Raw genomic sequence first — 72,089 nt, forward strand, 5'->3', positions numbered from 1 at the left:
ACCACCGCCACCACTGATCACCCCCCCTCCCCACCACCGCCACCACTGATCACACCCCCCTCCCCACCACCGCCACCACTGATCACACCCCCCTCCCCACCACCTCCACCACTGATCACCCCCCCTCCCCACCACCGCCGCCACTGATCACCCCCCCTCCCCACCACCGCCGCCACTGATCACACCCCCCTCCCCACCACCGCCACCACTGATCAAACCCCCCCTCCCCACCACCACCACCACTGATCACCCCCCCTCCCCACCACCGCCGCCACTGATCACACCCCCCTCCCCACCACCGCCACCACTGATCAAACCCCCCCTCCCCACCACGGCGCAACTGATCACCCCCCCTCCCCACCACCGCCGCCACTTATCACACCCCCCTCCCCACCACGGTGCAACTGATCACCCCCCCTCCCCACCACCGCCGCCACTGATCACCCCCCCTCCCCACCACGGCGCCACTGATCACACCCCCCTCCCCACCACGGCGCCACTGATCACACCCCCCTCCCCACCACCGCCGCCACTGATCACACCCCCCTCCCCACCATTGCCGCCGTTGAACCCAGAAACAGAAATGTTTTACTTTGTTATACGTTGGAAAAAAAAAAGTGTCAAAAATATGCTTTTTCGGGGGGGGGGGGGGGCCTTCATGATTTCTTGCACCGGGGCCCTGAGAAATCTAGTTACGCCCCTGATTCATATATATTTATTTTCCCCAACCAGGTTTGTGGTTATGACAATAGCGAACAAGTAACAGCAGGTTTAATTTTTTTCTAGACCACTAGATGTCACCAGTGAGCCGGAAATGCAGCCTGTGATGAATGCTAAGGAAGAGGGGAAGCTGTGAGGTTCGTGTGAAGTTTGGTAACTGACCCAGAGGAAGATTCTGACCCAGAGGAAGATTCTTCAGCCGCAGCAGTGCGAAGCTGTCGCACGGCTGGTGTGTGAGAGGTAGGGGGACAGGCTGAGGGATTGGACAACCCGGAGGATGAATGGTATGGGACGTGTATGTGATGGTGAGAACGTGTGGCACAGTGTCCAGCAGTGCAGCAGCTGAGACTGACTGGTGAAGAACGGATGGCCGGGCGGTGAAAGTGCGGGGCTGGCTCGAGCCCCATGGATGGCTTTGTCCCCTCCCCCCGGCACCACCTACCCCACGAGGGAGACTGCTCCAGGCGGCACGGGGAGTATGGACATGACTCAAGAGCAGAAAGAGACATGAAAAACCCCCCCTTGCATGCAGCAGCCGTGACAAGTAGGGAAGAAAGCCGCGGTACACACCGCATGAATGAGAGAAGGAGCAGGGAGGCTGGTGGTGGGGCAACGGGAAGCCGGGTGACCGACCCGGAAGCGTCCTCGTAGTGCTGCTGCTGATAATAATGAACAGTATTCAGATTCCTGGATAATGGGCGTGAATAAACGAAACCCTGCAGCAGCCCAGAAGAGGTGGGGGGCCTGACCTTAAATAGGCGGCTCCTCCCCCTCCCACAACACCAGGCCCCGCCTGGCCATGTATCACACAAAAGTGAGTACACCCCTCACATTTTTGTAAATATTTTATTATATCTTTTCATGTGACAACACTGAAGTATTGGCACTTTGCTACAATGTAAAGTAGTGAGTGTACAGCTTGTATAACAGTGTAAATTTGCTGTCCCCTCAAAATAACTCAACACACAGCCATTAATGTCTAAACCGCTGGCAACAAAAGTGAGTATACCCCTAAGTGAAAATGTCTAAATTGGGCCCAATTAGCTATTTTCCCTGCCCGGTGTCATGTGTTCATTAGTGTTACAAGGTCTTAGGTGGGAAATGGGAAGCAGGTGTATTAAATTTGGTGTTATCGCTCTCACTCTCTCATACTGGTCACTGGAAGTTCAACATGGCACCTCATGGCAAAGAACTCTCTGAGGATCTGAAAAAAAAAAAAGAATTGTTGCTCTACACAAAGATGGCTGCAGCACGGTGGCCAACACCATACAGCACTTTAACAGGACAGGTTCCACTCAGAACAGGCCTCGCAATGGTCGAGCCAAAGAAGTTGAGTGCATGTGCTCAGCGTCATATCCAGAGGTTGTCTTTGGGAAATAGACGTATGAGTGCTGTCAGCATTGCTGCAGAGGTTGAAGGGATGGGGGGTCAGCCTGTTCATGCTCAGACCATACACCGCCCACTGCATCAAATTGGCCTGCATGGCTGTCGTCCCAGAAGGAAGCCTCTTCTTAAGATGATGCACAAGAAAGCCTGTAAACAGTTTGCTGAAGACAAGCAGACTAAGGACATAGATTACTGGAACCATGTCCTGTGGTCTGATGAGACCAAGATAAACGTATTTGGTTCAGATAGTGTCAAGCGTTTGTGGCGGCAACCAGGTGAGGATATACAAAGCCAAGAGTGTCATGGTCTGGGGCTGCATGAGTGCTGCCGGCACTGGGGAGTTACAGTTCATTGAGGAAACCATGAATGCCAACATGTACTGTGACATATATATATATATATAAGTTGCGCTATAAAGTGAAAAACATATGTGATAATGTAATAAAGTCCAAAATAGAGTCCAATATAGGTAAAACAGCACGTCTGACTAAATATTCTGTACAGGTACCGCTTACCAAAGGTGAATAGTATATAGGCCCAATGTACTTCAAAGGATCCACAGGAACCAGATATCAATCGGACTCCGTATTTATAGATGGATCTCCTCAGTGTTGGGTATTCATGTGGAATAAATGAAAAACGCCATAGCGTAAAACCACAATAAATTAAATAAACACCCCGAGTGATTGGAATATCAGGAAAGTGCTGAAGTAGTGTAGATAGAAGACACAACACCTCCAATCTTGTGAAAATACTCCTTACCAGAGTAATAAAATTGTGCAGAGAAAACAGAAAGAGACCTCGCCCAGTAGGACTGCAGCTTACCAAAAACAAACCATATTAAGCATATAGGTCCCAATCGTGTCACCAAAGAGGGCTGACATATAAATGCCCTTACCAGCTCCAGAAATTGAAAGGCAGAAAAGATCCAAAATCCGACTGAGTACTTCAACTGATGGCACAGCTCCAGATATATGTCAAAAGCACTCCAGATCAGATCAAACACCTCCAATGGGAACGCTAGTAGAGGCTCAGCATACAGGGGGTATCAGCCATGAATAAAAGAGAGGTAGACCATAGCGTAAAACCCCACAAACAAATTTATTAAAGAAAGGGCAAACACTTACAAACATGAAGATCACAATAGTCGAAAGAGGAAGGTAAATAAGCCCCCGGCCGGACGGCTCCACTCGCCCGTTCCTTCGTGAGACTGTAGCGTATGGGTGACGTCAGCACGCCGTGAACTGACGCGTTTCATCAGAGATGATGTTCTCAAAACCTTTGAGAACATCACTTTATAGCGCAACTTATATATATATATTTCTTTTAAGGTGATAGTCACACTTGAAGTTGCAGCTTCACATTTATTTGGTTGGTTTAGCACAGTTGTTTATTTAATTTTTTATGTACTGTGACATACTGAAGCCGAGCATGATCCCCTCCCTTCAGGGACTGGACCGCAGGGCAGTATTCCAACATGATAACGACCCCAAACACACCTCCAAGACGACCACTGCCTTGCTAAAGTAGCTGAGGGTAAAGGTGATGGACTGGCCAAGCATGTATCCAGACCCAAGCCCTATTAGGCATCTGTGGGGCATCCTCAAACGAAAGGTGGAGGTCACAAGGTCTCTAACATCCACCAGCTCTGTGATGTCATCATGGAGGAGTGGAAGAGGACTCCAGTGGCAACCTGTGAAGCTCTGGTGAACTCCATGCTCAAGAGAGTTAAGTCAGTGCTGAAAAATAATGGTGGCTACACAAAGAAATTACACTTTGGGCCCAATTTTGACATTTGCACTTAGGGGTGTACTCACTTTTGTTGCCAGCGGTTTAGACATTAATGGCTTTGCCATGAGGTGCCAGGTTGAACTTCCAGAGACCAGTATGAGAGAGTGAGATCAATAGCATCAAATTTAACACATCTGCTCCTCATTCAGCCCTGAGACCTAACGAGTCACATGACACCAGGGAGGGAAAATGGCTAATTGGGCCCAATTTGGACATTTTCACTTAGGGTGTACTCACTTTTGTTGCCAGCAATTTAGACATTAATGGCTGTGTGTTGAGTTATTTTGAGGGGACAGCAAATTTACACTGTTATACAAGCTGTACACTCACTACTTTACATTGTAGCAAAGTGTCATTTCCTCAGTGTTGTCACATGAAAAGATATAATAAAATATTTACAAAAATGTGAGGGGTGTACTCACTTTTGTGAGATACTGTGTGTGTGTGTGTGTGTGTGTGTGTGTGTGTGTGTGTGTGTGTGTGTGTGTGTGTGTGTGTGTGTGTGTATGTATGTATATTTATATATATATATATATATATATATATTGTAACAATTTGGGGCGATTCAACTCAAATGGTGCATGCAATTTCAGAAAGTAGTGCCACTCCAGACTGCATGTACAAGGGTATGGCAGCCCACTTTTATTTACAAGAACGGCAATTTCCCTTGCAGTGGATTCCACCATTACTGTGTATTGTTCATTCAGCCTCCTGGCTTACTCACTTGCCATCTGGCTACTTCAGGCCTCACACCTAGGCCTAAGGTCTGATCCTCAGACCAACACAAATACTCTTTGGTCAAGCTCATGTGTAGTTTACTGGGACCAGCTTCACTCTTCGCTGTCACAGACTACATCTGCCTCCTGCAGTCCTGTATGCTCTGGCTGCCAACTGCAGCCTCTCTCTCAGGGAAGGTGGGTGCCCTCCTGACTCCCATACACAGACCTCGTGTCTGTCGGTTGGAGTCCTCCTGACTCCTGGGCCAGATCTCCTGTCTGCCCGGGTGTAGCTGTCTCCAACTGGGAGCTCTGAGTGATAACCCTGGAAATAATATAAACCCAGCCCACAGGTGTGCAATCAGCAGGCCTGTCTTTACCAAAACCAGACGTAGATTACTAACACACACAGTGACCCGGGGTCGCCTCTCTACATATCCCCCCCCCCTTTTTTCGCACCGGAGAAAGAAACACATCACCTTTCCCACTGGCACCTCTGTGCCTACTACCACCCTCAGGAGTCCAAACCTGTCAGGCCTTCTTCCTAAAGGGGCACTCCACCCACATATTTTTCCGGGTGTGCTTCCATAAGCACGTCTTCCTGACCTTTGGGGTCCCACTGAGCTCTCCATCATCCCATCTACCTTTTGGCCCTGGGTTCCTTAGATTCCTAGCTTTCTTTTCACCTTCCCCAGAACTACTCCCCCAGGACTGTAGGGGGCAGGGGCGGACTGACCATTCGGGGAATAGGGCACTGCCCGAGGGCCCAGGGTCAGTAGGGGGCCCCATGAGAGGCTACACACTACAGAAAGAAGCCAGGAACTTCCATGCAGGCTATGCTGTGGTAGATATTTAAATGCCCACTCTATGTGGCTGAGCTGCAATTTGTAGGTGGGGCTTTGTGTGGCTTGAGTGTGGACACAGGGGGCCCCATGATCTCTGATTGCCCGGGGGCCCCATGAGTTGTCAGTCCACCCCTGGTAGGGGGCCTACTTCTATTACATCTGTCTCACTATCTGACTAAACCAGCACTATGTTTCAGGTTTACTACTACCTGTGGGGTTACCCTTGGCCACAATATCCTCAGAAATATACACATCAACAACATTGTCAAAAACTTCAAGAACCATTTTCCCACCGCTGGTTAGGACAGTGTCTGGGGAGGGATCGCATACAGGTAAGCACTTACTCTCTATGGGACCTTCCAACAGTTTCACATTGCTCCCTGTTGTCCAACACTTCATCAATGATTGTTCTCCGAATTTTTTTTTTAAAAAAACAAACACCTGAAAGAAAAACACATAATGAGCTAGTATGCATCGCATACTAGCTCATTATGAAATACTTACCTAAGAACGAAGCCCCGCAGTGCGGACCACTTACCTGTCTCATGGGCGACATGTTCTGTCACCCTTCTTCCGGGTTTGCGGCATCCGGCCATCTGATTGGCTGGAGCCGCGATGACGTCACTCCCGCGCATGCGCGCAGGAGCCGACAGTAACGGCACAGGGCTCGTAAGCAACGGCACGTGCGGCCGTTCCTTCAGAGTGCATGCGCCAGTGACGTCACTGGCTGCATGTAAGGTAAATATCTCCTAAACGTTACATGTTTAGGAGATATTTACAGTACCTATAGGTAAGTCTTATCATAGGCTTACCTATAGGTACAAGTTGCAGAGGAGGGTTTACTTCCTCTTTAACCGCTTTGGTTACCGCTGGTATTTTCAATACATCTGACCTGTCCAGCAGTGCTCCAGAGTGCCTCTCATGCACAACCTCTGTATGAAGCCATCCAGCACACTGTGAGACAACTTTTCATAATAACACCAAACATTGCATTAAACGATTCCACCATTGGCTATCTCTGCATAGTACAGCCTGCAATATCCAGCGCCAATCAGCCATACCCCGTGGTACAAGTTCTCCAAACGCAGAAGAGGACGGCAAGATACACCCTGGCTGTACACTCCATGACACTAGCATTTCTTTTAGCAGGTCTGTCACAAAATACACATTTTCCTCTGTATGCATTGTGGACAAAATTTCTGCTGTGCGTTCACACTCGCGTGGACCTTTAGCCATGAAAGGGTTAATCTCTGCAACAGCCAATGCACCTGTGAATACTGGCTCTGCAGCATCTCCATTTGTCGCAGCAGCCATAGTGTCCACCTCACTATTACCTTCAGAAATTTCTTTCCACCACGCTAATATCCTTCTAGCCATACTATCCTAGTCTGCCTTGTTTGTGCTCCAATCAGCTGCACGCTGCAGTACTGCTCCGTCTACCAAAGGAGACACAGGACAGAGTGGTTCAGCAGCAGACCCATAGCACCCATCACTTTGGTTTAAACCACACTGTGGCAATACCTTTTTAATCAGAGAAGGTTTCAGTACCGCACCCTCACCATTGTGAGCAGATGGAGCTTCATTCAACCCATTAACCTTTCCATTTTCATTGACAGACTGCATTAACCCATTATCACTATGAACAGCACATATTCATTTTCATCCCTGGTCTTCCTGCTACACAGCACACTGCCTGAAGACCAGTCCTTTTCAGACCTCAGTCTTGTAGCTGGTTTAGTATTAACCCATGCTTCCCCATTATGCAGGGTACTACACAGCAGCAAGTCTCTCTTGGCACCGTTTCTCCCTAACGGACTTGCCACCACTTCACCACCATAAGACAAATAATCAGTCTCTTTCATACAAGAAACAGTCTTACCATTCCAAGCAGTGTGTTTTGCACTTTGCACGAGTCTTTGCAGGAACCATTCCTCAGCGGTCCTTTTCCTGGTATATTTCCCCATGCGGTCACAGGGTGAAACAACAGATGCCCGCTTAGGCATCAAAGACTCTCGGACATTATAGCCCTCTCCTTGGGACTGATTAGCCTTTCCACTGGAGCTCCACCATCCAGACGACACTTCGCTCCTTGTTGCCATGGGAGAGTGAACTCTCCCCACAGAACTTCTCCAGCATTCTCCCACTGGCTGTAACGGTTGCTATTGAGCCCACCAGCCATAAGTCTCATCAGGATCACTCCACCATTTACCATAGGTCTTACGATTGACTTTGACTTTGTTGCCACAGGCAACAACATTCAACTTTGCAGATGCCCCCACATGGATATAGGGCGACATTGCAGCCTTCTTGGACTCTCCAACATCCGCTGCAGGCCAAACAGGGGTAACAGCAGACACTTTTGCACAAAAATCTTCACTGTAGCTCCTCCTTTTTGCAAACATCTTCACTGTAGCTCCTCCTTTTTGCAAACAGACTTTGCCCTTGCTCCAGTGTGGCTATATGCATCTTGCACCAGTCTGGGGCTTGTTCGGTTGGTAACCACTCTCTCCAGCCACAGAGCTCTGTCTCTCATTTCAGCAAGTCTTGCTTCCTTTTTGCGCTTTGACGCCCTATCTCTGCAGTCAGGAAAACACGGTTCCTTAGAGAAAAATGTTTTGGGTGTACGGTCTCCTTAAGGCTGAGACAACACACAACTATTCGCTCACACAGCAATAGCAATACAGACAGTTTCTGACACTCACGGTTTCTGGCATGTGAGGATCTGGACCACTGCTATTTGTGCCCATAGCATTCTTCCACCAATTGTAACGATTTGGGGCAATTCAACTCAAATGATGCATGCAATTTCAGAAAGTAGAGCCACCATTACTGTATATTGTTCATTCAGCCTCCTGGCTTATTCACTTGCCACCTGGCTACTTCAGGCCTCACGCCTAGGCCTTAGGTCTGATCACGTGTAGTTTACTGGGACCAGCTTCACATTGCCTTCTGCAGACCTGTACGTTCTGGCTGCCAACTGCAGCCTCTCTGTCTTAGAGATGGTGGGAGCCTTCCTGACTCCCATATACAGACCTCCTGTCTGTCGGTTGGAGTCCTTCTGACTCCTGGGCCAGACCTCCTGTCTACCCGGGTGCAGCTCTCTCCAACTGGGAGCCCTGATTGATAACCCTGGGAATAATATGAACCCATCCCACAGGTGTGCAATCAGCAGGCCTGTCTTTACCAAAACCAGGCGCCTAGATTGCTAACACACACAGTGACCCGGGGTCGCCTCTCTACTATATATATATATATATTTATATATATATATACACACACACTGGGCTTTTTTTTTCCACAAAATAAGTGCAGGAAATTAACCACGAGTGCAGAGTTCAGGGGTTACGCACAGAGTGCAAAGTTCTGCCCTCTTTTACAGCTGAATACCTCTGCAATCCCCATCCACATCTCAGTTTCACCCTTCTTTAGCTCTGACCTTAACACACAATCCCTCCATTGCTCCATCTTCTTCCCCCCTCCTTAAAAGCTCTGCCATCTTGCACATGTCTTACTTTTGTTGTCGTATTAAGCTGAAGACCCCAGCCAGCTCTAGTACACCCCATAAACGGTAGGTGGCTCCGCCTCTCTCACTTGCAGGGAGATCATCCAGCAGGGGTGTTGGCATATGGGCAGCAGGGAAAAAAAAGGGATCAGAGGGTCAGCCTACCACACAATGCCCTTCTCCCGTCCATGACCACACTGCACCCCGGGGGAACCTGCATCCCCCTTGTCCCCTTCCTACACTCAGTAGGATCTGCTCAGGAGATCAGGTCTGTGGGAGCTGTTGGGAGACAGGCTGTCACTTGTATAGATAGAAGCCGGACTTCTGTGTTAACAAGTGATAGTGGTGAGCGTAGGGCAGAGAGAGCTTGAGCAAAAGGTGGTGGAACTGAGTTCCACTGGTTTCAGCTGAAAAAAGCCCTATATATATATATATATATATACATACATACATACATACATACACAGCATCTCACAAGAGTGAGTACACCCCTCACATTTTTGTAAATATTTTATTATATCTTTTCGTGTGAGAACACTGAAGAAATGACACTTTGCTACAAAGTAGTGAGTGTACAGCTTGTATAACAGTGTAAATTTGCTGTCCCCTCAAAATAACTCAACACACAGCCGTTAATGTCTAAATTGTTGGCAACAAAAGTGAGTAACACCCCTAAGTGAAATTGTCCAAATTGGGCCCAATTAGCCATTTTCCCTCCCCGTTGTCATGTCACTCGTTAGTGTTACAAGGTCTCAGGGGTGAATGGGGAGCAGGTGTGTTAAATTTGTTAAAGAACTCTCTGAGGATCTGAATAAAAGAATTGTTGCTCTACATAAAGATGGCCTAGGCTATAAGAAGATTGCCAAGACCCTGAAACTGTGCTGCAGCACGGTGGCCAAGACCATACAGCGTTCCACTCAGAACAGGCCTCGCCATGGTGTACCGCTCCTGCGTTTTTGTTATAGTGAGCTGGATTTGCAGCTGCAGAATCTCCACTCAGTAGTCATGTAGAGATGTGTTGAATTACCAGATCCAACTCTCCAGACTCATCACTGTGGACCCGCCTGCTTCAGCATACAAATACACATACACTCTATAAGATGTTCCTGGAGTGATAGGATGTATATGACAGTATAGAGGTGATGTGCTGAAGGGACAGGCGTGAGCAGTGATAGCAATGGTAAGCACTTGATAGTAATGTTCAGGAGAGTGGTAGATGGTAATAGGTAGAATGCAGATAGGTTAGTAATCATGTATAGTAACAGGTGGTAAGGACAGCAGATGACATATACAGGAGAGACTAACCCAGTGCAAGGATAGATGGTAGTAGACTCAAGAGCTAGCAATCTATGTAACAGTGTAGATGATAGGATTAGTAATGCATAGATAGTAACAGTCCTTAATGTGCAGAAGTAGATAGTGTAAGTTTGTATGAAGGAATCCCCTGTGGGGTACTTATCACTAGTGAGGTTAGTAAGTAGAAGGGTCCGGTAGTAAGGGAGTGATCCGGTAGCGAGATACGGGATCAGTAGCGAGGTTCCGGCCTGTTCCAGGTAAAGAGAATAGCTGGAGGCTCCGGCAGCATAAGACAAGGCTGTTAAGCATGCGGTTTGAACGAACAACCTGTGAGAGAAAGCCGGCGATTGAAATAGCCGCTCAGAGCGGCGCTCAGTGATGATGTCATGCGGCTTAAAGGTATATGTGTTCCACCTAACTGAAAAGGTGGGACGCAATATGCAATGAAAAATGGGCAATAAGGGTACCAAAGGTACCAGAATCTTACACATTGTCAACGAAAGAAGTTAAGTGCACTTGCTCAGCGTCATATCCAGAGGTTGTCTTTGGGAAATAGACATATGAGTGCTGCCAGCATTGCTGCAGAGGTTGAAGGGGTGGGAGGTCACCTGTCAGTGCTCAGACCATACGCCGCACACTGCATCAAATTAGTCTGCATGGCAGTCATCCCAGAAGGAAGCCTCTTTTAAAGATGATGCACAACAAAGCCCACAAACAGTTTGCTGAAGACAAGCAGACTAAGGACATGGATTACTGAAACCATATTCTGTGGTCTGATGAGACCAAGATAAACTTATTTGATTCAGATGATGTCAAGCGTGTGTGGCGGCAACCAGGTGAGGAGTACAAAGACAAGTGTGTCTTGCCTGAAGTCAAGCATGGTGGTGGAAGTGTCATGGTCTGGGGTTGCATGAGTGCTGCTGGCACTGGGAAGCTACAGTTCATTGAGGGAACCATGAATGCCAACATGTACTGTGGCATACTGAAGCAGAGCATGATCTCCTCCCTTTGGAGACTGGGCCGCAGGGCAGTATTCCAACATGATAACGACCCCAAACACACCTCCAAGACGTCCACTGCCTTGCTAAAGAAGCTGAGGGTAAAGGTGATGGACTGGCCAAGCATGTCTCCAGACCTAAACCCTATTGAGCATCTATGGGGCATCCTCAAATGGAAGGTGGAGGAGCTCAAGGTCTCTAACATCCACTAACATCCACCAGCAACGTGATGTTGTCACGAAGGAGTGGAAGAGGACTCCAGTGGCAACCTGTGAATGTCTGGTAAACTCCATGCCCAAGAGGGTTAAGGCAGTGCTGAAAAAAAAATGGTGTCCACACAAAATTTTGACACTTTGGGCCCAATTTGAACATTTCACTTAGGGGTGTACTCACTTTTGTTGCCAGCAGTTTAGATATTAATGGCTGTGTGTTGAGTTTTTTTGAGGGGACAGTAAATGTACACTGTTATACAAGCTGTACACTCACTACTTTACATTGTAGCAAAGTGTCATTTCTTCAACAACTAACACCACCATTCCGCTGACTGCATAAAAACTACAGGCCATCAATCACAGAAACACAGTGCCACCATCAGGTAACTCAAGTGTACTGCAGGTTACTGAGAAATCCATGTGAACATTAAGGTCAATTTACTTTTTTTGCATGTAACTTAAACATTTTTAAGCAAAAACATTCCTTTTTTTAAAATAAATATACAACTTTGACAAAAGGCAGACACCATTGCTTGTATTAAATACAGAACTATTACTTTCAGCATGTATGTCTGTTATGTAATGGTATCAGCCAATGATCAGACCAGTGGTGATGTGCAATTTCTACTTTACTTAACAATGTGGAACGTAGATTACACAGGAGATCATGTGAACAGGGGTTTGCAGTACAAAACAGCAATATGAGGAAAGGAGAAATATTCATAAAACGTGTGAAAACAATTATATTGCAGTTCTAGTAATGGCCACTAGATGGCAGCAGAGTGTTCTGAGTTCAGTTTACAGATAGGAAAAGATCTGAATATTCTCACGTGTTCCCAGAGATTAATCGTTCATTCAGCAGACTGGGAGTTGAGGGTATTTCCTGCTGGCACAGACTTCACACAGGCACTGCTGATGCTGACTTTGGTCAGGAGGCTCTGGGGGCCGTAGATAGGACCAACCGACTGCTTGGACAACTTCTCCACATGGACTGTAACAGAGTCCTCTCCAGTGACTGGGGCTTGGATAGATGCTGCGTGCTCTTGTGCTCACTGCTGGAGGCCCACACACCAGACTTATCGAATGAGGACCCAGCACCTGGGGACAGCTCACTTGCCCAGTCACTGCTGTCCCATCAGGCAGGATCTCTCTGAGCACAGGAAGCTGGGCGGAGCTGGCATTTATACTCCCTGGGCATGTCCTGGAACTCAAGGGATGCTGGGAGCCCAGAGGATTATGGGGAATTGAGTTAAAGGGACTTGCACCTGCATCTGGATAAAGGGGCACACCACTACATGTCTAAATAGTAAATCTGGATAAAGAGAGAGCTTTAAAATGCATACTCCACCCTTCTGACTATGTTTCATGATACACTTATATCGTTGTATTCCCCATCCCCCCATACTCAAATCACGGAGTACTTCTCCTTGCAGTGTCCTGTTTGTTTTTTTAAATTTAGGAATCTCTGGATAGGAAGACCACAAATCCCATCTGCCACCATGGCACAGAGGCTCACAGATCACGTCAGCATACGTGTAGTGACTTTATGATGTCACCTCTCTTGTAGTTCATTATTACCTTTCTATGGACATGGAGCTGGAGATAAACAAGGTAGAAGCCTGTGCATTGCACCCACAATGAACTGAACGTGGCTGCAACGGTCTGCAGGATTGAATGAAAAAAAATGAATAAATACACATTTTTGCAAAAGGTAGATTACCATGAAAGAAGAGGTACATCAGCCAGAGATTGAAGAAAATGGGTGAGTGTAAAGCACTGCGATTTATGTCAGAGCTATATATACTGTATGTAGTGCTACCCCCCCCACCCTGCAGGAACCACTTGAAGTTTTGTTCCCGGGCCCCCCACTGAATAATCCGCAGCCAGTCCCAGGGTATTTTCTCACACAGCCAGGTTCACACTCTCATGGCTGGTGCAAGGATTTTTGACACTGTAGGTCAAACCTCATTTTGCCGCCCCCCTCCCTTTCCCCCAATTGGCCTTGCCTCTGACTCCACCCCCTTTGCCCTGCCCATGTACACGATGGGGACTACACAGACCAAACTGATTCCAACATTCACCTACCTGACCACTACACTGACCTACCTAACCACTACACTGACCACTACATTGAACTACCTTATCATTAAACTGACACTACACTAGCCTATGTTGCCACTACACTAACCTACCGAACCATTGCACTGACCACTACACTGACCTACCTAACCAGGGCCGGACTGACCATTGGGCACACCGGGCATTGTCCCGGTGGGCCGCGGGGCTGCTCTCACTCAGGCTGCTCAAGTGCTCATCAGTCACAGACACAGTAGAAGTTCCCTCACTGCGGCCGCCGGCCAGTGTACTTGCCAGGCCAGCTACACCGGCTCCACGGCCAATCAGCCTTCTGCTCAGGGGGGGTGTGAGTCACACCCCCCTGAGCAGAAGGCTGATTGGCCACGGAGCCGGCCCGGAAGTCAAGTAGTGAGTGTGTAACTGCGGGTTCCGATTCCGAACTTTCCCGCGGCCGCCGATGTCCTGCAGATGGGAGCTCCTTCGGTTCAGCCCGACTCCGGGCTGCTCGCGGGGGGGGCGGCGGCGGCGGGGAGAGAAGGTAAGTGCCTGCAGTGCAGCCTGTGCAGCCCTGGCCTTGTGTCCTAAATAGGAGGAGGGGGATGGGGTTGCTCGGCTGCATATAGAGGATTTGATCTTCATGTTTCCCTATTCCGGCTCATGCTGCCGCTGGATGGATGGATGATTCTCCTCCTCCCTTCTGCGGCTGCTCTATATGCAGCTGAGCCGTCCCATCCCCCTCTTATTCAACTTCTTTTACTGCCCCCCCTGCTCTTTAGCCCCCCCTGCTCTTTAGCCAGCCCCCTGCTCTTTTACTGCCCCCCAGTGATCTTAGCCCCCCCCATACTCTTTAGCCGCCCCCCCCCCGCCCTTCAGCTCCTCCAGTGCTATCTGCTTTCCCTGTGCTCTCCGGCCCCCCTAGTGTCCTTCTATCTTCTATCATGTCTTCAGTCTCTGACCGTCTCCTGTATCACGTCTGCAGTCTCTGACCGTCTCCTGTATCACGTCTGCAGTCTCTGACCGTCTCCTGTATCACGTCTGCAGTCTCTGACCGTCTCCTGTATCACGTCTGCAGTCTCTGACCGCAGTCTCTGACCGTCTCCTGCATCATGTCCGCAGTCTCTGACCATCTCCTCCATCATGTCCGCAGTCTCTGACCATCTCCTGCATCATGTCCGCAGTCTCTGACCATCTCCTGTATCATGTCCTCAGTCTCTGACCATCTCCTGCATCATGTCCTCAGTCTCTGACCATCTCCTGCATCATGTCCTCAGTCTCTGACCATCTCCTGCATCATGTCCTCAGTCTCCGACCATCTCCTGCATCATGTCCGCAGTCTCTGACCATCTCCTGTATCATGTCCTCAGTCTCCGACCATCTCCTGCATCATGTCCTCAGTCTCTAACCATCTCCTGCATCATGTCCGCAGTCTCTGACCATCTCCTGCATCATGTCCTCAGTCTCTGACCATCTCCTGCATCATGTCCTCAGTCTCTGACCATCTCCTGCATCATGTCCTCAGTCTCTGACCATCTCCTGCATCATGTCCTCAGTCTCTGGCCATCTCCTGCATCATGTCCTCAGTCTCTGACCATCTCCTGCATCATGTCCTCAGTCTCTGACCATCTCCTGTATCATGTCCTCAGTCTCTGACCATCTCCTGTATCATGTCCTCAGTCTCTGACCATCTCCTGTATCATGTCCTCAGTCTCTGACCATCTCCTGTATCATGTCCTCAGTCTCTGACCATCTCCTGTATCATGTCCTCAGTCTCTGACCATCTCCTGTATCATGTCCTCAGTCTCTGACCATCTCCTGTATCATGTCCTCAGTCTTTGACCATCTCCTGTATCATGTCCTCAGTCTCTGACCATCTCCTGTATCATGTCCTCAGTCTTTGACCATCTCCTGTATCATGTCCTCAGTCTCTGACCATCTCTTGTATCAGGTCCGTAGTCTCTGACCATCTCCTGTACTATGACCAGCGGGAACACTCTGCAGCCACACCGCACAGCACACCCAAGGTAAGTGGAGGACTGGAGAGAGGAGTGACTTCTACTTAGGGATTTATTTTGCAGATAGGCTGGGCTGGCACTGGATTTCTTCTGCAAATAGGCTGGCACTGGCAGCAACAATTTAATTCAAATCAGGATTTCTTTTGCAAATAGGCTGGCCTGGCAGCCAGGCATAGTACTAGTCTAGTACTATGCCTGCCAGTGCCTTGTCTGATCTGATGATGTCACTGCCAGGCTATTTGCAGAAGAAATCCTTATTTTTCCTAATTTTTTGATCATGTGTCATGATGACATTGGTTTTGGTAATTGTCTGACTCTGATGCCAGCCTATTTGCAGAAGAAATCCTGATTTGAATAAAATTGTTGCTGCCAGTGCCAGCCTACCAGTGGCTGATCTGAGGTGTGATAGTGCAGGAATTGGGGTGATCTGAGGTGTGATAGTGCCGGAATTGGGGTGATCTGAGGTGTGAAGGTGCAGGAATTGGGGTGATCTGAAGTGTGAAGGTGCAGGAATTGGGGCTGATCTGAGGTGTGATAGTGCAGGAATTGGGGTGATCTGAGGTGTGAAGGTGCAGGAATTGGGGCTGATCTGAGGTGTGATAGTGCAGGAATTGGGGTGATCTGAGGTGTGATAGTGCAGGAATTGGGGTGATCTGAGGTGTGATAGTGCCGGAATTGGGGTGATCTGAGGTGTGAAGGTGCAGGAATTGGGGTGATCTGAAGTGTGAAGGTGCAGGAATTGGGGCTGATCTGAGGTGTGATAGTGCAGGAATTGGGGTGATCTGAGGTGTGAAGGTGCAGGAATTGGGGCTGATCTGAGGTGTGATAGTGCAGGAATTGGGGTGATCTGAGGTGTGATAGTGCAGGAATTGGGGTGATCTGAGGTGTGAAGGTGCAGGAATTGGGGTGATCTGAGGTGTGATAGTGCAGGAATTGGGGTGATCTGAGGTGTGATAGTGCAGGAATTGGGGTGATCTGAGGTGTGATAGTGCAGGAATTGGGGTGGTCTGAGGTGTGAAGGTGCAGGAATTGGGGCTGATCTGAGGTGTGATAGTGCAGGAATTGGGGCTGATCTGAGGTGTGATAGTGCAGGAATTGGGGTGATCTGAGGTGTGATAGTGCAGGAATTGGAGTGATCTGAGGTGTGAAGGTGCAGGAATTGGGGTGATCTGAGGTGTGAAGGTGCAGGAATTGGGGTGATCTGAGGTGTGATAGTGCAGGAATTGGGGTGATCTGAGGTGTGATAGTGCAGGAATTGGGGTGATCTGAGGTGTGATAGTGCAGGAATTGGGGTGATCTGAGGTGTGATAGTGCAGGAATTGGGGTGATTTGAGGTGTGATAGTGCAGGAATTGGGGCTGATCTGAGGTGTGAAGGTGCAGGAATTGGGGTGATCTGACGTGTGATAGTGCAGGAATTGGGGTGATCTGAGGTGTGATAGTGCAGGAATTGGGGCTGATCTGAGGTGTGATAGTGCAGGAATTGGGGTGATCTGAGGTGTGATAGTACAGGAATTGGGGTGATCTGAGGTGTGATAGTGCAGGAATTGGGGTGATCTGAGGTGTGAAGGTGCAGGAATTGGGGTGATCTGAGGTGTGAAGGTGTAGGAATTGGGGTGATCTGAGGTGTGAAGGTGCAGGAATTGGGATGATCTGAGGTGTGATAGTGCAGAAATTGGGGTGATCTGAGGTGTGAAGGTGCAGGAATTAGGGTGAACTGAGGTGTGATAGTGCAGGAATTGGGGTGATCTGAGGAGTGATAGTGCAGGAATTGGGGTGATCTGAGGAGTGAAGGTGCAGGAATTGGGGTGATCTGAGGTGTGATAGTGCAGGAATTGGGGTGATCTGAGGAGTGAAGGTGCAGGAATTGGGGCTGATCTGAGGTGTGAAGGTGCAGGAATTGGGGTGATCTGAGGTGTGAAGGTGCAGGAATTGGGGTGATCTGAGGTGTGATAGTGCAGGAATTGGGGTGATCTGAGGTGTGAAGGTGCAGGAATTGGGGTGATCTGAGGTGTGATGGTGCAGGAATTGGGGTGATCTGAGGTGTGATGGTGCAGGAATTGGGGTGATCTGAGGTGTGAAGGTGCAGGAATTGGGGTGATCTGAGGTGTGATAGTGCAGGAATTGGGGCTGATCTGAGGTGTGAAGGTGCAGGAATTGGGGCTGATCTGAGGTGTGAAGGTGCAGGAATTGGGGTGATCTGAGGTGTGAAGGTGCAGGAATTGGGGTGATCTGAGGTGTGATAGTGCAGGAATTGGGGTGATCTGAGGTGTGAAGGTGCAGGAATTGGGGTGATCTGAGGTGTGATGGTGCAGGAATTGGGGTGATCTGAGGTGTGATGGTGCAGGAATTGGGGTGATCTGAGGTGTGAAGGTGCAGGAATTGGGGTGATCTGAGGTGTGAAGATGCAGGAATTGGGGTGATCTGAGGTGTGAAGGTGCAGGAATTGGGGTGATCTGAGGTGTGAAGGTGCAGGAATTGGGGTGATCTGAGGTGTGAAGGTGCAGGAATTGGGACTGATCTGAGGTGTGAAGGTGCAGGAATTGGGGTGATCTGAGGTGTGAAGGTGCAGGAATTGGGGTGATCTGAGGTGTGAAGGTGCAGGAATTGGGGTGATCTGAGGTGTGAAGGTGCAGGAATTGGGGTGATCTGAGGTGTGAAGGTGCAGGAATTGGGGTGATCTGAGGTGTGATGGTGCAGGAATTGGGGTGATCTGAGGTGTGAAGGTGCAGGAATTGGGGTGATCTGAGGTGTGATAGTGCAGGAATTGGGGTGATCTGAGGTGTGATGGTGCAGGAATTGGGGTGATCTGAGGTGTGAAGGTGCAGGAATTGGGGTGATCTGAGGTGTGAAGATGCAGGAATTGGGGTGATCTGAGGTGTGAAGGTGCAGGAATTGGGGTGATCTGAGGTGTGAAGGTGCAGGAATTGGGGTGATCTGAGGTGTGAAGGTGCAGGAATTGGGACTGATCTGAGGTGTGAAGGTGCAGGAATTGGGGTGATCTGAGGTGTGAAGGTGCAGGAATTGGGGTGATCTGAGGTGTGAAGGTGCAGGAATTGGGGTGATCTGAGGTGTGAAGGTACAGGAATTGGGGTGATCTGAGGTGTGAAGGTGCAGGAATTGGGGTGATCTGAGGTGTGAAGGTGCAGGAATTGGGGTGATCTGAGGTGTGAAGGTACAGGAATTGGGGTGATCTGATTTGTGAAGGTGCAGGAATTGGGGTGATCTGAGGTGTGAAGGTGCAGGAATTGGGGTGATCTGAGGTGTGAAGGTGCAGGAATTGGGGTGATCTGAGGTGTGAGGGTGCAGGAATTGGGGCTGATCTGAGGGGTGAGGGTTCAGGAAATGGGGGTGATAAGATGTGTGAAGGTGCAGGAATCGGGGGTGATCTGAGGGGTGAGGGTTCAGGAATTGGGGTGATCTGAGGTGTGAAGGTGCAGGAATTGGGGTGATCTGATTTGTGAAGGTGCAGGAATTGGGGTGATCTGAGGTGTGAAGGTGCAGGAATTGGGGTGATCTGGGGGATGAAGGTGCAGGAATTGGGGTGATCTGAGGTGTGAAGGTGCAGGAATTGGGGTGATCTGAGGTGTGAGGGTGCAGGAATTGGGGCTGATCTGAGGGGTGAGGGTTCAGGAAATGGGGGTGATAAGATGTGTGAAGGTGCAGGAATTGGGGCTGATCTGAGGGGTGAGGGTTCAGGAATTGGGGTGATCTGAAGTGTGAAGGTGCAGGAATTGGGGTGATCTGATTTGTGAAGGTGCAGGAATTGGGGTGATCTGAGGTGTGAAGGTGCAGGAATTGGGGTGATCTGGGGGATGAAGGTGCAGGAATTGGGGTGATCTGAGGTGTGAAGGTGCAGGAATTGCGGTGATCTGATTTGTGAAGGTGCAAAGCTCACTTGATTTCTATTATTCAAGTGGTTTACAGCATTTACTTTATATGAAGTTGACAGTTGTTTTTTATGTATCTGGCACTCCCAATTTCTTTGAAAACATTTTTCGGCACACTGTGCCCAAAAAGGTTGTCTACCCCTTGATTAGAGTAACCCTCATCTTGTGCTGCTTCATACTATCTTTAGGACTCAACCATCAAAACAGGATTTAAAGTAAAACAAAAAAACAGCATCATATGGCAGCTCTGATCTAAATTGGACCCAGTCTGTCAGATTAAACTAAAAAAGGTACCGTAATCGAATCCACACATCCTGGAACATTAAATCCTGTCATCAACCATCCCGACGAACACCACGCCCCGTCACGCCCCAGTCACCCCCCCTAGCGGGCTGCTCAGTCCAAAATGCCCGGGCCTATTTTTTGTCCCAGTCCCGGCCTGTACCTTACCAATACACTGACCACTACATTGACCACTGCACTGACCTACCTAACCACTACACTGACCTACCTAACTACTGCACTAACCACTACACTGACCTACCTAACCACTACACTGACCTACCTAACTACTACACTGACCTACCTAACCACTACGCTGACCACTACTTTGAACTACCTTACCATTAAACTGACCACTACACTAGCCTATGTTGCCACTACACTAACCTACCGAACCATTGCACTGACCACTACACTGACCTACCTAACCAATACACTGACCACTACATTGACCACTGCACTGACCTACCTAACCACTACACTGACCTACCTAACTACTGAACTAACCACTACACTGGCCTACCTAACCATTACACTGACCTACCTAGCCACTACACTGACCTACCTAACCACTACACTGACCACTACACTAACCTACCTAACCACTACACTGACTACTACACTGACCACCCTAACCACTACACTGACTACTACACTGACCAATAAACTGACCTACCTAACCACTACACTGACCACTAACTAACCACTATACTGACCACTACACTAACCACTACACTGATCTAACTAACCACTACACTGACCACTAACTGACCAGTGTTGGGGTAGTTACTCAAAAAATTTAACTAGTTACTAGTTACTTCTGTAAATTGTAACGAGATTACTTTACTAATTACTGCATTTGAAAAGTAACTTCACTACTTATTACTTTACTTTCCTCTTTCTTAATTGACCGTGTAGAAGAAGATACATGACACTCTTTCTGCATAGAGTTTATTGTATAAACACAGGCTTTGGGAAACATGAGAACAAAACCTGAAAAAACAGAATAAAACATAAAGTGCAACAAAAAGTCATAAACTTCATCCCTCTCTATTCTTCGAAATAACAATTGTATCGCATGGCTTGGGTAACGCAGGAAAGCGCGTTCCTATAGTCTAGTAAAGTAGTGTAGTTACCTCCTATAGCCTAGTAAAGTAGTGTAGTTACCAATATTAGTATTGTAACTAGTTACATTACTTCGTTACCAAAAAAAGTAATGTAGTTACTCTAATCAGTTACTTTGTAACTAATTACCCCCAACACTGTAACTGACCACTGCAATGACTACTAACTAACCACTATACTGACTACTACACAGACCACACACAACATCCCCCCTCCCTTTCCCAGTACAATGTACTTTGGTGGATCCTCTTTACCTCTTCATGATTTCCAGGCTCCATTGTCAGGCTCTTCCAGCCACCCAGCTGCTCCTAGGTATCCTCTGCTTGTCCAGGCACAGCCACTGTATCTGCATTCCACCATGGTATTGGCGCCATGCACCGCCCCTCCTCTTCCGCCTTTCTCTGTACCAGAGGGTTCCCTGGGCAGGGGGAAGACCAATAGGTTGCTGCGGAGGAGCACACCTCAAAGGCAGGGGAGCCAATAGGTCGCCGCAGTACAGCACACTTGGGCCGGCGCAAAGAGGCCTGGTAAGTGGCGCCACCACGCCGGACTGAGGAGCAGCCTTAGGCCCCAAAAATACTTGCAACCCCGGGCCAGTCTACCCCTGCCAGCGCCGCCCCCTGCTATTGTGCGCTCTAGGCTGGCGCCTACCTCGCCTATAGGTAGCGCCAGCCCGGCACACACTCTTCCGCTTGTTGTCTCCAATGACCAGTCTAGGTGATTTGTTTTTTTTGTTTTTTTTTTTGAGAATTTGGATAGAAGAAGGGATTTAGTAGGATACTCCGAATTAACAATTCACATGCGAGGACAACTTTCTTAGTAGAACTGTCTAGCAGGCTGTCAGTAGAACTGTGTAGCAGACTGTACAGAATAAAGCAAAGTCTCTTCGTAGCAGGAGGAATTTAGTGGACCCTGCTTCTTGGGGATTTAGCAACCCCAGTCTCTAGGATCCCTTTAGGGGGTCTGTACTCACAGGGCCCTGGCCCCAGGTCACCTTCCTCCATGATACCAGACAGGATCCGTGGACATCCTCCCTCAGTGCGCTTCAGGAGAACCCTGGGTTTTTAGCTTCAATGTTCAGGCTCTCCAGTTGCCCACCTGAGACCGCATGGCAGCCTGTGCTGAGGAGGGGCCCCCTTCCCACCTGGACCTCCCTCTGTAAAGAAAGACCCAAAGCCCATGTACTCATCAAATATAAATACAGTCACCTAGCATGCTTCGAGACACCCTTTTAATTGGCTAGGGCTGTATGGATACTCATGCTCTCATCTGCATGGTTTCCACCCACTGTTTAGCCCCTCCCATAGCTGCTAGGCCACTGTGAAACTTTAAGATAGCATGAACAGCACCAGAGCACATTGAGTAGACTCTGCTAAACAATCACAGCCTCTGTTAAGCAGACCGCATATACTGTAACCACTTAAGCCCCGGAAGATTTTACCCCCTTCCTGACCAGGCCCTATTTTGCGATTTGGCACTGCATGACTTTAATGGACAATTGCACGGTCGTGCGACGCTGTACCCAAATTAAATTGACTGTCTTTTTTTCCCCACAGAGCTTTCTTTTGGTGGTATTTGATCACCTGTGCGATTTTTACTTTTTGCGCTATAAACAAAAAGAGCGACAATTTTGAAAAAATAATATTTTTCACATTTTTTTATATGAAAAAAAAGTAAAAATCTAATTTTTTTAACATTTTTTGGCCAATTTGTTTTCTGCTACATATGTTTGGTAAAAAAAAATCGCAATAAGCGTATTTTGATTGGTTTGCGCAAAAGTTATTGCGTTTACTAACTAAGGGAAAGATTTCTGACATTTTTGGTGTTTTTTTTTTTAACGAGTAATGGCGGCGATCTGCGTTTTTTTTTTTTGCGGGACTGCGACATTGCGGTGGACAGATCAAACCCTTGACTGACATTTTTGGGGTACCAGGGACAATACTACAGTAATCAGTGCTATACATATGCACTGTTACTGTAAAAATTACACTGGCAGGGAAGGGGTTAACTTGATTGGTGATGCCCCTAGGGGCGTGCTTCTAACTGTAAAGGGGTGTGGCTAGTGATGTAACCACAGATACATACGATCCTACATAGCAGGATCGTATGATCTCTGCAGTTAGATCAGGGAGAATGACAGGCGGCTTTGTTTACATCAGCCGCGTGCCTTTCTCCCTCTAAACGGGGAGATTGCGAGTGACCGGCGGACATCGGGTCCGCCGGTCACACGCGCGGACTTGTTAGGGAACGAGCGGGGGCAGGAGCGCTCCTCCGGCAGCCCGCGCTTGCCCCCTAGAGGCTCACACGCTAGCGACGTAGTCCTACGTCACTTTGCCTGTACAGGGCTGACCGCCGCAGTAAATGGTCGTGAGGCGGTCGGCAAGCGGTTAAATGTACCTGTCTCTCTGTAAGGCAGAGTAACCAAAGAGGTTAAATGTACCTGTCTCTCTGTAAGGCAGAGTAACCAAAGAGGTTAAATGTACCTGTCTCTCTGTAAGGCAGAGTAACTAATGACTATGATTCATTCACTCTAGCACCTACCTAGTAGGGCGCTTTATATATATATATATACTGAACATAATTATAAATGCAACACTTGTTGTTGCCCCCATTTTTTATGAGCTGAACTCAAAGATCTAACAAAACCGGGGATTCATCCGTGAAGAGAACACCTCTCCAAAGTGCCAGACGCCATTGAATGTGAGCATTTGCCGACTCAAGTCAGTTGTGACGATGAACTGCAGTCAGGTGGGGACCCCTATGAGGACGATGAGCATGCAGATGAGCTTCCCTGAGACGTTTTCTGACAGTTTGTGCAGAAATTCTTTGGTTATGCAAACCGATTGTTGCAGCAGCTGTCCGGGTGGCTGGTCTCAGACCATCTTGGAGGTGAAGATGCTGGATGTGGAGGTCCTGGGCTGGTGTGGTTACACGTTGTCTGTGGTTGTGAGGCCGGTTGGATGTACTGCCAAATTCTCTGAAACGCCTTTGGAGACGGCTTATGGTAGAGAAATGAACATTCAATTAATGGGCAACAGTTGTGGTGGACTTTCCTGCAGTCACGCTCCCTCAAAACTTGCGACATCTGTGGCATTGTGCTGTGTGATAAAACTGCACATTTTAGAGTGGCTTTTTTATGGTGACCAGCCTAAGACACCCCTGCGCAATAATCATGCTGTCTAATCAGCATCTTGATATGCCACAGATTTGTGAATAAATATTCAAGAGAAATAGGCATTTTGTGTACATAGAAAAAGTCTTAGACCTTTGAGTTCAGCTCATTAAAAAAGGGGGCAAAAACAAAAGTGTTGCGTTTACAATTTGGTTTTATTTATATATATACACAGTGCCTTGCGAAAGTATTCGGCCCCCTTGAACTTTTCAACCTTTTGCCACATTTCAAGTTTCAAACATAAAGATATAAAACTGTAATTTTTTTGTGAAGAATCAATAAGTGGGACACAATCATGAAGTGGAACAAATTTATTGGATATTTCAAACTTTTTTAACAAATAAAAAACTGAAAAATTGGGCGTGCAAAATGATTTAGCCCCCTTAAGTTAATACTTTGTAGCGCCACCTTTTGCTGCGATTACAGCTGTAAGTCGCTTGGGGTATGTCTCTATCAGTTTTGCACATCGAGAGACTGAAATTTTTGCCCATTCCTCCTTGCAAAACAGCTCGAGCTCAGTGAGGCTGGATGGAGAGCGTTTGTGAACAGCAGTTTTCAGTTCTTTCCACAGATTCTCGATTGGATTCAGGTCTGGACTTTGACTTGGCCATTCTAACACCTGGATATGTTTATTTCTGAACCATACCATTGTAGATTTTGCTTTATGTTTTTGGATCATTGTGTTGTTGGAAGACTAATCTCTGTCCCAATCTCAGGTCTTTTGCAGACTCCATCAGGTTTTCTTCCAGAATGGTCCTGTATTTGGCTCCATCCATCTTCCCATCAATTTTAACCATCTTCCCTGTCCCTGCTGAAGAAAAGCAGGCCCAAACCATGATGCTGCCACCACCATGTTTGACAGTGGGGATGGTGTGTTCAGGGTGATGAGCTGTGTTGCTTTTACGCTAAACATAACGTTTTGCATTGTTGCCAAAAAGTTTGATTTTGGTTTCATCTGACCAGAGCACCTTCTTCCACATGTTTGGTGTCTCCCAGGTGGCTTGTGGCAAACTTTAAACGACACTTTTTATGGATATCTTTAAGAAATGGCTTTCTTCTTGCCACTCTTCCATAAAGGCCAGATTTGTGCAGTATACGACTGATTGTTGTCCTATGGACAGAGTCTCCCACCTCAGCTGTAGATCTCTGCAGTTCATCCAGAGTGATCATGGGCCTCTTGGCTGCATCTCTGATCAGTCTTCTCCTTGTATGAGCTGAAAGTTTAGAGGGACGGCCAGGTCTTCGTAGATTTGCAGTAGTCTGATACTCCTTCCATTTCAATATTATTGCTTGCACAGTGCTCCTTGGGATGTTTAAAGCTTGGGAAATCTTTTTGTATCCAAATCCAGCTTTAAACTTCTCCACAACAGTATCTCGGACCTGCCTGGTGTGTTCCTTGTTCTTCATGATGCTCTCTGCGCTTTAATCGGACCTCTGAGACTATCACAGTGCAGGTGCATTTATACAGAGACTTGATTACACACAGGTGGATTCTATTTATCATCATTAGTCATTTAGGTCAACATTGGATCATTCAGAGATCCTCACTGAACTTCTGGAGAGAGTTTGCTGCACTGAAAGTAAAGGGGCTGAATAATTTTGCACGCCCAATTTTTCAGCTTTTTATTTGTTAACAAAGTTTGAAATATCCAATAAATTTCATTCCACTTAATGATTGTGTCCCACTTGTTGTTGATTCTTCACAAAAAATTACAGTTTTATATCTTTATGTTTGAAGCCTGAAATGTGGCAAAAGGTCGCAAAGTTCAAGGGGGGTGAATACTTTCGCAAGGCACTGTACACACAGACACGCTGTCCTGCCACAGTACATTGACTGTGGCGGGGTGGCACGTGCAGGCACCATCATGTACATATATTTCATGATGTTTACCGGGCCAAGAGGGTCGCTGCATGTCTGCTGAGGTGCACAGCCTTCCCTCGCAACTGCTGTGTTTACCTGACAGTGGATTGCGGCTCACAGTACCGTTCCACTTTTTCTGGGGACAACCCCAAACTTTGATATTTCCTTTTTACTTTCACTTTCAATGATAATGGTAGGGACATATAGAGAGGGTGAATCACACAGTAATAAAAACTGACAGGTGTTCTAAGCCCCCAAAGGTCTACCCAAGACTAGAGAAAAAAAAAAGTTTTGCCTTTAAGGTAATAGAGATGTGGTTAAAGTTATAGTATCACGTACCTGGTGCTGAAGGCCAGTGGAGAGAGGGATTCCCTTGCGGCTAAGTTCCAGACTCCCCTGAAAGTGAGAACAGGAGGAGTCAGGCTCAAAGTGGCACAGGTTGTCTGTGATGTTTGCAGAGGAACTCTGATGAGGTGCTAATTAGTGGCTGCAGACGGGTAGTGCCTACAAGATGTGGCAGGTCTGTAGTTGCACTGAGACAATGGGAAATCAGTTTAAGTCAGAGTTCAGAGCCAGGAGGATTAAAGAGTAGGCAAGGTCAGAGGGGAAGCAAAGGTCAAACACAGGTGAACAAAAGAGAATATCCATGGACAAGCCGAGGTCAGGTTAGAAGACAGGCAGGAGAATAGCCAAGGACAAGCCGGGTCGCTAGCAGAGAACTTCCAGGAACAAGGATCACAGGAACATGGTACAAGCATCCTGTAAGAGTCAGGCAGGGACAGCTTAAATTCCACTGGGTTTATCTCACGCTTGATTTGGAAAGGACCGATCTATCTTGGCCCCAACTTCCTCGATGGGCACGGTAGTTTCAGGTTCCCAGATACAAGCCACACCTTGTCCCCGACTTTAAGGGAAGGATTACCCCTTTGTTTCCTGTCAAAGAACCTCTTGTAATTTGTTTGAGCCCTTTGTATGCAGTTTTAAAGGGTTTGGTGGTAGTTTTTTTTTAGTGGAGCTTGTTCAGATTGCATCAGACATGCGGAAGCCTGCCTGATGGATGATTCAAGACTGGGCTGAAGTAGCAAAACATTTTGGCAGAAAGAATAGTGGTGCTCGGGGGAGCAGGTTAAGAAGATTTAGAGAAGATCCAGGATAGGGCATCCGCCTTCCTGTTTTTGGATCCTGGTCGGTACATCAAACGGAAACTAAATCTGGAGAAAAGCAAGGCCCATCTAGCCTGCCAAGGTCTTAGGCGCTTAGCGGATCTCAAGAACTCTAAGTTCCTGTGATCTGTAAAGATCATAATTGGGTGACTAGCACCATCCAACAGGTACCTCCACTCCTCGAAGGCTACTTTAATTGCCAGGAGCTATCACTAACATAATTACTTTTGGCCTGGTTTAGTCTCTTGGAACAAAAGGCTACCAGTTGAAGCAAAGCCTTTGGGCCCTGACGTTGAGGGAGCACTGCTCCTGTTACTACTTTGGAGGCATCTACCTCGAACAAAAGGAAGTGCTGGGTCTGGGTGTTGTAACACAGGGGTAGAGGTAAATAGGGCTTTCAGCTGTTCGAAAGCTGCAAAACAAAAGAGAATATCTGTGGAAAGCCGAGGTCAGACAGGCAGAATAGTCAAGGATAAGCCGGGTTGGTAGCAGAGAACTTTCAGGAACAAGGATCACAGGAACATAGTACAAGCTGAAGATCAATCAGCAACTTCAATCACTGACAAACTTCCTTATAATGGCCCACATGAACTGCTGGTAGAGATGCTGGGTCCTAGAGACCTTCTCCCATCATTGGTGCCCTGACATATAGTTTGTTTTAACATAACATTGAAAGACATCTTACAACCCACCTACAGCTTTTTGTACCATGTGCATATTTGAAAAACACACAGGACTCTAATGGCATGGTTGGGATTTAAACCAATGACCCTAGTACTGCTATGCAGAAGTGCTATCCACTAAGCCACTGTGCCACTGTGCTCCCATACTTATAGCCATAATATATAGTAGTACCATGATTTAAGAATTAAGATATAATTATAACTAGATATTCTAATACAATTGGAAATAGACATGAAAAATTGTTGGTCATCTACTAGAGTCTTGGCACAGAGGGGCCGCATATTTGCGAGCATTAGCACCGATAGAGTTGTTGTGCCGGGAGAGCGAGAGATGTCCCTAGAGAGAAAACACTACAAAACAGGAAAGAAAATTAATATTTTCAGTATCAAAAGTAGCCAAAAAAAAAAAAATCACACTTGCCAATTGTTTTTTTTTTTACACACAAATGGGATCTTGGCTAAGTCCCGGTTCACACTAGGGCGACCTGGTCGCCTCACAGGTCGCCGTAGGTCGCCTCCCATAGGGAAGCTGCGGACCCGTTCTAATAGGAGCGACACAAGTCGCTCCGACTTAGAAAAAGGGTCCGGAGCTTCTTTGGGGCGACCAGGAGGCGACCGCCATAGACTTCAATGTTATGAAGTCCGTGGCGGCCGCTCCGAGGTCGCGGCGCGCTGCTCGCACCGCGACCTCGGAGGTCGCGGTGCGAAGTAGCGTCGCCCCTATGTGAACGGGGCCTTAATCCCACAGTCCTACACACTCTAGGGACCACGCTTAGCAATTTCTATTATGGAAAAGTGACTATCCTGATTTGACATTTACTAATAGGCGTTCACCTATTTCCACGTCAAAGTTTTAGTTGTTTCAATTAGGTGAAATTTTCAGTCTAACAGCCTATTTCTTCTCCTTATTCTTATTAAATGAACTCCAAAGTGTCCAATATACACCTCTCCATGCCTTTTTATTGTGCATCACAAATGTAGGAATGCTAATGTAAAACATTATCTTCCAGCTGCATCATGAGCTCTCTGTGTGTCTGTAAATGCTCTGCCTGTTTGAGTCTGTGTCAGATTTAATTGCTGTTTAGCTCTCACCTGCAGAGCACTGGACTGAGAGACCCAGGGATTGTGAGATATGTAGCACGCAGGAAATTCCAGTTCTCACACTGCAGACAGAGGTCATGCCTTTGTAGTACCATACCACATGCCTTATGTTTGAACAGATGCATAAACTTCTGAAAAAAAAGACAGATTTCTTCTACTATAGGCTGTGTACAGGGCAGCAAATAACACCATGAAACTACATGATCAATGCACATCATAGCACAATGCACATCATGCAGGTAGCAAGGTTCATAATGCCTTTTAACTGATTTTTAACAAATCAAGGATTCATTGACATGTGATGTAATTACATCAATTACGCCCTCCGTAGAAGTCCGCTTTGACGAAATGCGTAAGAGCGTGAGCACGCAGTGACCATAGCAACGGTACGTCCTGGGCGCCTGACGTCAGACCGGCACCCGGAAGTTCAGCGGCGGTATCCAAGCCGCGGGCGCAGACTACGAGTGCAGGACGGTACGACTACCAGGTAGCCAGGACTGGGATATACTTTTATGAGCTTTTCTGTATTCTACAACTGTGAGTGCAATATATTTGGGCTTAATTTTATCAATAAACTGATTGTGTATGGTTTTACACTATGAGCCTATTATTCATTTGCATGTCACACGGTATATGTGAGGACTGATTGAGGCATCAGCAATTTGGGGATCCTATTCCCCATCTGGAGGTTCGTGGGCACTTCTTGGGGGGCACGCCGGTGAGGTGGTGGTGCATGCCAGATTTAAGGACTCTGTGAAGGAATACTACTTGGACTATTTCAAGTGATCCTGTTTGCTGGACTTTCACTCACTTTATGTTTCACAATACACATGCCAAAGTATTTTATACATGTGGTAGCGCTGTTAGTGTATGCATGTGATTTGCCATTGGTATTAGATGCACACACTTTTTCCATGATGTAATTACTGCTTAATTTAATTGACTTTATTGCATCAAGCCCTTGATAAGGGCTAGTATAAAACTTTGTAACAATGTAGGAAGGATTCTCTCTGTCTTCTCTGCTGTCTTCACTCAGCATTTCCAAGTTGTTTGCTCACATTTTACTACTTTATCAGTGTGAGTCAGTTTTGCCTTGAGGAAGAATGAGCAGACTCATCTGACCAGCTGTCCCTTTTATCTCTGTCCTACAGCTGGAAGGACATAATTAATGCTAGTGGTCACAGTGCTCACGTCACTAAGTTTCCCTGCAGTGTGCGCAGTGACATTTGCCACTGAGTATCAGTGAGAGGATATATGTAACAGCTGCAAGGTTTATAGCTGCATCTAAGTTCTCCTCTCAGCTTATTTTCAAAATGCATCTAAAACAGCCTCCAAATGTAAGCAGTTTTAGTGCCTTTTCACATAGGCTTCATCCGTTCAGTCACATTTTTTCGAAGAAAAAAATGGATTCTGTTTACATCAGTTGTTACATTAGTGTTCAGTCTTTCCTCTGTTTTCTTTTACATCTGCCAAATGGCATCCTTAACCCCTGCCACTGTTTTTTTAAGGGCTTTAAAATGCCAGGGGTAGGGGCCTATGGCCATGTGATCCCCTGGGATTGGCTGTTACAGTGGCCACATGATAGGAAAGCTGTTTGTGACCGGTAGGTTTCTGTTAGCTGCCAGTCACTGAGCCACTCTCGGCACAGCTCTATTGGCGCTATTGCACTCAACTTTGCGGCAGGTAGGCTCCGAAAGCCTGGCTGCCGAGAGGCCACATATTTGCATCATGCTCTGCGCCAACAAGTTAACATTCATGACTGATCCCTGCTACCAGGCCTTTTGGGCCTGCTATGGACTGGGGCAGGGGGGGGGGGGGGCTTCACTTCACTGCAAAAATTAAAAAAATGGCGTGAGGCCCCCCAAGTAAGTGAGTATAGGGTACATACATACCCCTATTCACAAAAAAATTACTAGTGTAAACCCACAACATAGTTTTTGACAAGTCCTTTATTAAAATAAAAATGTCACTCAATGCAGATCCATAGTCAATTATGTCGTCCAGTGATGTAGGTGCACGTCAATCAAGATGAACAACGACCACTCAACCTCACGGAAAAAAAAAGTGCCCGCCAAACCAGCCCCCCCCCCCCCCCCCCCATTGCTTGCCAGCTCCAAAAGAGATTGCTGGTTCCTCCCACCGCTAAAAAAATAAAGAGGGAGTCATTCCGTGACATCACCTGGTGACTCCCCCTGCCCTTTTGTTTACTTTAGATGAAGTGGGGGGGGGCAGCGTGTGCAGTAGACAAGGATGAACGGACAATGTGTGCAAGGAGGGGGGCAGTATGTACAGAGGCTCCATGCTTTCTGATTCCATGGCCTTGGCGGGAGAAGTGGAGTTGTAATCTGGCCCCACCATTATAGTAAACAAAGAGGCGTGGTCATCTGACATCACCCAGAGACCCTGTCCCTTAATTTACTTTACTGCTGGGAGAAGTGGAGCTGTCACCCGGTCCACCACTAAAATAAACAAAGGGGTGGGGTCATTCAGTAATGTCACAGATGACCATGCCCCTTGTTTCCTTAGCGGTGGGGCGATTACAGCTCTGCTTCTCCTGGCAATGTCATGGAGCCAGCAAACATGAAGCATCTCTATACACACTGCTCCCCCTCCTCGCACATATTGAACCCCCCCATTCTTGTCTGCTGTGCGTACTTCCCCCTTCATTGAATCGCCTGTTCAGTCTGTTGTTTACATTCTGCAAAGATGAGTCACTGGTTGTTAGAATGCCAGCGGGTGCCGCCTCCTAAAAACCAATGCAAAAACGGACCGTTTGGCTAAATTGATGTCCTTTTTTTTCCCCCACAAATAGAGCTTTCTTTTGGTGGTATTTGATCACCTCTGCGTCTTTTTTTATTTTATTTTTTTTTTTTTTGCGCTATAAACAAAAAAGAGCGACAATTTACTGAAAAGTAAAAATATTTTCACATTCTGCTATATAACGTTCCAAAAAAAATTCAAAATCAAACATTTTAGGCCAATTTGTTTTCTGCTACATATTTTTGGTAAAAAAAAAATCGCAATAAGCGTATTTTGATTGGTTTGCGCAAAAGTTATTGCGCCTACTAACTACAGTAAAGATTTATGTCATTTTATTGTTTTTTTTGGGTTTTTTTTTTGTTTTTTTCTAGTAATGGCGGCGATCTGCGATTTTTTTTTTTTCGGGACTGCGACATTTCGGCGGACAGATCTGACCCCTAACTGACATTTGACACTTTTGGGGGGGACTTGTGACGTTACTACAGTAATCAGTGCTAAAAATATGCACTGTTACTGTAATAATGACACTGGCAGGGAAGGGGTTAACGCAGTGGGTGATCAAGGGGTTAAGTGTAAGCCTAGGGAAGTGATTCTAACTGTATGGGGGTTGGGCTTTTGAAATGATCACAGAGACCTGTGATCCTATATAGAGAGAAGAACGGTCAGCTGTGTTTACAATAGCTGACCGTTCTTCTCTCTCAGCGGGGAACGATTGTGGGTGCCCAGCGGCAATCGAAGCCGCGGGCCCCCATGCATCAGAGTCCCCGCTGCCGAGTGGGGGCGGGAGCGCGCCGCTGGCACCGTACACTCGCCCCCTAGCTGCAGGCGCGCGACCGACATAGAGCTACTTCGGTTCATGCAGGAGGGGCTGACTGCCGCAGTAAATCTGCGGCAGGTGGTCCGGAAGAGGTTAAAACCATAGGCTGTGCCCTGCTAGCATGCTGCAGGGAAAGTCCATTGCTCTCTATAGGGAAGCAGCAGTCTCTCTGCAGAGGTCTGAATTGGTCTCTGAAGGGTCAGAGCTCTAGAGCTCTCTAATCAGCAGGCAGCATGAGCTTTACTGATTGCAGTGTTATAGATCAGACTCAGCAAGGGGCGTGTAAGGCTTCTGCAGAGAGATCATTGCTTCCACACAGAGAGCAAGGGCCTCACTCTGCAGCTGTTGGCGTGCTGTGGCTGTTTTTCAAACTGCAGTACATTGAATGCCTTTTTGTCATGATGCACCTAGAACATACAGCATTTAGAGGATTTAAACTAAAGGGTAATTTGGGCAATAATAGAGTGGCAGGAGAGTGAAAGGAAGGGGAGTATATGCACCTTAAGACCCCTTTCACACTTGTAAGACTCAAAAGTTGCGCCGACTTTGGAGTGCAACTTTGATGCAACTTTGGATAGGTGCATTTTGGATACGACTTTGGCTTTGACCAGTTTTAATGGACAACTGTTGCACACAAGTTGCATTGTATAACATTCAGGTATGACTTTCATGCAGCTTCTGAGGGTTAACATTGAAGCCTATGGCCCTCAAGTTACATGAAAGTCAAACTTTAAGTTGCGCATAAATGAATGGGTATCATGGGGAAACTGTCAGGGTGGCAGGAAACCAGACCACACAGGGGTGAAGGTAAAATAAAGCAGTTTATTGGAGAAAACCACAATAAACGCACAGCAAGAGTGAGGAAGTGAGAACAGGAACAATATGGGGTCAAGTCCAGAAGCGGGTAGTCATCCAAGCCGGGGTCAAGTCCAGAAGCGGGTAGTCATCCAAGCCGGGGTCAAGTCCAGAAGCGGGTAGTCATCCAAGCTGGGGTCAAGTCCAGAAGCGGGTCATCTGCCGATGCGGGGTCGAGAGAAGAGTCAACAGCCAGGTCATACACGGAGGAACATGGACAACGGAAGACTGCTAGCAGAGATGCACCTTGGCGCATAAATGCAAGGGCTAGGACTGCAACCCATCAGGTGATAGTCAGGTGTGCAGCATCATCACTGTGCGACACTCAGGCAGCAGGCAAGTGATGATGCAATCAGAGTTTATAAGAGGCAGCAGTCTGCACATGTCCAAGATAGCTGTCAACAGGAGGGCCATGTAAGACCTTGACAGGAATGACATGTCGTGCAACTCTGATGTCCAAAGTTGTATGACAAGTTGGACAAGTGTGAAAGAGGCTAAAAATGTAATATATTACAGTCCTTAGATGGGATGGCTGCATTTGTTTTCTTTTCTTCCTTTCTTTCCATCTGATAATCTCACTCCTGTTTCCCTATATATATATTAGGAATAGACCTATATGGTTTTTTTCAGGGTCGATACCGATATTTTGGTCACAACCTATCGGCCGATATTTTGTACATTTAAAGTTTTTGAAAAATAAAGACAATTTTTGACACAAGGAGTGCTAAATCTTCTCATCTAATGTAATTGTATATATATGTCGGATCAAGTGACTGTATATATCCGTGAACAATGATGGTGGTAACTTCACCGCAAAAAGTGTGGTAAGATAACGCACTTACCAGATGGTGTTGATCCAAGCTGACATATGCCAGTAAAGGATCAAATTGAGCTTTATGGGTCTCCTCTCCCTGGCAGGTCGAAGTCCCAAAGGGGTGGGTGGATGGATGTCCTTAGGCTTCACCTAATGGTGCCCTTGCTGTGCTCCCGTATGGACCCAATACCTTGCGGTGGCCCGTTATAGCTGTCTTAGGAGCCGCGCTGTTCCCGGAAGTTGGGCAATTGGCGAGCGGTTCACAGTGGGGCCCAGAACGAGGCAGCGTGCTTTGCAGCTTGACGCATTTCGTCACTGGAATGACGTCTTCGGAAGCTGCACACACACTGCGTCGGCCTCGTTATATAGTGAAGAAAGTCCTTCCCAGAGTTCCGCCCACCTGTTTTACATACCCTGTTGCCGGGTACACCTCACGGTGTCATCTTGTAGGGGGGGCCTGGGTATGTTTCCAAATTACAAGTGTCTCTTATGCTCAGGGTATTCTAATAGGTACACCATAATACTAGGCTCGCATGGGGGGTGCACGCACCGAACGTCATGTGCAATGCCACATGCAGATGTCACATCACTATGCAGCAGTTTGTGGGTGGAACCCCTTGGCCCCCTGCAATGTCATGCAACCAGACTGCTGTAAGATGTGAGTGATGTGTATGAATGTTAAACTCCAAATGTAATAAGGTGGATCCCTACGATAAAAATCTTAAAAAATAAAAACATTGTTGTTTTCCCAAAAAAAAAAAAAAAAAAAACACAACAGTGATAAGAAAAACACTGTGATATTAAAAATTATGTAAAATCACATGTAGAAATCTTTATATAGAAAATACTGGGACAAAAAAATATTTTTCTAGGATTGTACTAAAACATGAGGACAATTTATGGGACATGGCTTGTATAGCCTAAAAAGGCTATGTGACCTATGTTACAAGATGTGTGTATTGTGACAGGAAGTCAGGTAAATCTGTGGGTGTTGTCACAGACAGGAGATACATTTCTGCCTTGTTTAGACAATTCACCAATTACTATCAGGCGTCGGCTGCGGAGGTAGCCAGAAAGGTTTAAGGACGTTGGAAAGCTTCAGCTATTCAGAATGAGGAAATTAAGGCCTCTATAAGTTATCCAGAGGATGACTACTGATTGCTGCATCCTGAGGTTGTGTGCGTTAAGGAGAGCAGTGAGCTGAGAAAGACTTCTGAAGGTGAGGTGGTGTTGACTTTTTCTGTGTGAAAGGAAAACAAATAGACTATTGGTTTTCTGCTGTATGACCAGCAGTGTCTGCCCAGCAGTAGGTTGGGACAGACACCATAGGTAGGTTCCTGTGTTTTGAAGGTAGACGCCCCAAGTGGCCATGATTTATTTTATATTTGTTTGATTTATGCTGTTTGGATGCTTGCACTTGTTTCCAGCAAATTGGAAGAATAAACCATAGACCGTTGTTTTCAACCACTCCTCGGCTGTCTCTCTGTGTAGCGAACCCACCCAGGGGGTCACCCACACCCGCTACTGAGCCAACCCCTTACAATATATATAGCTCATACATTTAGGATGATATTGTAAAAAGGGGTTAAAAAAATATACTCATGGAGGTTGTCATTTACGGAGTATTTATCATATGTTTTTTACGATACAACCTCCGTCAGTATATTTTTTATGGGTGGCTGGCTGGCACCCTGTGGTAGGTTGGCTGGTACAGGGGCTGTGGGTGGCTGGCTGGTACAGGGGCTGTGGGTGGCAGGCTGGCTGGTACAGGGCCTGTGGGTGGCTGGCTGGCTCGCGGGTACACTTCCTGTGGCTGGCTGGTACAGGGCCTGTGGATGTGGGTGGCTGGCTGGCACCTGGCTGCTGGGGGTGGGTGTATGGCTGTGATACACTTCCGCGAGACTTGTCCCGACTCCAGATGAGGCTGTCCAAGGCGAGGTCGGCAGCCTAAGAAGGCAGAATGATGTCACAAAAATATTGGCAATATCGGGCAGTTCCAGGGCCGATACCGATATATCGGGGAAAGTGCATATCGGCTCTGCCGATAATCGGTCTATCCCTAATATATATAAAGCCCTATATGCTGTCATGTCTGTCTTATCTATATATAATGCACTCTTCAAATGTGCTTTAAAATGCATTGTTTTCCCTTTTAAGAACAAGAAAATAATGTGTAGTAAGAGGCTTATTTGTATGGTGTTGGGCACTTTTTGTTATCAAGAAACCTGCATTCTGCTGGTGGAAGGATGGGATCCACTTTTGTTGTTTGAATGGACTCACTGTCTCATTTTCACTTTATCTGAGAAACCTTGGAAGACCAGAGCAAACATTTCCTATGTACATGAACCCTACCAACCTATAGAGCAGATATTCAGTACACCCTCTCATGTCAAACTTCATAGTGTCTACTACATAATCCACTATTGACAAAAAAAGCAGCCTTTATACCAGATAAAAGGCAGATAAACGTAATTTCAGGTTAAGTGGTTCCTGGGTGACTCCACATCCACAACACTGGGAAAATTCACGTCATTTGTTACAGTAGAAAATCTTAGTTCTGGTAGCGAAGTCCATAAAAACCCAACTTTTTAAAAGAAGAGGGGGAAAAATTGATTTTCAGGCAGCTTTTCACATTTGCAATTCTTCTAGCATCGAATAATATGGTAAAATCTTTAAGTGAATGCAACCTGAGCGATTAGCCTGACATGGTCACTGCTTCTAAAGAATGATTTAGTGTTTGCATCTAAACTGACAACATAACCTGATAATGAAAAATTTTGAGGATAACGGAAAGTTTTGCTGCAATTTCTTTGAAGCTGAACCAAATGTCAGTAGCAACTGCGTCATGGAAGCCATTGTTTTTCTGATCCAATAAAGCTCCGCTACTCTATGTTTTATTAAAGAGGAGCAGCTACCCAAAAAAAAACGACCAATTTATTTAATTTTTTTCCCCGCAACAAAATAATGTGTATGTTTAATAGGGTTATTGTGGATCACCCTATTAGTACCTAAACTATGTGAGCGTTGTTTCTGCAGGCCATTAGGTGTCAGGCAGTATGTAGTTTGGAGATCATACAATATAGAGTAGTTGTTGGTTGCATCAGCAGATTGCAATGTGTGTGGTCAGTTTTACTGCAGTTCAAGAAGCACACGGAACAGAGGCTTTTGGAGGGGACTGCAGGCTAGCCTCTTGCAGGGCCAGATTAACATAGGGGCTATTGGAGCTGCAGCACCAGGCGCCTCCCTTAAGATAGGCCCCACCCAGCCAGCAGTATGATCCCAATTTCTCCTGTCTGATTGTATATGTGGGGGTGGCTGGCTGCACCTGTGTTGGCTCAGTGTGATTATTAGTGTCACGAAGCATAGTCCCCCTTCACAAATGGGAGAGGAGAGTAGTGATGTGCAGTTCATGAAGGAATCGTTCTTTTGAATCTTTCTTTTTTTCAGTGAACTGGATGAGTCGGGTAGGTATATTATATTATATTATCACCTGGCTGCCCCCCATAATATAATATACATACTATACCTACCCACCCATCACCTGGCTGCCCCCCCATAATATAATATACATACCACACCTACCCACCCATCACCTGGCTGCCCCCCCCCATAATATAATATACATACCACACCTACCCACCCATCACCTGACTGCCCCCCCATAATATAATATACATACTATACCTACCCACCCATCACCTGGCTGCCCCCCCCCATAATATAATATACATACCACACCTACCCACCTATCACCTGGCTGCCCCCCATAATATAATATACATACCACACCTACCCACCCATCACCTGGCTGCCCCCCCATAATATAATATACATACCACACCTACCCACCCATCACCTGGCTGCCCCCCATAATATAATATACATACTATACCTACCCACCCATCACCTGGCTGCCCCCCCATAATATAATATACATACCACACCTACCCACCCATCACCTGGCTGCCCCCCCATAATATAATATACATACCACACCTACCCACCCATCACCTGGCTGCCCCCCCCCATAATATAATATACATACCACACCTACCCACCCATCACCTGGCTGCCCCCCCCATAATATAATATACATATACCACACCTACCCACCCATCACCTGGCTGCCCCCCCATAATATAATATACATACCACACCTACCCACCCATCACCTGGCTGCCCCCCCATAATATAATATACATACCACACCTACCCACCCATCACCTGGCTGCCCCCCATAATATAATATACATACCACACCTACCCACCCATCACCTGGCTGCCCCCCATAATATAATATACATACCACACCTACCCACCCATCACCTGGCTGCCCCCCATAATATAATATACATACCACACCTACCCACCCATCACCTGGCTGCCCCCCATAATATAATATACATACCACACCTACCCACCCATCACCTGGCTGCCCCCCATAATATAATATACATACCACACCTACCCACGCATCACCTGGCTGCCCCCCATAATATAATATACATACCACACCTACCCACCCATCACCTGGCTGCCCCCCATAATATAATATACATACCACACCTACCCACCCATCACCTGGCTGGCTGCCCCCCATAATATAATATACATACCACACCTACCCACCCATCACCTGGCTGCCCCCCATAATATAATATACATACCACACCTACCCACCCATCACCTGGCTGCCCCCCATAATATAATATACATACCACACCTACCCACCATCACCTGGCTGCCCCCCCCCAATAATATACATACCACACCTACCCACCCATCACCTGGCTGCCCCTACAATAATAATAATATACATACCACACCTACCCACCCATCACCTGGCTGCCCCCCATAATATAATATACATACCACACCTACCCACCCATCACCTGGCTGCCCCCCATAATATAATATACATACCACACCTACCCACCCATCACCTGGCTGCCCCCCATAATATAATATACATACCACACCTACCCACCCATCACCTGGCTGCCCCCCATAATATAATATACATACCACACCTACCCACCCATCACCTGTCTGCCCCCCCCCATAATATAATATACATACCACACCTACCCACCATCACCTGGCTGCCCCCCCCCCCCCAATAATATACATACCACACCTACCCACCCATCACCTGGCTGCCCCCCCAATAATAATAATATACATACCACACCTACCCACCCATCACCTGGCTGCCCCCCCATAATATAATATACATACCACACCTACCCACCCATCACCTGGCTGCCCCCCCCCCCATAATATACATACCACATCTACCCACCCATCACCTGGCTGCCCCCCCCCATAATATAATATACATACCACACCTACCCACCCATAACCTGGCTGCCCCCCCCATAACATAATATACATACCACACCTACCAACCCATCACCTGGCTGCCCCCCCCATAATAAAATATACATACCACACCTACCCACCCATCACCTGGCTGCCCCCCCTTAATATAATATTCACCTCCCCCCATAATATAATATACATACCACACCTACCCACCCATCACCTGGCTGCCCCCCCCCCCATAATATAATATACATACCACACCTACCCACCCATCACCTGGCTGCCCCCCCTTAATATAATATTCACCTCCCCCCATAATATAATATACATAAAACACCTACCCACCCATCACCTGGCTGCCCCCCCCCCCATAATATAATATACATACCACACCTACCCACCCATTACCTGGCTGCCCCCCATAATATAATATACATACCACACCTACCCACCATCACCTGGCTGCCCCCCCATAATATACATACCACACCTACCCACCCATCACCTGGCTGCCCCCCCATAATATAATATACATACCACACCTACCCACCCATTACCTGGCTGCCCCCCATAATATAATATACATACCACACCTACCCACCCATCACCTGTCTGCCCCCCCCATAATATAACATACATACCACACCTACCCACCATCACCTGGCTGCCCCCCCAATAATATACATACCACACCTACCCACCCATCACTTGGCTGCCCCCCCAATAATAATAATATACATACCACACCTACCCACCCATCACCTGGCTGCCCCCCCCCATAATATAATATACATACCACACCTACCCACCCATCACCTGGCTGCCCCCCCCCATAATATACATACCACATCTACCCACCCATCACCTGGCTGCCCCCCCCATAATATAATATACATACCACACCTACCCACCCATAACCTGGCTGCCCCCCCCCCATAATATAATATACATACCACACCTACCCACCCATCACCTGGCTGCCCCCCCCCCATAATATAATATACATACCACACCTACCCACCCATCACCTGGCTGCCCCCCCCTTAATATAATATTCACCTCCCCCCATAATATAATATACATACCACACCTACCCACCCATCACCTGGCTGCCCCCCCCCCATAATATAATATACATACCACACCTACCCACCCATCACCTGGCTGCCCCCCCTTAATATAATATTCACCTCCCCCCATAATATAATATACATACCACACCTACCCACCCATCACCTGGCTGCCCCCCCCCCCATAATATAATATACATACCACACCTACCCACCCATTACCTGGCTGCCCCCCATAATATAATATACATACCACACCTACCCACCCATCACCTGGCTGCCCCCCCATAATATAATATACATACCACACCTACCCACCATCACCTGGCTGCCCCCCTCAATAATATACATACCACACCTACCCACCCATCACCTGGCTGCCCCCAAATAATAATAATATACATACCACACCTACCCACCCATCACCTGGCTGCCCCCCCATAATATAATATACATACCACACCTACCCACCCATCACCTGGCTGCCCCCTCCCCCCATAATATAATATACATACCACACCTACACACCCATCATCTGGCTGCCCTCCCCCCATAATATAATATACATACCACACCTACCCACCCATCACCTGGCTGCCCCCCCCCATAATATAATATTCATACCACAACTACCCACCCATTACCTGGCTGCCCCCCCATAATATAATATACATACCACACCTACCCACCCATCACCTGGCTGCCCCCCCATAATATAATATACATACCACACCTACCCACCATCACCTGGCTGCCCCCCCCCAATAATATAATATACATACCACACCTACCCACCCATCACCTGGCTGCCCCCCCAATAATAAAAATATACATACCACACCTACCCACCCATCACCTGGCTGCCCCCCCCCCAATAATATACATACCACACCTACCCACCCATCACCTGGCTTCCCCCCTACAATATATTATACATACCACACCTACCCACCCATCACCTGGCTGCCCCCCATAATATAATATACATACTATACCTACCCACCCATCACCTGGCTGCCCCCCCATAATATAATATACATACCACACCTACCCACCCATCACCTGGCTGCCCCCCCATAATATAATATACATACCACACCTACCCACCCATCACCTGGCTGCCCCCCCCCATAATATAATATACATACCACACCTACCCACCCATCACCTGGCTGCCCCCCCCATAATATAATATACATATACCACACCTACCCACCCATCACCTGGCTGCCCCCCCATAATATAATATACATACCACACCTACCCACCCATCACCTGGCTGCCCCCCCATAATATAATATACATACCACACCTACCCACCCATCACCTGGCTGCCCCCCATAATATAATATACATACCACACCTACCCACCCATCACCTGGCTGCCCCCCATAATATAATATACATACCACACCTACCCACCCATCACCTGGCTGCCCCCCATAATATAATATACATACCACACCTACCCACCCATCACCTGGCTGCCCCCCATAATATAATATACATACCACACCTACCCACCCATCACCTGGCTGCCCCCCATAATATAATATACATACCACACCTACCCACGCATCACCTGGCTGCCCCCCATAATATAATATACATACCACACCTACCCACCCATCACCTGGCTGCCCCCCATAATATAATATACATACCACACCTACCCACCCATCACCTGGCTGGCTGCCCCCCATAATATAATATACATACCACACCTACCCACCCATCACCTGGCTGCCCCCCCATAATATAATATACATACCACACCTACCCACCCATCACCTGGCTGCCCCCCATAATATAATATACATACCACACCTACCCACCATCACCTGGCTGCCCCCCCCCAATAATATACATACCACACCTACCCACCCATCACCTGGCTGCCCCTACAATAATAATAATATACATACCACACCTACCCACCCATCACCTGGCTGCCCCCCATAATATAATATACATACCACACCTACCCACCCATCACCTGGCTGCCCCCCATAATATAATATACATACCACACCTACCCACCCATCACCTGGCTGCCCCCCATAATATAATATACATACCACACCTACCCACCCATCACCTGGCTGCCCCCCATAATATAATATACATACCACACCTACCCACCCATCACCTGTCTGCCCCCCCCCATAATATAATATACATACCACACCTACCCACCATCACCTGGCTGCCCCCCCCCCCCAATAATATACATACCACACCTACCCACCCATCACCTGGCTGCCCCCCCAATAATAATAATATACATACCACACCTACCCACCCATCACCTGGCTGCCCCCCCATAATATAATATACATACCACACCTACCCACCCATCACCTGGCTGCCCCCCCCCCCCCATAATATACATACCACATCTACCCACCCATCACCTGGCTGCCCCCCCCCATAATATAATATACATACCACACCTACCCACCCATAACCTGGCTGCCCCCCCCCATAACATAATATACATACCACACCTACCAACCCATCACCTGGCTGCCCCCCCCATAATAAAATATACATACCACACCTACCCACCCATCACCTGGCTGCCCCCCCTTAATATAATATTCACCTCCCCCCATAATATAATATACATACCACACCTACCCACCCATCACCTGGCTGCCCCCCCCCCCATAATATAATATACATACCACACCTACCCACCCATCACCTGGCTGCCCCCCCTTAATATAATATTCACCTCCCCCCATAATATAATATACATAAAACACCTACCCACCCATCACCTGGCTGCCCCCCCCCCCATAATATAATATACATACCACACCTACCCACCCATTACCTGGCTGCCCCCCATAATATAATATACATACCACACCTACCCACCATCACCTGGCTGCCCCCCCATAATATACATACCACACCTACCCACCCATCACCTGGCTGCCCCCCCATAATATAATATACATACCACACCTACCCACCCATTACCTGGCTGCCCCCCATAATATAATATACATACCACACCTACCCACCCATCACCTGTCTGCCCCCCCATAATATAACATACATACCACACCTACCCACCATCACCTGGCTGCCCCCCCAATAATATACATACCACACCTACCCACCCATCACTTGGCTGCCCCCCCAATAATAATAATATACATACCACACCTACCCACCCATCACCTGGCTGCCCCCCCCCATAATATAATATACATACCACACCTACCCACCCATCACCTGGCTGCCCCCCCCCATAATATACATACCACATCTACCCACCCATCACCTGGCTGCCCCCCCCATAATATAATATACATACCACACCTACCCACCCATAACCTGGCTGCCCCCCCCCCATAATATAATATACATACCACACCTACCCACCCATCACCTGGCTGCCCCCCCCCCATAATATAATATACATACCACACCTACCCACCCATCACCTGGCTGCCCCCCCCTTAATATAATATTCACCTCCCCCCATAATATAATATACATACCACACCTACCCACCCATCACCTGGCTGCCCCCCCCCCATAATATAATATACATACCACACCTACCCACCCATCACCTGGCTGCCCCCCCTTAATATAATATTCACCTCCCCCCATAATATAATATACATACCACACCTACCCACCCATCACCTGGCTGCCCCCCCCCCCATAATATAATATACATACCACACCTACCCACCCATTACCTGGCTGCCCCCCATAATATAATATACATACCACACCTACCCACCCATCACCTGGCTGCCCCCCCATAATATAATATACATACCACACCTACCCACCATCACCTGGCTGCCCCCCTCAATAATATACATACCACACCTACCCACCCATCACCTGGCTGCCCCCAAATAATAATAATATACATACCACACCTACCCACCCATCACCTGGCTGCCCCCCCATAATATAATATACATACCACACCTACCCACCCATCACCTGGCTGCCCCCTCCCCCCATAATATAATATACATACCACACCTACACACCCATCATCTGGCTGCCCTCCCCCCATAATATAATATACATACCACACCTACCCACCCATCACCTGGCTGCCCCCCCCCATAATATAATATTCATACCACAACTACCCACCCATTACCTGGCTGCCCCCCATAATATAATATACATACCACACCTACCCACCCATCACCTGGCTGCCCCCCCATAATATAATATACATACCACACCTACCCACCATCACCTGGCTGCCCCCCCCCAATAATATAATATACATACCACACCTACCCACCCATCACCTGGCTGCCCCCCCAATAATAAAAATATACATACCACATCTACCACCCATCACCTGGCTGCCCCCCCCCCAATAATATACATACCACACCTACCCACCCATCACCTGGCTTCCCCCCTACAATATATTATACATACCACACCTACCCACCCATCACCTGGCTGCCTCCCATAATATAATATACATATACCACACCTACTCACCCATCACCTGGCTGCCTCCCATAATATAATATACATACCACACCTACCCACCCATCACCTGGCTGCCCCCCAAAATATAATATACATACCACACCTACCCACCATCACCTGGCTGCCCCCCCCCCAATAATATAATATACATACCACACCTACCCACCCATCACCTGGCTGCCCCCCCCAATAATAAAAATATACATACCACATCTACCCACCCATCACCTGGCTGCCCCCCCCCAATAATATACATACCACACCTACCCACCCATCACCTGGCTTCCCCCCTACAATATATTATACATACCACACCTACCCACCCATCACCTGGCTGCCCCCCATAATATAATATACATACCACACCTACCCACCCATCACCTGGCTGCCCCCCCCCATAATATAATATACATACCACACCTACCCACCATCACCTGGCTGCCCCCCCCCCAATAATATAATATACATACCACACCTACCCACCCATCACCTGGCTGCCCCCCCCCCCCAATAATAAAAATATACATACCACATCTACCCACCCATCACCTGGCTGCCCCCCCCCCAATAATATACATACCACACCTACCCACCCATCACCTGGCTTCCCCCCTACAATATATTATACATACCACACCTACCCACCCATCACCTGGCTGCCCCCCCCAATAATATAATATACATACCACACCTACCCACCCATCACCTGGCTTCCCCCCTACAATATATTATACATACCACACCTACCCACCCATCACCTGGCTGCCCCCCCCCCCACAATATATTATACATACCCCACCTACCATCATTGTCTGTGTGGATCACAATGTGTCCAAGCTTACACTACTGCCTCTCTGTATATTAGAGTGTCAGCTCTGTAGGACACGCACACTTTTATATACTGTATCTGTATCCTCTCTGTATATTAGAGCATCAGCTCTGCAGGACACACCTCTCTCCATATACTGTATCCTCTCTGTATATTAGAGCTTCAGCTCCGCATGACACACATTTTTCTATTTACTGTATCTGTAGCTTCTCTGTATATTGGAGCATCAGCTCCACATGACACACATCTCTATACTGTATCCTCTCTGTATATTAGAGCGTTAGCTCCGCACTACACACATCTCTCTATATACTGTATCTTCTCTGCATATTAGAGCGTCAGCTCAGCACGACACATTTCTCTCTATATACTGTATCTGTATCCACTCTGTATATTATAGTGTCAGCTCTGCAGGAAACACCTCTCTCTATATACTGTCTCTTTATCCTTCTGTATAATACAGCAGTGGTCCTCAACACTGGCCCTCATGGCCCACTAACAGGCCAGGTTTACAAGATAACTGAAATACATCCCAGGTGATATCATTTGCTGCTCAGTGATTGCAGTACTCTAGTCTGCATCTCCCCAAAAATCTGGCCTGTTAGTGGGCCCTGAGGACCGGAGTTGAGGACCACTGTAATACAGCATCAGCTCTGCAGGACACATCTCTCTATATACTGTATCAGTATCCTCTCTGTATATTAAAGTGTCAGCTCTGCAGGACACCCATCTCTATATACTTGTAGCACTGCCCCCATGAGGGCTGCTGGTAAACAGGCGTTCCTCTGTACTCACATTACCCTGAGAACCTTCCAACCCACTCGACACTTTAGGTTCTGACATGACAAATATATTCTCCAAAGGTTACACTGACACAATGAAAGTACCGTTTGGTTATTATAATTAAAAAAGATAAACAGGTATAACTTGGTAGTAAAAGAATGTATTAATTTTCAGTCTATTAAACCCCACCAAACTCGGTGGAGTCTAACAGACTGACACAATATGAATATAAAAGGTCAATGAGAAATATCAAACATCATTGATAATACAACCAGTTAGACTGTCAGCAGCTTCTGTCAATACTATTAGAATAGATATAGAATATACGATATAGAATAGCTATGGCCTAAACAAGAGACCTCTGAAATCCCTCAAGCCGTCACTGGCCCTAACTGATAGTAACTGTAATTACTATGACCAAACCCCTCTAAAGCAAACAAATGCTAAGTTCATTCTCATAGCAAGGCCTTGCTAAGTCTTCTTCGGCAGTTGGAGCTCTTATCACTGTTCACTATGATATTTGTAATCCCAGGGTAGTAATATCTGTAATCCTGTCTGTTGTCAGTGTGTTATTGAGGAAGAATTATACTTGCGATTAGGATTCCACCAGGCACTCTTCCACTTGACACTGTCCATGTGTGAAAATCCTGTGACAGGAAACTATGCGCCCTCCTACGCTCCTGCGTCTGGGAGTGATCGATACTTGGCTGTGCCGGTCAGTCAGTTCAGCTTCCGCCCACTCTCCTCTCAGCTCCACTGGATCCACTACCACTGTGCAGTCACCAGCATCCACACTGCTGAGGATGGGCTCCGCTCTCACTAGGCCGCATGCACAAAGCCTTAACCACCACTCTTGTCCCGACACACCTCTCAGGCTGGTCTGCACTCGCTGAGTCCCGGAAGCAAGAGAGTGCACGTCCTGTGTCGCAGATAGATTTATAGGATTTCCCATGATCCTTCACCCCCTCTCAGCTTCCTGGGAGTATAGTTCCTTCAGCAATCCAAACAACGGTCTGCATCCAGTCTAGAACTATATCTCCCACAAACCAATTTGTCATCTTCCTGCGAAAGCCGATCCTCTTCTGCAAGCATCATTAAAGGGGCACTCCAGCAATGTCAACATTAATGGTAAACCTGAATATAAGTATATATCTGCAATATATATATATATATATATATATATATATATGGTAGTCAGGACCTGGCTACATCCTGTATCCTCTGTCTATTAGAGCGTCAGCTCTGCAGGACACACATCTCTCTATATACTATCTCTGTATACTAGAGTGTTAGCTCTGCAGGACACACCTCTCTATATACTGTATCTGTATATTAGAGCGTCAGCATTGCAGGACACATCTCACTATATACTATCTCTGTATCCTCTATGTATATTAGAGTGTTAGCTCTTCAGGACACACATCTCTGTATATAATGCATCTTTATTAGAATGTCAGCTCTGTGGGTAAATTCTATGTATATGGTACACACTACACAGGGGTTGTTGTATCGATTCTTCAGTTCTCTTGCTGACATTACTTCAGGTTGAGCCAGAGCTTCAGTTCATTTACTTGTCAGACTCCGCAAGTGAACCGAAGAATCGATTAATGAATCGAGTAGTTTGAAATGAACCGATTCACTTAAAAAAATCCAACTTCCCATCACTAGAGGAGAGAGGCTGGATTAACTCTGCCTTCTCCCACCCCTCTCTCTCTCTGAAGTCTATACAGTGAAGTGAAGGAGCCGTAAGGGTGGGAATTTATAGACCGAGCTGCCAACAGATACAACAAGAACAGGATATGTGTGAGTGATACGCCTCCAGGGACCATCCATATGTGAGCTCAGTGACTGAACTCCTCCCCTCTGCCTCCTTTTTCCCCCCCCTCCCCCTTTTTTAACTTTTTCCTCCAGCTTTAGCTGTTAAAACTGCAGCCAAAGTGTTTAGAATTGTCATCAGCCTATGGTAGTACTTGGTTCTTTGTGCTTTTAACCACTTCTGGACCGAGACTTTTTCTGACACTTAAGTTAAAGTTTTTTTTGCTAGAAATTTACTTAGAACCCCAAACATTTTATATATATATATATATATATATATATATATATATATATATATATATATATATAAATATTTTTTTTTTAGCAGAAACCCTAGAGAATAAAATGGAGATCATTGCAATATTTACAAACGCAATTTTTGGGGGAAAAAAATCACTTTTTTTTAATTAAAAAATAAGTAAACCGTTAGCCCAATTTTTTTCTATAATGTAAAAGATAATGTTAAATAGATATCCAACATGTCATGCTTCAAAATTGCGCACGCTTGTGGAATGGCAACAAATATTGGTATTTAAAAATACCCATAGGGCGACACTTAAAAAAAATTTCTACAGGTTACCATTTTAGAGTAAGAGGAGGTCAAATGATTGCTCTCGCGCTAACGATCGCGGCGATACCTCACCTGTGTGGTTTGAACACCATTTACTCATGTATATATGCGTTCGCTTCTGCACGCGAGCTAACGGGGACGAGGCGCTTTAATTTTTATTTTTTATCCTATTTATTTTATTTTATTTTTACACTGTGTTGTGTGTTTTTTTTTTTTTTTTTTTTTTCATTCATTCCTGTTTCAAGGAATGTAAACATCCCTTGTAATAGAAATAAGCATGACAGGACCTCTTTAATGTGAGATCTGGGGTCAAAGAGACCTCACATCCAGTGGCGGATCCAGGTCAATTGACCCCCCAAAAATATTACCCACTCCAGTCTCCAGTCGAGTCTCCCTCTCCCAGTGCCGCCCCAAGTTCCTCCAGCAGGCCAGCAGCGGCGGCGGAGATTCTGTTGTAGTACCGCCGCTGGCCTATACTGCAGTGTACTGGTTGCTATCGTCCCCTGGCATCTAGCAATCTAGCATCTAGCATCTGGCTAGAGTGAGGCCCCAGCATTCACAGCAGGGCTTTCTTCCTCCTCCACCAAGCACCTAGTGGAGTGTTGGCTCCACCCACCTCCTTCCCCCAGCTTTTCTCAGGCTCCAGGCCAGAACCAAGAGTCTGAGTGAATGAGCCTATAAAAGTGAGTACAATTTAATACATGCCTAAAATCACACATTACAATCAGGTATTATTGGGGGAAAAAAAAGCGCTGCCCTTTGCCATCAATCTTAACCACTTAGGACCAGGCCTATTTCTGTCACTTTACAAGTTAAAATCAGTCTTTTTTTTTTGCTAGGAAATTACTTAGAACCCCCAAAATGTGTTTTTTTTTTTTGCAGAGACTCACTCTAGAGAATAAAATAGAGATCATTGCAATACTTTATCACACCGTATTTGCGCAGCGGTCTTACAAACGCAATTATTTTGGAAAAAATAAACTTATGTGAATAAAAGAAAAAAGACAACAGTAAGGTTAGCCCAATTTTTTTCTCTAATGTGAAAAATTATGTTACTCTGAGTAAACTGATACCTAACATGTCATGCTTCAAAATTGCGCACGCTGGTGGAATGCCAATGAACTTTGGTACTTAAAAATCTCCATAGGCGTCGCTTTAAAAGTTTCTACAGGTTACCAGTTTAGAGTTAAGGCCCGTACACACGTACCGATCGTCGGCATACAAACGTCGGTGGACGAAGGATCTGCCGATTGTACGCGTGTTAGTATGGTGCCTCCGACAGATGTCTGCGCACAATCCGCGGACAAAAGTCTTTCGTGCAAACATGAAAATATTTGTATGCCGACACCAGAACGGACGATTGTTCGCCTGTCAGTACACAATTCGGCCGACAGACCGCAGATTTGCAAGACTGGGCATGCTCAGAAAATAGAAAACACAGGGAAAGTTAACCATTACATGACATCACTTCTGCAGTCGGCGGACAAAATTCTTGTGCTGTCCTTGTGCTGTCTTTGCACTTTTCAGCAGACACCGACATCCCGGGGAGAAAAGAGGAACATTTGTAAGCCGACCATCGGTACGTGTGTACGGGGCTTTACAGAGGAGGTCTAGTACTAAAATTATTGCTGTCACTCTAACAATCACAGCGATACCTCACATGTGTGGTTTGAACACCATATACATATGTGGACGCGACTTACGTACAGTATGTGTTCACTTCTACGCGCAAGCGCAGAGGGACTGGATGCTTACTTTTTTTTTTTTGTTATTTTTACACTGTCCCTTTTAAAAATAGTTTTTTGATCATTTTTATTCCAATTACAAGGAATGTAAACATCCCTTGTAATAGAAATAAGCAGGACAGGACCTCCTTGATGTGAGATCTGGGGGTCAAAAAGACCTCATATCTCACATTTACACTTAACCACTTAAGCCCCGGAAGATTTTACCCCCATTCCGACCAGGGGGTATTTTGCGATTCGGCACTGCGTGAATTTAACGCACAATTGCGCGGTCGTGCGACGCTGTACCTAAACGAATTTGACGTCCTTTTTTTCCCACAAACAGAGCTTTCTTTTGGTGGTATTTGATCACCTGTGCGATTTTTTGATCACGCGCTATAAACAAAAAAAGAGCGTCAATTTTGCAAAAATAGCAATATTTTTCACATTTTTTTATATGAAATTCCCCCAAAAAAAAATGTAAAAATCAAAATTTTTAAAAATTTTCGGCCAATTTGTTTTATGCTACCTATGTTTGGTAAAAAAAATCGCAAAAAGCGTATTTTGATTGGTTTGCGCAAAAGTTATCGCGTTTACTAACAAAGGGAAAGATTTTTGCCATTTTTGTTGTTTTTTTTTTTAACGCGTAATGGCGGCGATCTGCGATTTTTTTTGCGGTACTGCGACATTGCGGCGGACAGATCGGACCCTTGACTGACATTTTTGACACTTTTGGGGTTACCAGTGACATTTCTACAGTAATCAGTGCTATACATATGCACTGTTACTGTAAAAATACACTGGTAGTGAAGGGGTTAACTTTATTTGGAAGGGAGGGGCTGTGTGTGTCCCTAGGGGCGTGGTTTCTACTGTGATTGGCTGTGGCTCTAGCTGTAAGGACACTGATCAACGGATCTACATACCAGATCCGTTTTATCAGTGTCTTTGCAGCGAGGAGAATGACAGGCAGTTTGTTTACACAAGCTGCCTGACATTCTCCCTCTCCCCCGCCGATCGCCGAGTGACCGGCGGACATCGGGTCCGCTGGTCACACGCGCGGGGGGGTCCGTGACCACGCGGGAGCGGGAGCGCGCCCCCGGGGGCGCGCGCTCGCTCCCTAGACCCTCACAAGCAAGCAACGTAGCCCTACGTTAGTTTGCCTGTGAGGGGCTGACCGCCGACGTAGATAGTCGTGCGGCGGTCGGCAAGTGGTTAAAAGAGTTGATCAACCGATTTCGTTTTTTTTTTTTTACCGCCGATACCGATATTTTTGTCATCGGTATCGGCCGATATCTGCCGATATTTTCAGACATTAACATTTTTTTTTTAAATGTCTACAGGTACTGTGGTGGAGGGATATGGGGGTCTAAAAGACCCAAACTCCTCCTCTACACTTAAAAGCATTCAAATCTCCAAGTTTGGCTCTTTTGAATGCTGTAAGTTTTTTTAATTTGGCGTCGCCAGTACCCGGAAGTGATGTCATTGCATCACTTCCGGGTACTCGGCGGCGCCAAAATCAAAGAAATGGAGATCTGGTCAGACAGCAGCGGTGCAGATGGAGACCCGGTCAAAGGGCGGCGGGGAAGGTAGGATGCCGATGGGACAGGAGACCCGGGCGAGCCGCGGAAGGCGGCGGGAGGGGGGACGTACCCTCCCGCTAATTGGAATGACAGCCGAGCGGCTTCTCAGCCGCATCGGTTGTCATTACAAGACAGCCGACCATCGGCTATGGACACCGGTACCGGGGTGATGCCTCTAGCTGCAGGCATCACCCCGATACAAGCACTTTCCCGAAATATCGGCAATATCGGTAAATCAAAAGGCAGATTCCGATATATCGGGCAAAGTGCAAATCGGCCCTCAATATATCAGCTTTGCCGATAATCGGTCGATCACTACTTAAAAGCAATAAATGAAAAAAAAAATTTGGCCCTTTAATGCCGCTGGGCGGAAGTGATGTTTGACGTCGCTCTGGTCCTCCATGGGCGTGGAGTGGGGGCCATTTTGCCCTCACTCGACTTCCTGTCCATCCACACAGCAGATCGGAGAGTTTTCTCCGCTACCGACGGCTCCAGTAAGTGGGGAAAAATGACCGAGAAGCGGCGGGAGGGGGGTGGTCATCTCTCCCGCCGCCGCCCATAAAAGTGATCCGATGGCGGATCTGCCGCTGGGACCATTTTCATCGTAAAGAGGACCGACCGCCGGTTAGGACCGTACAATATGTTAAATACAGTTCTGTAAGCAACACCTTATTTTCTGGCAGTGCCCCTCCCAAGACTAGACTCTGGATCCGCCCCTGCTCACATCTCACATCTACACTAAAAAAAAAAAGTTTTTTTTTCACGATGGGGAAAAAAAATGGGCTCTTTAAATCTCTTGCTAGGAAGCGATGTATGATGTCGCTGCAGTCCTCCAAGGCCATAGAGTGGAGTGGGGGCCATCTCACCCTCACTCGACCTCCTGCCTGAGAGGACAGCAGATCGGATAGTTTTCCCCGCTTACTGGCAGGTCCGGTAAGCGGGGAAGCGTCGGGAGGGGGGGGACACTTCTCCCGCCGCCCATAAGGGTGATCAGTCGGCGAATTCGTCGCTGGGACCACCCTTATGTTAAAGTGTACCGCCAGCAGTTTAAAAAAACTTCAACATAAAACTGCGAAGTGGGTTCACATTGGTTTGCTATGGTTTTCCTGCGTTTTAGTCGCAGTCCTATTGATTTTCTATTAGGTTGCGTGTATTTATTTTTTTTTTTTCTCTATTTTCTGAAAGCGCAACAAAATTCCTGCATGCTGCATCTTTGGCACACTTTCAGAAAATGCAGGAAAAAACTTGCAACCTAATAAAAATCAATAGGACTGCAGCTAAACGCAGGAAAACTGCGCACACACAAGCAATGCGGCCAAACTGCAGCACACTAGTGTGAACCCAAAGGCTTGTACACACTTGCAGCAGGCACTGTCAATAAACTGAGAAGTGACAGGCAGTGAGGAGGTGATATACAGTACATTTTCACTGCATGTTTTAACCCCCCCAAATGCTAATTCCAGCAGGTAATAGTATGGTTCACTTTGAACTCCACCTTATTTCTATCGCTCTCTTTAGGTATTCGATGTGCTCTCACCTCATTTTCTACACATGCAATAGCTAAAAAAAAGCAATTGAAATAAGGTGGAGTGCAAAGTGAATTTCTACACTTAAGTGGAGCACTTCACAAAACCTTTTAAGACATTTTAAAGTATAACTAAAGGCAAAATCTTTTTTTTTTTTGTTTGTTTGTTGATCGAGTGGAGAGGGATTAGATCCTGTCAGGTTTCCATCACTGCCTGTGTCCCTGTTATGGAGATTTACCCTCTTTGTCTCTACTTGTCCTGTTTACTGTTATCATCAAATGTGGAAGTAAACGAAAACCCTAAATCTTGGATGTTCCCAGAGCAGGAATAGAAGGAAAATCATCCAATGGGGACCCTAGTTCTGGTGACAACAAAGGATTTCCTTACTTTGGAGGAATTTCCTCTCTCTTCCTATATGGCTATGGGACAGGAAGTGAAGGGAAATCTCCTCAATGGGACACAGATTGAAAAAAAAAAAAAAAGCTGACAGGGGCATGAGCCTGGGTTCAGACTATTGTGAACACAGACATCTCATGTGATTTGCACCGCATTGCTGTGCAGATTACATGCAATGTCTGTGCAATGCAAATTCAGCCATACATTTTGTATGGCTGAACTCCTATTGCATTCCTAAGAAAATTATGCAGGAACCTTTTCTTGTTCACACCCATGCGATCCGATTTCTGTCCGAATTCAGTTTGCACTACCATCTGCTAACCGATCTGTTGGTGTCATTAACTTTGTTTTGAATCAGCAGCGGTTCGCAGAGGGCAGTGTGAGCTGCCTGCGGGGAGATGCAATGCGGGAACCCGCACAGGAATCACAGTGGCTCCTGCATCTCAGTAGTGTTAACCCTCCCTTTTACTCTATCCAAAATAAAAAAAATAAAAATAAAAGCTTTGTCTTTAGTTACACTTTAAACCCAGAGACTGGTGGCCTTTTAATATTAGTAGGAATAGTATTGCTAGAGATGGCCTTGCAGTTCGCCCAGCGGTCAGTTCGCGGCAAATTTTGCTCGTTCGCTGTTCGCCGATCATGCGGACATATGGAGATGTTCGCGGCCGCCATATTCTTTTACATTGTGAAGAAATTTGACCCATGACACATCCATCAGGTGGTACAGGACAGCCAATTGAGACATTTTAGCACATGGACATACCCCCTACCTTATAAATAGACCTGAGCTGGCTGCCATTTTACATTCTGCCTTTTGTCAGTGTAGGGAGAGGTTGTCAGTGACACAAATCGCAAGCAAATAGGTCCACAAAAGTCCTTTTAAGGACTGGTATAGGTGCTTTTGTCAGTGTAGGGAGAGGTTGCTGTGTGGAGAAGGGACAGACTGTCAGTGACACAAATCGCTAGCTAATAGGTCCACAAAAATCATTTTAAGAACTGGTATAGGTGTACTATTGTTTGGCCTATATTCTGTCTTTAATCAGTGTAGGGAGAGGTTGCTGTGTGGAGCAGGGACAGACTGTCACTGACACAAATCGCTAGGTAATAGGTCCACAAAAGTCCTTTTTTTTTATGGACTGGTATAGGTGTACTATTAAAAAAGAATAGCGCACACATGCAAAAGAAATGACTATCAAATATGAAGACAATCCATAAATAAAAATGGGGATTTGGTCCCACCATATAGCCATATCGTGCTCAAGCCCACCACTACGTCAAAGTACCCCATTGTCAGTGGGTCCTACACTATCCATAAAAAAAGGATGACTCTCTAACCCTTGGAGACAACACTCCTTGCTGGGAGAGATGTGCTAATGCACTACAAGGGACTCCTCCTATATCTACTTGATAGTGGACACTGATAGAGTACAGGTGTGTGTGGGGTGCTCAACCTCAGAAGTCTGGTCAGACCGAATAAACAAGAAAACAATTTGGGGAAGCAAACCTTGAACATGTATTTCTAAAGCTGGTGCAGCTATGGACCAATCGACATGCATATTAAAAAAGAATAGCGCACACATGCAAAAGAAATGACTATCAAATATGAAGACAATCCATAAATAAAAATGGGGATTTGGTCCCACCATATGGCCATATCGTGCTCAAGCCCACCACTACGTCAAAGTACCCCATTGTCAGTGTACTATTGTTTGGTGTGCGGTATATAGGGGTGTAATACACTTATAATATACTTTCTAATATAGGAAGCATATTATAGTGGATTTGTATTGTGCAGCATTGTGACTGGTGAGAGGTTGCTGTGTGGAGCAGGGACAGACTGTCAGTGACACAAATCGCTAGGTAATAGGTCCACAAAAGTCCTTTTAAGGACTGGTATAGGTGTACTATTGTTTGGTGTGCAGTATATAGGGGTATAATACACTTATAATATACTTTCTAATATAGAAAGCATATTCTAGTGGATTATATAAAAATATACTTTCATAATAGTGTATGTGGTTACTGCAGAAATTTTGCCTCTTTTGCTGCGTTACCTCTGCTACAGACAGTGACAAAAGTTACTGGGAATTTTTTTTTATAACTGGTGTGATAGACCAGTGGCCACCCAAAACGACAGATTGAAGCGGGGTGTTATATACCTTCTTCCACATATACTGCGCTTCTCTAGAGACTTTTGTCACAGGGTCATTTAAAAAATGACAGGCAGAGGAAGAGGCAGGCCCTTCTGCAGGGGTGGTAGGGGTAGGGCAGGAGCACCAGGCCGGAGCCAAAGTGGGAAGTTGCAGAAGGTGCGTTCGATTACGTCAAAGGACGCACCAGACTTGGTTGAGTGGCTCACTCAGCCTTCTTCTTCTGCATCCTCCTCATCCTCTTTATCTGCACCCTCTTCACTCTCTGCTGTGTGCACCCCCAAAGACACCAACACCACTACCACCACCATATACCCTCCGCTTGAGTCACAGGAATTATTTTCCGATCCATCACAAGACATTTACAATGCGCAGCCATTCTTGGCATCGGATCAGGAAGAGGCGGTAGCAATCAGCCCAAGGAGGTTGGTCCCCGCTGTTGCTGTCTACTCCGAGATCTCTAATGTTAGTGGTGGGGAAGGTGACGTCAATTATGTAGAGGCAAAATTTCTGCAGTACCCAAATACACTATTATGAAAGTATATTGTTATATAACACCCCTCTTCAATCTGTCATTTTGGGGGGCCACTGGTCTATCACACCAGTTCTAATACTTTTTTCTAATTGCGTTTGTCATTCTTTGTAGTTGTAGTATTGCTGCAGAACCACTCACCAGTCACAATACTGCACAATACAAATCCACTATAATATGCTTTCTATATTCATCCAGCATTGCGACTTCCTCATCTTCCTGCTCCTGCTCCTCGACGGCTTGATCAATGACACGACGCAATGCACGCTCTAGAAAGAAGGCGTAAGGTATGATGTCACTGATTGCGCCCTGGCTGTGACTGACCAGTTCTCATCAAATGGCCGCAGAAGTCTGTCTGCGTCTAGAACTAGAGATATCGCAAACCTAAAATTTGCCGTTCGCGAACGGCGAATGCGAACCTCCGCAAATGTTCGCGAATGGGCGAACCGCCATAGATTTCAATAGGCAGGCGAATTTTAAAACCCACAGGAACTCTTTCTGGCCACAATAGTGATGGAAAAGTTGTTTCAAGGGGACTAACACCTGGACTGTGGCATGCCGGAGGGGGATCCATGGCAAAACTCCCATGGAAAATTACGTAGTTGACGCAGAGTCGGGTTTTAATCCATAAAGGGCATAAATCACCTAACATTCCTAAATTGTTTGGAATAACGTGCTTCAAAACATCCAGTGTGTGTATACGATCAGGTATGATGTTGTATCAATCAGGTAGTGTAAGGGTTACGCCCGCTTCACAGTGACAGACCAAACTCTGACAGACCAAACTACCCATTTAACGCACCGCATACAACCGCAAACAGTCCATTTGCAGTGGGTACAGTACAGTCTGTGGACCTGACACTCACTGGCAGGCAACTATAAAAAAAAATATATTTTTTTAATTTGCAAGGTGCTGTGCCACCGTATATATGAGTGGTGGGCACTGCAGTGGGCACAGTACACTCAGTGGACCTGACACTCACTGGCAGGCCAGGCAACTGCAATTATAAAAAATATATTTTTTTTAAATTTGCAAGGTGCTGTGCCACCGTATAAATCAGTGGTGGGCACTGCAGTGGGCACAGTACACTCTGTGGACCTGACACTCACTGGCTGCCGGCAGGCAACTGCAATTATGACAGAGGAAAAAAAAAAATATTTTTTAATCTGCAAGGTACTGTGCCACCCGATATGAGTATGGTGTGCACACAGTACAGTCTGTGGTGGGTCTGTGGCCTCTCACACCCGGCGGGCAGGCAACTGCACAATATATATATATATATATATATATATATATATAAAAATTGACTGAAATACCAGCCCTAAAAAGGGCTTTTTGGGGTGCTGTCAGGATGCTGTCCTTACAGCAGGAGTGGACCGAGAACACTAGCTAACAACTGTCCCTATTAACAGCAGCAGCAGCAGCACTCTCCCTGCTCTCACTAACACACTGCTTCAGAATGATCTAAGATGGATGCTGCCCTTGCTTTTTTATAGGAGGTGGGAGGGTGTGGGAGGGAGGGTATGCTGATTGGCTGGAATGTGTCTGCTGACTGTGAGGTACAGGGTCAAAGTTTGCCTCAATGATGAAGTACAGCGGCGGACGCGAACAAGCGATGTTCGCCGGCGAATAGTTCGGGACATCTCTATCCAGAACCTGTCCTGCCGCAGAGTTCGTACAGGTAGTAGTTAGCTGCACATTTCTGCTGGAGCAGCCTATCAAGCATATATACAAGGCTGAGTTCCATCACGTCGGGCAGTCACAAAATTGAAGATATTTGGATCCCTCCCACTGCCTCTCTGGTCACCATCGACGTAGAGGCCCTCTACAGCTCAATACCCCACAACAGAGGTATTGCAGCTGTTAAACACATCATATCCTGTCAGGGACAGTTAGATGCCTATAGTGAGTTCATTCTTGATTTACTTCAGTACATCCTCACCCACAGTGTGTTCACCTTCAATGGCTCCCACTACCTCCAGGTACAGGGAGTAGCGATGGGCACTTGTTGTGCCCCATCCTACGCGAACCTGTACCTGGGGGAGTGGGAGCAATCATTCTTGAAGGATTAAACATTGTCGGCATACACTGATCACATAAACTTTTGGGCCAGATACATAGACAATGTATTTTTAATTTGGGATGGCCCCATGGAGTCACTCCAAGCGTGCCTCGCCCGAATGAATAGGAATGATTTCAATCTATCATTCACTATGAATGCTGACCCGAATCATATTACATTCCTAGATGTTGAAATCATGCGAGGAGAAAATGGCACCCTACACAGTGGACTCTACCGGAAGCCCACTGCAGGAAACACGATCCTTCAGGGATCAAGTTTCCATCCGGCACCCCTCCTCCGGTCCATCCCAATCAGCCAATACTTACGGCTCAGGCGCAACTGCTCAGACCTTAAAACTTTTCAGACAGCAGCCGACGAACTCCAAAACCGCCTCCTACGGAGAGGCTACTCCAAAAAGTCCCTCAAACAAGCTTACAAACGGGCCCTATCCAGCAATAGAAAAAAATTATTGGCCCCTACAACAGCTAAAAATTCAGATAACAGTGGCAAGCTGAGGATTATTACTCCTTACATACACCAACACCACAAGATCAAGCAGATCGTGTCTAAACATTGGCACCTTCTGTCTTCTGATCCAATTTTAAGCCAATATCTTTCAAATTCACCCAACTTCACCTTTAAAAGAGCCCCTGCGCTCAAAGATAAGTTGGTACGCAGTGAATTTGTCGACATTCCCTCGCTCACCTGCTGCAAATATAAAGGGACCTTTATTTGTGGTAGCTGCAAATATTGCAGCTATATGCTAACACAAAGGAGCCCCACATTACCTAACGGGACCATCCACAAAGCCAAACATTTTGCCAACTGTCGTACTGTCGGCGTCATCTATCTTCTACTGTGCGATTGCAAATGTTTTTATATTGGCAAAACCAAACAGGAGTTCTGGCAACGGGCTTACCGTCATATTCTTAGTATGAGGAAGTCCGACCCAGACCTCCCTCTTGGTCGGCACGTAGCCACAGTACACTCTGGCAAAATGCCCAAAATTAAATTTTTAATCTTGGATCGCATCCACCCTGGCTCTAGAGGAGGAGACTGGAACAAGGGTCTCCTCCAACTCGAGCTAAGGTGGATATACCCCCTCAAGGCTACTGAACCCCCAAGTTTAAATGGCACGTTATCTTTCAAGCCCTTTCTTGAAGGGTTCAATTCTGGGGGTATGGAGACATAAATATAATTTTTCTTCACCTATTTGGAGCATTTCTTGCTTCTCTTTACCACGCCTGTTATCCACCTTCACATGCTTTTTCTATCCTCTATATTACAACAACAATTGTATTATATGCATTAGAATTTCTCATTGTCAATTGTAATATATATTGCTTCCCTCTATTATGCCTGTTATTTGTGTTTGCATGCTCTCTCTAGCTTATGATAATGTTACAATAACAAATATACTACATGCATCTTGACTATCTCTGTGCTCTTTATTCTGTTCCGTAATTCTTAATTTAACCTCTTCCCATTATGCCTTGTTGTCATTGGTTTTCAGTGTTTGTGCTGTTATACATCTGGTTGGGTGCTCCCTGGCGATGTCTGTATTCACATACATGCAAAGATATATGTTGCTCTTTGAGTTTCTCTCACTAAGAGCGTGCAGCCACACTTGTTAATATCAGATTTGTATGCGGTCCGCATTATAATCTTTCTTGGTTTAGGTCTCCAAATCATACTACAGGTCAATATGGTGCCCCCTACCCATGGCCATCCCGGCACGGTGAGACACATCGCTCATGTAGCGGTGTATTGTAGCGGTGCAATCCATCTCGCGCTGGGCCCGCCCTAGGCCGGCGCGGACCAATCGGAAACCGAGGTGCTCCCGCACTTCCGGTTTCGATCACCGTGCCGGTGGAACGCAGGCGCCGGTCCCGCCCACACCACGTCACGCCGCAGCGTGACACACACGTGGTTTGGGGGCGGGCCCGGCATCGGCGATCCAGGAAGCCCTTCCTGGACGCCAGCTGTTACCCATGCCTTTCATCAAACACTATTCAAAAGCACACCTCCCCCAGCACACAGGCAACACACTTGTCTGCTGGTGGCTGGCTGGAGAGGACGTGCAAACATTTTTGGTATCATCCTAAGGTAATATAAGCGATCTCTTTATCACTAGGACTGCTCAACCCTGTGTCTTTGAGCTATTCCTATCTATTCAAATTAAGTTAGCATGCTTCACTTTTCCTGCTACCTTCAGGGAATCAGGGTGTAATTTAAAAAGTGTTTTCTTTGCCTATCTTTTTAGACTGGCTTTACCCACATTGGATGAAATTTTGCAAGGTGCTGTCCCTGGCTTCCTACCTATAGGACTTCAGATGGTCTTTCACTTGTGAGGCACCCACCTGACCTTGTCCCCTGTGGTTCCACAAATCTAATCAGATTATAACCAAAATCGTCATACACATCGCCAGTTAGATCCAGCCAACCAGATGTTTTTACCTTTTGTACAAGCATGTAAAGTTCAGATATGATCAACTCTGTAAGTACTCACATTTTATACATTATGTACATTGTGAACTGCAAAAGTTTCTTATATGCAGATTTTACCATTCATGGCACTTATGCTCATATTCTTGTATTATTAGAGTACCGCTATGAACTACCCCTGAAGAAGGAGAAAGTATATATCTTCGAAACATGTCGGGTTGCTAGGTTCTAGCGTTTGAGTTTTTCTCCCATCTGTCCAATGCTTGTATATTGTTTTCTATTTTTGTACCTAATAAAGCTATTGTTGACTACATATTAGTTTTCTTATCAATATGTGCCTATAAAGTCCCAATTAGGGGAACCCCCTCTTTTTGTGGCAGTCACAAATAAGACGTCTGACGGGCAGGTTGTGTTGCCGCTGAATGTCAGCAAGGCAAGCCATGGCTGTGTAAGATCTTCTGAAATGGGCTGAGATTTTCCTGGCCTGCCACAAGACATCTTGGAGCCCAGGGTATTTTACAACGAATCGCTGCACGACCAAGTTCAGGACGTGTGCCATGCATGGCACGTGTGTAATTTTGCCCTGTTTCAGCGCGCTCAGCAGATTGGCACCGTTGTCGCACACCACTTTACCAACTGTCAAATTGAGCGGTGTTAGCCACTGATCTACCTGTGAATGCAAAGCTGAAAGGAGTGCAGGACCAGTGTGGCTCTTGGCTTCCAGGCACAACAGATGCAGCACAGCATGGCAACGTCTCACCTGGCATGTCGAATAGGTCCTGGGGATCTTGGGCGGTGCAGCGGAAGAGATGGTAGCGGCGGAAAAGGAGGAGTCAGCAGAGGAGGAGAGGGAGGATGGAGGAGGAGAAGAAGAGGCAGGCCTGCATGCAATCGGTAGCGGTAAAACCAAATCTACACGGGTGCCACGGGTTACATGCTTGACAGCCGTAAGAAGGTTCACCCAGTGGGCAGTAAAAGTTATATCCCTTCCCTGCCCGTGTTTGCTAGACCACGTGTCTGTGGTCAGATGTATCTTGGCACCGACACTGTGTGCCAGAGATGCATTCACTTGCCACTGAACATGGCCATATAGCTCTGGGATGCCCTTCTGCGAGAAATATTTCCTTCCTGGGACCTTCCGTTGTGGTGGTCTAATGGCCACAAATTTTCTAAAGGCCTCCGAGTCCACCAGTTTATATGGCAGAAGTTGGCGGGCTATCAGTTCGGACAAGCCATCGGTCAACCGTTGGGCAAGAGGGTTATCCAACGTCATCAGTTTTTACGCTCGAACATTTGGGCCACGGAAGCCTGCCTTTTTCCAGAAAAACTTGAGGACGGCATGATGGAAGGTGGAGTGGAGGACACTTGTGAGGAGAGAGGAGAAGGAGAAGAGGCTGGAAGGTGAGAGCCTGGAGTGTGGCTTTGTGGGTTCTGACGGCGTTGCTCCCACTGGGCTCGGTGATGGGAGTCCAGGTGCCTTCTTAAGGTGGTCGTCCCAAGGTGAGTGTTGGGCTTACCGCGACTTATGCGTTGACTGCAAAGGCTGCAGATGGCAACACTATTGTCAGCAGCGGACAGGTTAAAAAAGCCCACACTGCGGAGCCATGTGCCGGTGTCCTGGTAGCGCCAGATGTGACCGTACATGGTTGATGGCTCGCTCCTAATACATTAGCAGTCTGGTTTGTCCCTCCTGTGCAATGTAAGTTTGGCCTGCTTCTCCTCCCTATCTGCTGATCGATCTCTCCCTCTGAACTCCCCTCCTCTTCCTCTCTTGTGGGCACCCACGTGTCCGACTACATCGGGTTAACGGCCGATGAGGACGCTCTGAGAAGCGATTAACCCCTGGACTACTGGGTGGGCAGGCTTGACCTCTGGCCAGAGCTTGCACAATTTGCAATGGAACTGTTGGCTTGCCCCTCATCCAGTGTCCTGTCGGAAAGGACGTTCAGTGGAGCAGGGGGGGTCGTGACTGATAAGCGCACTCGCCTAGCTCACGACAGTGATGACTACCTCACATTTCTAAAAATGAATGAGGCATGGATCACGGAGGAATTCAACACATGTGACCAGTAGACCATGTTTGATTCAAATTCCTCATGGCAGGCCACAAATATCTGCCACCACTCATAACAATTCATGGTCCCTGTCTTAGGTAAATACAGCGGCATAAAAGGCCTTTTATGTCCGTTGAATGCCTAATTGCTACAGTCTGTCCCTGCTCCACACAGCAACCTCTCTCTACACTGACAAAAGACTTTTGTGGACCTATTACCTAGTGATTTGTGTCACTAACTCTCTGTCCCTGCTCCACACAGCAACCTCCAGCCACAGAATACAAAGTTTTTTGCTGTCAGGTGAACACCTTTTGGTTAATTTTTGGGGCCTGTACTGGCCAACACTTGCTTCTGTATCCTGTGAATGCCTAATGTAACTCCAGCCACAGAATACAAAGTTCTTTGCTGCCAGATGAACATCTGTGGGCTAATTTTTGGGGCCTGTAATGGCCGAAACTTACTTCTTTATCCTGTGAATGCCTAATTTTTTTAAGACTGGAATTGAAAATCAATGGGTCTGTAAACGTTCTGCTAAATTGTGGAACGGATGCGGACCCATTTTACAGACATGTGAATGGACCCTATATTTATTTGACATGTATTTACCGGCTGCTGTCAGATCTGGCTGATTTAGAAAAAAAAATAAAAATCTTATGGCAACTTTTCCAATCGCAATACTTCTGGTATATCAGTGTCCATGTTGTGGGACTATGTGTGCACAGCTAGTATGTATTTTGTGGCTGCAAATATGACCTGGACGTTTTTCATGATCGCCTGCCATTAAAACAAATGGGGTCCACTGCGAACCGCACATTTGAGCGAGTTCGCCGATCGCGTTCGCGAACCGTCCCGGCAGATGTTCGTCCAACACCAAGTATTGCACAGGATATCAGAGATATACAGAACTTCAGTTTTGGGTGGAGTAATGTTTTATTTTTGGTGCCACACTATATTACATTATTGTTTGATACACAGGATTTAAAATGTTGTTTTTTTTTTTGTTAGGGTTTACATCTCTCCTACCCCCATCTCTTCCTCTTTCTCTTCCCCCTCCCTGTCTCTCTCCCCATCTTCTAATTTATGGCACAATAATAATGAGTATTATGTGGGTACCACTGGTCCTGCACTCCTTTCAGCTTTGCATTCACAGGTAGATCAGTGGCTAACACCGCTCAATTTGACAGTTGGTAAAGTGGTGTGCGACAACGGTGCCAATCTGCTGAGCGCGCTGAAACAGGGCAAAATTACACACGTGCCATGCATGGCACACGTCCTGAACTTGGTCGTGTAGCGATTCGTTGTAAAATACCCTGGGGTCCAAGATGTCTTGTGGCAGGCCAGGAAAATCTCAGCCCATTTCAGAAGATCTTACACAGCCATGGCTTGCCTTGCTGACATTTAGCGGCAACACAACCTGCCCGTCAGACGTCTTATTTGTGACTGCCACAAAAAGAGGGGGTTCCCCTAATTGGGACTTTATAGGCACATATTGATAAGAAAACTAATATGTAGTCAACAATAGCTTTATTAGGTACAAAAATAGAAAACAATATACAAGCATTGGACAGATGGGAGAAAAACTCAAACGCTAGAACCTAGCAACCCGACATGTTTCGAAGATATATACTTTCTCCTTCTTCAGGGGTAGTTCATAGCGGTACTCTAATAATACAAGAATATGAGCATAAGTGCCATGAATGGTAAAATCTGCATATAAGAAACTTTTGCATGTGTGCAGTGTATATAGTGACTAAGATTCTGTTTAAAGCGGAGTTCCACCCATAAGAGGAACTTCGACTTTAAGGCCAGCTGACCCCCTGACATGCCACATTTGGCATGTCATTTTTTTGGGGGGGAGCGGGTACCTAGATTTGACAGGTACCTGCTCCCACTTCCGCTTAGGCCACCTAGGCGGCTTGAGCAGAAGTTCTCCTCCCCCCTACCACCCTGCAATCTTCTGGGACATGTCACAGGTCCCAGAAGATTGCCCGTCCATTTAGGACACGCAGTGCAAATCATGCACGCACAGTGAGCCAGCTGCCCACACTAGTGATGACAGTGCCGCGGGGGGGAGAAGAGGGAGAGAACCGAGGCACCCGCCGGCTGCATCGCTAGATCCTGGAACAGGTGAGTAGCTTTTTTGTAGCTGCTGACTTTAATAAACACAAACGGGTGGAACTCCGCTTTCATCATTCAACTTTAAGCCATTTCCACTGTTACACACATTAAAACCACAACCATTATTTGCCACGGCACGCTACCTGTGCCAGAGGATTGTTTTTTGGCTCCCCCCTAGAGTTCCCCAGGTCGTTCATAATCCTAGTCATGCTCATATTGTTTTGATTTTTCATTAAAAGGTCAAGCAGATTTACTTGTTACAGGCATTAACATTTACATATTGCTTATATGCTTTAAACATCAGTTCAGTAATTTCTCGGGTGGCTGGCAACCCTGCCAGTCCTCAAAAAAAAAAAAAACAGGCCCATAGTTGTCAACTGTCCTGATTTTGCTGGGACAGTCACAGATTTTAAAAAGCTGTTCCCAACACGACTTTGTCCTGGGCTGATTCCCGGAAATCAAAGCCATCCACAGATAGAAGCCAGTGAGTACTGTTCTGTCACATTTGATTGCCTAGGGGCGGCTGGCACCACAACGCGACTGGCTGTTGGGACTTTGTTGTTCACATCATTGCCGAGTGGGTGCCTGCACACAGGGGCATGCAATGTTGTGCTGTTGGGTGGGCACATCACGATCCTGCAGCTTCCAGTGCACGGACTCAAAATTAACACAATCCCCCTCTGTAGAACTGGGTCTGATCAATACCTCAAGGCATTTGCACACGGCCATACCATCCTGGTTTAGGAGGGGTGGGGGCCTGGGGATTTGTTTGACTTTTGACTATGCATGCCATGTCCCTTCTACCCATCTGGGCAGAGTCCTCAGGGGGGTTTGCAGGTGGAGGAGGGACATGTGACCTGTGCGGGACAGCTCTGCAATGATATCTAGAATCCCGCCCACTGGGAAGGTGGTGGGAGTGAGTGTGGATGTAGGCTCTGCTGGCTGAATGGTTTAATTTGCATTCACCTCTATGCAAAGCCATGGCCTGTATGTGGCCTGTATGTGGTCTGAATGGCTGAGTGTACCCAGTCCTAGGGCCACAGGCAGGGCTAAGCTGTGTATATGATGCCTAAATATTACTGGAGCCTGGGAACCTTGGTACAGTGCTTGTGGGTGACATCACTACTGCATAGCTCCTAACTGTCCCTGATTTAGAGGGACTGTCCCTGATTGAAAAGTCCCTCTGTCCCTTTTTTCTCCTCATGTGTCCCTCATTGTGTTCTGATCAATATATTTGTATATAAAATGCATCATTTATCTTTCAAAAAGTGTTTCCCAGTGCTAAACCCATCCAATTTCTAAATTGGTGCACTTGTAAATTTCAAAAGCCAGTATAAAGGAATAGTAGTGGTAAAAAAAAAAAAAAGCACTTGGGGGTTTTATTACGTTTTTTTTGTTTAGGGGCTTGACGGAATGTGTCCTATGCCTACATAACTTTGCTAATAGGTGTCCCTCATTCCCATCTCAAAAAGTTGGGGGGTATGTTTAGCAGTGAACTGTGAAGCAGGAGCCTATGTTTAAGGAGTTTAGAGGCTGCCAGGAGTCCAGAGAGAGGACTGGGGTCTCCAATGCAAGTCTGCCTAGGGACACTGAGCTGTCTCTGCAGCAAGTAGATAGTGTGCAAGAGATACTGCCTGCGGGTTTTGAGAGCCCAGCTGGCAGCTGTCACTGGTGAGAGACCGCATGGCAGCTGTCACTGGTGAGAGACCGCATGCAGCTGTCACTGGTGGTGTTACTGGTGCTAAGAGGCTGCATGGCTGGTGTTACTGCTGAGAGAAAATGTTATTTGTTTTAGCAAAAAATGTTTGCTTTATTTTTTATTTCCATAAAAAGGCCCACCAAAATCTTCAGCACCAGACCCATGATGCTCTCTATCCAGCCCTGCCTCCAGGTCAAAGTGTAAAAGCTTAACCCACTCGGTCAGAGTTTGTGACACCAGGGCAATGGTAAATACCGGCCTCAGTGCCGAACCAGCCAGACTGTACATATTGCGGGCCACAGCCTCCAGCTTCCTGTCAGCCAGATCCTTAAAGGCCGGGGACTCTTCAACCATAATCATGGTTGCCTTGTTCAATCTGGAAACCAGAGGGTCCACCACCAGTGGAACAGTTCACTTAAGAAGGGACTCCTCAAAGGGGTAACACCTAGTCAAACACTTAGGGACCCCACAGAGACGCTTTAGTCGTCCCCATTCTTTAGCGACAATTCTGTCAAAATAGGCGGGGAACGGAAACACCTTTGCCGCCCTGGATGGCTTGAGTGCCAAAGGGAACCTGCACCTCCGTCGCAGCTGCATCCTCCATCTTCACGGTCTCACACACAGATACAGTCAATCAGTGCTTCCACCAGCCCCGGTTGCAGACGTGGTGGAATCATACTCACTATCAGAAGATTCCGGGCACGTGGTTGCAGACCTAGCAGGGTGACCCATGTTCGCAATGGCTGAATCAGATTCAAGATCTGATGAGGCAGGGGAAGGCAGGGATGCTTTTTAATAGCCTGTTGACCTCCACCCAGGACACAAAGGACCGCCGTCAGTGCATTGATGGATGGTTGGGACCTAGAAGGCCCCACAGCCTCAGAGAGGGGATCAGGTGGGGAGATGTGCTCCAAAGACTCCATGAGTCACCAGGGGCACCCCACAAAGTGTAAACACTGCAAGGGACAACCCCCACTGCGCTCGCAACAACAATATTGTGGCCCCGCACAGCACAAAAAGGTTAACAGGGACCCAGGAGGGAACCCAGGCCTCAAGGACAGACCCAGGCAGGACAGGGGGCCCTGACAGAAGCCTCCGCCCCCCGCACAATTGATCGTCTAGTCACCGTGGCACACCCCCCCCCCCGCCCCCATCATCAGCATTGCGCCATGCCCCCACACCAGGAGGTGGACCAGACCACCCAAACAGCCCAAACATATGTGGAGGGGGAGGCAGGGGGGTAGGATGGGGACAGATGACAAGAGAGGGTGCCTGAGGGGGAAGGAGGGGAACCTGGGGGTCCGACTGTCCCAAGGAGGGGCCCATGTCCACCCAAAAACCCTCCAGGGAGAGAGGGGGGCAGCAACTCACCATACCAGGAACCAGGCATGCACCGCTCCAGACAGAACCCCTCTCCATCGAAATGGGGGGGGGGCTGTCGACCAGGAAGAACGCTGCGACTCGGGCCGAGACCGGGTCGTATGCGACCTCACAAGGCTTTTAACTTGCAGGTCAGCCCCTGTCCAGTGAGGCTAGGTCGTGGCTGACCTAGCGCAGAGCTGAGGTCTGCACGTGCTTGCTGGCCAGACTGGGGTGACCAGTGGATCTAGATTATCCAGCGAGTTGCTCAGTCCGGCAGTTGATTGTAGATCTCATAGGAAAAATCCAGGAGAAAAAAATTGTAGATCCCAGCAAGGATCTAGGTCCTTACTCCTGACTAGGCAGAAAAAAACTGAGTGCCTGTAGCAGAGAGAGGGAGTATAGTCCCTGGAACTGCCCATGGGCGTAGCCAAATTTTTTTTTCTGCCTAGTGTCCTACTCCTGTAGGGGGTAGTATAACCCAACGGTTATGAAGATCTGAAGCTTTTTCCGTCAATGAACGAAGGAGAAATCTGTCTTTTCTTTAAAAAAAACGTGACTGAACGGATGACGCCGTGTGAAAGGACCCTAAAACATACTGCATTTTGAATAGGAAACAAGGTGCGTGTTTTATCAATACTGGGAGTATTAGGGGAGGTATAATTCTGGCACTTGAGCTGCAAGTTGCATTTTATTGTTGGCTATGTTAAACAGTATTGCTATGTGCTAGGGGGTGGAAGCGGCACATTTTTGGTCATTCAATTCCATTTATATTTCAGGCATTTGTCACTAACAGGGAGGTATGCTCGCTTAGCATAGCACACTTGCCTTGTAGGGTCCTCAGTTCCATTCCTTCTACTGAAGGGGTATGTGTGTGTTTCTTCTCATTCTAGGACACACCTGTGGCCAACCAAATTTAGCCTTAGAATATGTGCATGCCTAAAAAAATGCTAATAAAAGCCTATGTGTGCATGGACACGTTGGATAACATGCTGAGGAGTTTACTGGTTGTAGAAAAAAAATGCCCGACACCCAAAATAACAGCTGCAAAAAAGCCCAGTGTGCATGAGGTCTGCCACAGGAAAAAGGAGACAATAGCTGGGAGATAAGGCCCTAACCTGAGTGTAATTATTTTAGATCTCCCTGGCAGCAAAGTTTATCATGTCAACTCTCCTGTTTTTTTTTTCTTCCTTCCTATTTTGTCTCATTCCTGTTTCCTCCCCCTCAGCAGTAGAAAATCTTTAGGCTGTCAGCTGATCAGCCGCACTGATTATCGGCACAGTGCCAATAGAATACAGAAAAACTGAAACTGTGCAGAGCAGGGTAAGACAATGCCTTACTGGATATTAAAGTAGAGACCTAGGTTAGTGATGTACAGTATCTCACAAGTGAGTACACCTTTCACATTTTTGTAAATATTTTATTTCTATCTTTTCATGTGACAACACTAAAGAAATTACACTGTCCTACAAATGTAAAGTAGTGAGTATTGTATAGCAGTGTAAATTTGCTGTCCCCTCAAAATAACTCAACACAGCCATTAATGTCTAAACCGCTGGCAACAAAAGTGCGTACACCCCTAAGTGAAAATGTCCAATGTGTCAATATTTTGTGTGGCGACCATTATTTTCCAGCACTGGACATGGAGTTCATTAGAGTGTCACAGGTTGCCACTCCTCCATGATGACATCACGGAGCTGGTGGATGTTAGAGACCTTGCACTCCTCCACCTTTCGTTTGAGGATGCCCCACAGATGCTTAATAGGGTCTAGGTCTGGGGAAATGCGTGGCCAGTCCATCACCTTTACCTTTACCCTCAGCTGCTTTAGAAAGACACTGGTCGTCTTGGAGGTGTGTTTGGGGTTATGTTGGAATACTGCCCTGTGGCCCAGTCTTTGAAGGGAGGGGATCATGCTCTGCTTAAGTAGGTCATAGTACATGTTGGCATTCATGGTTCTCTCAATGAACTGTAGCTTCCAGTGTTGGCAGCACTCATACAGCCCCAGACCACGACACTCCCACCACCATGCTTGACTGTAGGCAAGACACACTTGTCTTTGTACTCCTCACCTGGTTGCCGCCCCACACGCTTGACACCATCTGAACCAAATAGGTTTATCTTGGTTTCATTAGACCACAGGACATGGTTCCACTAATCCATGTCCTTAGTCTGCTTGTATACAGCAAACTGTTTGCGGGCTTTCTTGTGCATCATCTTTAGAAGAGGCTTCCTTCTGGGATGACAGCCATGCAGACCAATTTGATACAGTATATGGTCAGAGTACTGACAGGCAGACCCCCCACCCTTTCAACCTCTGTAGCAACGCTGGCAGCACTCATAATTCTATTTCCCAAAGACAACCTCTAGATATGAAGCTGAGCGCGTGCACTCAACTTTTTTGGTGAACCATGGCGAGGCCTGTTCTGAGTGGAACCTGTCCTGTTAAACCGCTGTATGGTCTTGGCCACCATACTGCAGCTCAGTTTCAGGGTCTTATGAGAGCGATGACACCAAATTTAACACACCTGCTCCCCATTCACATCTGAGACCTTGTAACACTAACATGTCACATGACACAAGGGAGGGAAAATTACTAATTGGGCCCAATTTGGTCATTTTCACTTAGGGGTGTACTAAATTCTGTTATCAGTGCTTTAAAGATGAATGGCTGTGCGTTAAGTTATTTTGAGGAGACAGCTAATTTACACTGTTATACAAGCGGTAAACACACTACTTTACATTGTAGCAAAGTGTCATTTCTTCAGTATTATCACATGAAAAGATATAACATATTTACAAAAATGTGAGGGTGTACTCACTTTTGTGAGATACTGTAGCTGGGGGCCAAGTTGTGAATGGCTTTTCTAAGTTATTGTTAGTATTTTGAACTTAATTAGTTGGGCGAGTGGCAGCCAATGGAGAGATTGGCAGAGAGGAGTAGCAGACGGTGAGCGTTTGGTAAGGTGGATGAGTCTAGCAGCAGCATTCATGATGGACTGAAGGGGGGAATAACCTATTTAAAGGTAAGCCAATGAAGAGGGGGTTGCAGTAGTCTATGTCAAAGATAACCAGGGAGTGAATCAGCTTTGTGGCTTTATTGGTTAGGAAGGGAGGAATTTTGGAGATTTTGCAGAGGTTGAGGCAGCAAGCTTTGGAAAGTGACTGGATGTGGGTTGAAAGGAAAGTTCAGAGTCCAGGATAACACCTAGCACCCTGACATCTAGCAAAGGGTGGATGGATGTGCCATTGCTCTTGATAAAGAAATCAGGGGAAGAGGCATGTGGGGGGAAGAAATACTATGAGCTTGGTTTTAGACAAGCTGAGTTTGAGGAAGTAGTGTGACATCCAGACTGATTTGTCTGTTAGTAAGTTAGTGATGCGTGAGTAGACTGATGGAGTGATAGATTTGGGTGTTGTCAGCGTAGAAATGATATTGAAATGCTGACCCAGGAAGGAGTTGTAGATTATAGAACCTTGGGG

The sequence above is a fragment of the Pelophylax lessonae genome (assembly GCF_965119305.1).
Source record: "Pelophylax lessonae genome assembly, chromosome: 11".
Classification (NCBI taxonomy): Eukaryota; Metazoa; Chordata; class Amphibia; order Anura; family Ranidae; genus Pelophylax; species Pelophylax lessonae.